Source organism: Ixodes scapularis, unplaced genomic scaffold (assembly GCF_016920785.2).
Source record: "Ixodes scapularis isolate PalLabHiFi unplaced genomic scaffold, ASM1692078v2 PGA_scaffold2__306_contigs__length_199485367, whole genome shotgun sequence".
Classification (NCBI taxonomy): Eukaryota; Metazoa; Arthropoda; class Arachnida; order Ixodida; family Ixodidae; genus Ixodes; species Ixodes scapularis.
In genome coordinates, this window is record NW_024609857.1 from 22,864,422 (window position 1) to 22,918,653 (window position 54,232).

The following is a 54,232-nucleotide window of genomic DNA, read 5'->3' on the forward strand; positions in this document are numbered from 1 at the left end:
GTGCGAGTCGCCATTTTCAGATGGGAACATACCAATCGTTCTTAGGTCGACCACGGGCGGCGCTGGGGAGCGCAAGCGACGGTGGCGCCGGAGTGGCCGCCCGGAGGGTATACTTCAATAATGCCTGTCTCGCAGTGGCTTTCTGAAGAAAATGTAGTAGAAAATACAACCAGCTGAATACCAAAGGAGAAGTAGAACAGAGAGGCACTTATTTGTTGTCACTTTAACATGCACATTATGGAAGAGCACAACTCTTCGCGATTAACCTGTAGCAGAATCGCTTAGCAGTTCTGCTGCAGGTGTGAATGTACCACGAGGCAGAATACAGCATTTGTGCAGAAAACACCATCGCAGGCCTACCAGGATCAACAGTAACATTATTTCCCGCCACAAATTCGACGCGCCGGGAGGGCCATCCGCGAAGCCTGATCTGTTTGTAAATCCCGTCTTTCGACAGAACGCTTTTGTGACTGCACGAGCTCGTCAAAAGCTGACATTCCCAACGCGCTGGGCCCTTCTTTAAGTGCGATTACTGAATGCAAATGCGGCGCAGTCGGCACCCGGGAGCCACATGCCGCTCCCGTTGATAATCTCTATTATCTTCTTCTTTGTCCCCGACGCTACGTGAGGTAGCCAAGCGCTATCAAATTCCACCACTGCGGTGTCGCATCGACGATCGAACGCCACTAGAGTAGGTAAATTCCACTCACCTTTTACGTTCCGAACAAGCGTCCCACGGGCCTCCATGTGGCGAGACGGGGCCTGCTAGCTTGCATGAATGCGCTGTGAACTTCACTGCCGACGCTCGTTCCCAAGCATTGAATATCACGACCAACTCCACTCGGCAATACGGCGGCCCATAACACGACAACGTATAATACAAGAAAGACCGCTGGAACCGACGCGACCGCTCCAAAAAGCACCCAACAAACACTTGGAGAAACAAAAAGTAAAAACAAAAAAATAAAATTGAAACCACAGTTTATCATATACAGTTTGCCCACTGTAGAATAAGCCTGTGGTAATCGCAAACCACGTGATCGAGGGCCTTGTGTGAATAAAAGTACATTGTAGAACTAAACTAATTACATATTACTCACACAATATTAATTATATTGATAACCTAATAATTCAAAAAGAGCGAAAGTTCCTTAAACAATTATTTAAACTCGTAAAAGCGTCCTCTCACCACGGATGGGGTAACTAACCACATTTTATGCTTCGTTTTTATTGTTTTGCTTTTCAAGATGGCGGCCCCCATGGCATTTTGTGTACCCGGTTCTCGCGTCCGCTTGCGTTGCGCTTTCGCTTTATTGTGACGTGCGCACCACTGGACGACAATCACAGGTAATTTATTCGCACAAGAGTTATTTCAAGCAGGCAAATCTTTATTCTCGCTCTACATAGTACAATTTATAAAACGTTACAAACAGCACATGCAATGATGCGGTTGCTGACGGGTATTATCGAACATACACGGTAGTACAAACAGTTTGAATGTTAGCCTTCAAGCTATGTGCATAAACAATGATAAACCTAAGATCAACAAACAGTCTAAACACGTAGAAGTAAAGTCGCGGTAAAGGTATTTCAAAACAGCTATTCATAAACTATGCAAAAAAAAAAAAAAAAAAAACTGCACAGACGCGACAGTTTTACATAACGAGTGCGATTACAAACCAGTTGCTCTAACAGTAACTACAGGCTAATGTGGTAAAGAATAAAGCTGTGCTTGGAGGTGCATTTGACCTGCCTGTCCTTTCCCCCCCAAGATGAATGTTCAACACACCTGGGGGGTATCATTCGACGACAAATGTTTCGTTTCTCCTAAAAAGACACGGAAGTGATGGAAGTGAAGATATTGCGTCTGATTGGTTAGAGGTTCAAATGATGAAAGTTCCCGCTTTCGTCATTTGAGCCTCTAACTAATCAGACGCGATATCGTCACTTCCATCACTTCCCTTTCTTCTTAGGAGAAACAAGACATTTGTCGAACATTGCCCCCCTGGTCAGTTTTCTATGATATGTTGGATCTAGTTAGTCAATTTTTTCAGCACAATGTTAAGCTGTTAGGTTCGATGACAGCGCGCCTTTACAACTCTCCGTTTCCTGATCTGCCTAACGGAGCTACTGGCCCTTCGACAAAAATATCACCTATCATCGACAAACCGTAAGCACCTAGAATGCCACTTTCTGACTGCAGCATCACCATTGAACATTGTAATCCATGGAAGCAACCTCCTGGCTCAGCATTCTTCACTCATCGCCCTCGCCAACCTCACCTAATCTCGTTATTGCTGATCACTGGTGAAGCACACCCGCCAGCAATATGAAAGTGAACACTTTACCTGGATTCTTGCCCGTTTCACGGCTCTTTAAAGCTATATTAACTCTCAACGTCTCAAATAGTATGTGGCTTGGGGTATAAACATTGCATTCTAGCCCTCTTCTGGAACAGAGCTTGTTCCAAAACTTGCAGGAGCGTCAAAAACAAGAAGAGGGCTGTTCACCTTCATATCGCTCATGGGCGTACCTTCAAACTCCGGCTCACGTCCCACCTGCCCCTGCCGTTTCCTGTCTGTCGACAATGTCGCCACTCTCCAATGCGACATTTATGATTTGTGGTTCCACCAGAAATGTGAAGATGTATCTCTCGCTTTGTATAGACGCCTCTCCTCATTATCAACCGAGTGGCTCTGTGCGGCGTGCCAGCTCCCACCCCTGGCCGATGACCTCTTTCCATCCCCTAAGCAGCACGGAGCCCCTGTGTACCCCACCATCATCGCCAACTCTACCAAGTAGTTCTCCGACCCGCCTCCGGCGAGCGACATCGGCAGCATTCACCGTTCACATGACAACTCCGCGTTTGGCATAGTTGTCGTGTGAAAAGTGCGCGATCAGAGTCTACAGACTCCAATCGCGTTTGGTTTTCCAACATTTGCTTCCTAAAAAACAACCTTCCTGACTTTAAAGCGCTGAAGTAATCTTTCCCGAATACAATATTCGCTGTGTGCGAGACATGGCTGGACGCCTGTCTTTGGTGGGCAATTAATGGGGAATTGATCAATCTCGCACAATTTTCTTTATTCCAGCAAAACTGTCCCTCCTTGGGGCGAAGGAGTCCGTCCTCGCCATGCCATAACACCTGCCCTGCCAGCGTTTCGACCACCTCACCCCTTCGGGTCTAGAAGCCATCTTTGTCGAGGCATTTTGTAAACATGGAAAGCTTCATCTGGTGTCTACCTACTGCCCACCCTCCCTCCGTGAACAATCGTACGCCCTCCTCCAAAAGAGCCTACAGCGCGTCGACCCCAGCAAGTTCTCTGCACTGTTCATCTGATCCACTTGATGACATGCTGTAAGACGTATTGGAAAGTGCTGGCCTCACCCAACTTCATGACGCCTCATTCTACATTTCTCAAAACAGCAACGCTACATTCCTCGACCTCGTCTGCACCAATAATCCCACCTTATCCTACCGCTGCACAGTGAAATCCAGCCTACCAGGCAGTGATCGCAGTGCTCTCCTCACCAATATCCATTGCCCTAAGCGACGTCATCAAGCCAAGAAGTTCCAGTAGTTCTAAAAAAACGATTTCCCTCATCTCAGTCAGCTCATCCACCTCGCTTCCTGGTTCATCGTGTTTGATCACCCATCGGCTGACGAGGCCGACAACCTCTCACTCAACATATCAGCAATTCAGCACAAATTTGTTCACCCTAAGGATCAATAGGAGGCACGGCAGCCTTCCATAGATGACAATGGAGATTGCAGTCTTAATCAGACGTAAACACTGACTATTCAAAAAAGTGCTTCTAAATCCCACTCATCTTTACCAAGCCCACCAGGCACGTACCGAAGTCAAGCATCTCATTCATATCTCCCATAACGATTACCTACCAACTAAGAGCAAAAGCAACCTGCCAGCCCAAACTCTTGGGCATGTTTTCACTATAAAAAAAAAATGTTCCACGCGCCGGTCCTCACACATCACGACAGGCCCTATTCTAATCTCGACGACATAGCACAGCTCTTCTCTTACCACATTTCTTGGGCTGTAGCATTACTTGACCCTACCGCACCTAACCTTTGTCCCACCCAACCCACAACTCAGCCAATCAAGGCCACACCAGCAATCACGCTCTCTTCCATAGTCATTCTTCAAAGTGAAACCTACGAAGCCCTCGCCTGTGACAACTCCTCTCAATGCCCTGGATCAGACAGCCTCCACCCTGCATTGCTTAAATCCTGTGCTGGCTGTATCTCCCCCGTCCTCACTCGCCTCTTCAACGATTTTCTCTCCCACAGCTCTGTTCCTAAATCCTGGAAAGTTGAGTCAGTAACGCCTCTCAAAAAGGGACACGGTGCTCCCTCAAGTCTAACATCCACTAGTGACGGAGTGTATTACCGACTCATTCGGTGCTGTGTGTGCGGGCACGTGTGTGTGTCCCACCGTGGCGTTCGCGCCAGATTACAAAGAATCCTCGCTGAACATGGTTAAAATCGCGCACAAAGAGACGAGGACAAACGGGGAAGGAACACAGAACACAGACAGGCGTGCACGTTCAACGTTTACCAACTCGCCCAACTTACTACTCTTCTACAATCCTCGCTTCGCGGCCAGGGGAAGAAAAGAGGACAAAGAAGAGGGACCGCAAAAAAAGGGCAGTTTAGCCATCGCAAGCCTTCGGACGGAGAACGTTGTAGCAGTTGTCTGTGTCGCGAACTAGTCCTGGGTACTGTCTCTCCTCAACGTCGGGGCCCGACGTTGAGGAGAGGCAGTACCCAGGACTAGTTCCGGCACATATAACTTTATCTAAACTCGGCTTGAGTTCGCGACACAGACAACTGCTACGACGTTCTCCGTCCAAAGGCTTGCGATGGCTAAACCAAACAATGGAGCCCCCGCCAATATGGTTTCCACCCGGCAGGAGCTGCGAATCGGCCCTTGCAGCTTTCACTTATGCACTCAGCACCAGCCTCGACAACCGAACTCCGTGCGAGAACGTCCAGTTAGACTTCAGAAAGGCTTTTAACAGTGCAGACCACAGCTTGTTTCTATCCAAACTCCAACAGATGGGAATCTCCGGCATGAGGAATTAAAAATTTACTTTTTCACACTACCTTGTTCTTCAAGGGCTCTTTTCGTGATTTAGCACAAACTGGAAATACTACTACTAACAGGTAGGGTGTCCACTGAGCTAGGTTATGTGTGCCATTGTGTGTCAAAGGGGCTTTGAGAAAACTAATTGAAGAACACTTTGTCCAAGCTCAAGAGAAAAAATCTTGTTCTTGACCACTGGCTAACACAACATGATGGCAGCAACCGGTTATTGTTGTTTTCTTCCGGTGACTTCAGAACGAGGTCTACTGGCACGACAACCAGCTGTGGTTGTCGTGCTGATCCCTAAGACAGATCGTGATGAGGAAGAGCTAGAGATAAAATTTAAAAGCGCTAACAAAGACGAGGACAAAAAGGAAGGCGAACAGGACGAGCGCTTACTCTCAACTGAACATTTAGCGCTTTTAAATTTTATATCATGAACCAACTCGCCCGCTTCGCCACTTTAGTAAGAGCTAGAGCCCTCCCAGCCACTGTTTTTTCCCAGATATGCAGAACTACCTTTAGTGCACTTACCCAACCATTTACACAGTTTGTTATATGACGAGTTGCAGATTATTGTCAAGTGACCACTTGTGGCTACGACATTCATAATTGCATAAGAGATCATAGAATAGATGCCAGAACCCTCATGAGGAATGTTATGCCGCAATGTCAATTTCGGTGGCCCTATTACAGCTATAATCTGTTTCAGCCTAATTTTACAAAGAAAAGCACTGCCGCCCTTTGGAGCTAATCAGAGCAACGAAGCAAGTTTTGTGAGAGCTCTCCGTAGGAGGTGTATACTCCCACAATATGTTGTCCCGTCCCTCAGCCAAATGTTCCGGTTGTCTCGTTGGTGCCGTAGCTTTGGTAATGCCCTGTAAGCTGCAGAAGGATGAGTCAACCTAGTTCCAGTAACAGTTCACCTCACGTACGAATATGACCAGAAAATGCTCATGCCACCCAAGGATGAGGGTCGACAAATTTCCCAGCGTACGGTCTCCGATTTTCTTCTTGTGGCCCAGATGATGAGCTGCCTCTTGAGTTTCCTCACTTCATCCCCCTGGTTACTGATGGTCCTTGTCTCTGGTGTCCGGCCCTTGCAGCTTGCCTCCACACGTTTGTCGCCCTCGTGGTATTCTCTGTGATTCTCCGAGGAACCATCGTACTGGAACAAGAAAGTAACAGTATACAGTGAATGGACGAAGCGAGACACACCTTATACTCAGGGGCAGATCCAGAACTCCGTTTGGGGAGGGAAGGGGGGCAGAAAGTTTGTAAGGGTGCTATTCTCCCCTTCTTTCGTGTGCACCGGGGGGTCCAGCCATGTCAAATTGCCCTCCGAGATGGGGGGAGGGGGGGGGGGGGGTCGACTTTGTTTGTGGGGGGGGAGGGGGAGGGGGGGGGGGGGCCACCCCCGTCGCCCCCCCTTGGATCTGTCCCTGCTTATACTTCTAAATTAGATAAGTACTGTGGGTCTTACTGCATGACGTGCCAAGCGGAGATAAATAATGTCTGGAGCTTGACGGGGGGAGCAGGGGTCTCGACGCATGCTGGACGACAGGTGCCAGATGCTGCCATACCCACAGGGTATCCTGACGAGAGAGAGAAGACAGGTGTGAGTCCAGGAAATTGGCATGTTTGAGCAACACTTTTTTTAGAGGTGTCTTCCCGTTAATTCCCTTCAAGGGACATCCATCTGACTAGTTAATTCAGAATTATGTTCAATGTACCCAGTCAACTTGCTTAGCCAAATGCAAATATATAACAAGTGGTAAATTCACTTTTTTATAATGTTTCGTGTTTTTTTGTTTTGTTTTTTATATCTTATGCTATGATGCCAACTTCTCTTTTATGATTTTACACATTAGCAAATCCAAGGTTCGGTCCTGATCCGCGTCATTTGCCACGATATTTATATTTTTCCAGTAAAGTGGCGTGAAAGTTTCGATACGTGGAGGTTGCGCGTGAACAAGCAATTCATTACGTTCGACCGTTTTACAAGTCACGTCCGACGTACATACGACTAAGAAATTAATCGAGTCACATACACTGCGTTGGAGAAAAGACGATCGTGCCATGGCCTGACGCGAAAGACAGCACGAGCATTTTAAAATGTTTGCACTCACCAGCAACGAACTTGAAGCGGAATCCCAGAATCTCGAACGGCGAAGTGAGTCCCCGGGTTTTTGGCTTCTTGCCTGAGCAGGCCCATTTAGAACACATTCATAGCGCGATTCGGTAACTCACGTGACATTAAAACGCCAAGCGAGGATCCAACCGAAAGGGAAATGTGCTAGGAAAGAGAAATTCGCAGAACAGCAACACCGACAACGCGACCGGCGACATGGCTTCAGTTAGGGCAATGAACTTTTTGAAGCTAACGGTAATTGCTCGATTTTTTCTTTCCATGTTGTTTTATCATTATTACCTAGCTTATTATGTTTTCTAAAAATAATAACATTAACGCACTCAATTTAGTCAATTGCGATTCTTTTTGACCCTGTTTTTTTTGTTTGTTTTTGTTTGACAACTTCAGTTGTCGCCATCCGGCTTGAGGAGCGCTGTGTATGCGCGATTACCGGAAGTGGCCTTGAGTGGGACCACTGGTTATGATTCCACTGTGATTGAAACAAACAAAACAAAAATTTCGTCACTTCCGGTTTGTGTTGTTTTGCTTGTTTTTGCTTTTTTCTCTCAGCCAATAGGCGTTGCAACCTTACTGCGGCGAAACGCTCGTGCCTTTACCCCCCTGGTTTCAGCGCTCAGAGGTAGACCTGTGCGCCGCCGCGCCGCGCCGCCGCCGCCGCCTGTTTTGCTCTCGCCGCCCTGCGCCGCCGCCGGGTTCCCCAGATCCAGCACGCCGCCGCCGCCGCCGCACAATAAATCCGCCGCACAATAAATCCGAAGCTCATTGCTGTTTGAGGCAAGAACGGGTGTTCTGCGAACCAGAACATACAGAGTGAAGTACCAGGAAATTGATACAGTGTGCACTGCTTGTGGAGAGGAGGACGAGACGGCTGAGCACTTGATACTCTACTGTAAAGGGCTTCACCCTATGCCTACCGAAGACAACATAGATTTAATAAAGTCATTGGGTTTTAGAGACAGCGAAGGGAGAGTGGATTTCAAGACTGTAGAGATTACCAAGCAAAGATTAAGTGAATGGTGGCAGAAATCGAGAGAAAACTAGGTATTTTCTTATTCACTGATGGCAAGGGGGTTTCATAGCCTCACTTTCTTTGCACTGCGGAGTGAATATAGATTTCACATTAAAATATTCTAAGCTTAAATGGTAAAACAAAATGGCTAGGTGGCGTAAGCTACCGCCCGATCCAAAGGGCTCAGCCGTATTCATCCATCCATCCATCCATCCATCCATCCATCTTTTTTTTTTTTTTTTAGTGGGGGGGGGGGGGTATTGGTGTTTTTTTTTGCTGCTTCTATACGAGTTTTACCTACTATATTATGCATAAAAAATGAATAGATTGTTTTTCCTTTCATTTTTACTCCTGTAACTATATCAATAGATGTAGAAGTTCCATAAAAAACGGAGACACAGAACAAAAAAAAAAAACTGACAAAACAACAAGTCTCAAACACCGTCTGTAGTTTATTTGAACAACGAACGATCACCACCAAAAAAGAGACACCTCCCCTTCAGTAGGTCACCGAGAGCCGGACACTCAGACAGAACCCATATGATTCATGATTCAGACATATCTAAATGATTTACACCACCCTGATGACCTCGCTTGAGGGCTGACCAGCCACATGCGATAACAGGCAACTCCAGCTCCAGCACAGCCCTTACAACTCTGAGAAAACAGACACTAAAAAACGCTTCATATCACTGTCCAATGCTAAGGACGGTGTGCTTGCTCAATTACCAGAGGTCAAAATACACATGGTCTCCCTCAGAACTCTCCTACCATTGCTGATTGTTGGGCGAGTGTGTATTGTGCGTGAGAAAACATGATTGCGCTTTAAGACATAGACAGAGGAAGAAATCCACAGAGCGCTTACTTTCAACTGATTTAATCCAAGCGCCTCAGCGTAGATACACACTGCGTCACCACACCACATCGCAACCAATCCGTGGCCCCGCCGCGGACTGCAAATAAGCTATCTCTTTTTCTGCAAAGTCAATTGAAACCACGCATGACTGCAGGTGCAAACCATTATTTGCTTCCTCCACTGTTCTCGCTAGGCACACAGATAAGACTGTTAGAGAGATAATTGAGGCGGACGCCATCAATAGTTCCGGCACGTGTTGTGCACGTGTTTTATTCTGGCACCCCTGAGGACTACCCCGAAAAGGAGGTTAACCTTTCTAATTTGTGCTGAGCTTTAAAAACTAAATTTACACCGAACCTCTCTGCCATTGATATAAAGTTATGAGAGATTCCAAGGTAGTAAGGCACACACACAACATTCCTTACAACCGGTTTTTTCCACAGGAGCCGGATTAAACGTACGTTCCTTACACCTTGAGCACAACTGTAACAATTCCATCCTGGTGTAATTGTTCAAATGGTTGTGAACGAAAATTGAGTTTGGCAGAAGGTGTTGTCGGTTTTTATCTAGAAATGCCTGACAGGAGTGGAGCAACAGCCCATTGTCACTCAAAAACTCTGAGCAATTGATTGAAATATTGAATCCGCATCATGGGAGAAGGTGCGATGTGACAACTGTAGACATCAAGGACGTATACGTTACTCTATGGATAAGTCGGAGCTGTTAATAAGGGTCAGGAGGTGGTGTGATGATAATCTAGTGAAGCTACAGTCTGCCAATGGGATTGATGTAGATAGTTTTATCAGCATTCATTTAGAGTCCACTGCCGTAGACTTTGATGGTTCTCTTTTTATTCAAAAACAGGGTGTGTGTATCGGGTCGTGAATTGCTCCAGTGTTGTCAGAGATTTTTTAAAAACGAGACTTATGTACACGTTGACACGGTTGTGCGGTCCTTGTCGATTGGACCGCAAAACCCTGCCATCGCGACAGTCAAATTAAGTACTTGTAGACCTACTGTTGCACACGGAAAAGGGCCTGTGCTGGATGTACGGCAAGGAATCAGCCAAGCCTCTGTTGGCAGCTGAGAGTTGTCACTTGAAAATAGTTAAGAGTGATGTAATTGCGTCTGCGATGGATAACGCTTGTAAAGAATCCCGTATGTTTTGGGTTGGTGAGGTAGTTGAGTTGCAAAAGATGCGTCGTTTGGAAGCGGGCCATCACAATGATGTAATTGTCAGAGTTGTGCTCAAGGTGCTGAAGGTTTAATCCGGCTCCCGTGGAAAAACCGGCTGTGAAGAATGTCGTGTGTGTGCCTTACTACCATGGAATCTCTCATAACTTTATATCAAAGGCGATCCGTGTAAATTTAGTTTTCAAAGCTCAGCACAAATTAGAAAGGTCAACCCCCTTTCTGGTGGTCTTCAGGGGCGCCAGAAAAAAACAGGAGAACCCAGATGTAACTTTTCAGGCAGGAGTGGTGTAGGGACCCTCTCATTTCGTCGAAACTCGTTTCGTGGAATTATCGCAGACAACATTTCATGGGCACACGTTTCACGGCCACACGTTTTGGCGAATTGCACGCTGTAGGGACATCTCGTCACGCGTGTATCATATATTAGTAAGGGTTCTGATGGAGTTGCCTGTTACCGCATATATGGCTGGTCAGTCATCAAGCGGGGTCGTCTGGGTGGCAGGTTAGTGTGACCATGAATCTTTTGGATCTGCCTGAATGTCCGGCTTTCAGTGACCTACACTCTAAAAAAAGGGTGTATTCTTACACCTTTTGTCCCATATAAGACACCCCAAAACTTCAGACGTCGATCTGACGGTACTAACTTTCACGAGAGGCTTGATAGCCGTGTGGTACAACTTATTAAAATAGCTAATGTACGTTTTACTGACTACAAAAAAAAATAATAATAGTAATAATCGGGGCTGCGAAACATCAGTGTTTTCTTTCTGTGGTCTTTGATACGTACTTTAGCTATTTAATCAGTTATATCGCTCCGTTATCAAGCCCCTTGTAAAACGTGTCGCCGTCTGTGCGCTGTGCGTCAAACTAAAGTTTTGGGGTGCGTTATATGCATGGGACAAAAGGATGTATGGTAATACCCTTTTTTTTAAAGAGTTCTTTTTTGGTTGTGAGGGCCTTGACGTATATATAAGAGCGTTAATTCCGTATTCAAATAAACTGTTTATTTTTTTTTATTTATTTATCAAAGTACCCTCAGGGCCCGAAGGCATTACAGAGGGGGAGAGCACATACATGAAACAAAGATGTTCGTATACGCGACGCGAAGTCTTACGAGATTTGGTTGTCGGAGAAAAAAGCGATGATTTTGGCACTGGAACGTGTACGTCTTGATAACATATATATAGTAGAATCCAGCTACATATATCTTAATTCTCCACATAAAGGTGGAAATTAGTAATGGTTCGCAAGGAGTCGGACTCTTTTTACTAGAGTTCTTGATGTGAAAACGGGTATAAAACCTGTGTTTGAGACTTGTTGTCTTGTGCGTTATTTTTATCGTTTCGTGTCTCCCGTTCCTATGGAAGTTCTTCACCAGCTCGTCAGTGTTTTTAAAGTGTTATAACGGAATGAACGGTTTTGTAGACCGCAAAACGATTTAAATGAAATTTTTGTGAAATAATTTGATACAAAAGGGCTATATTCCCGTCCGTTTTTCAGGCTTCTTTCAAACGTATTTTATTTTGATCCACACGCCTGGCTTGTTCCTGTCACATCGTGTTTCTGGGGGTCCTTCTTTCTCGTTTCCACGCCGGGATCCAGCATCGGGGGTCGAAGTCGAGCCCCCATCCGGTCGAGTCGGGGAGGCTCTCCTTACCGGTCTTTGCCGCCAAAGTATTCGCTTACACTCCCGAGCTCAAAATCCTTGCACCCTCGCACATTTTGTAGATGTTGTCATGATCCTCTGTTATGCGTCTAGCCATCGTGGAGGGCAGCGTCGGCGTGATGCGCTTGTAATCGGAAGATCTGCTGCGGAGCAAGGCGAGTTGGTTGAAATCGACGTCAATCGCTGCAGGTTGTTCGTGAAACAAAAAAAGAAAAAAAAAAAAAAGAAAAGAAAGAAAAGAGCTATCGTGCGGCAGCTTGGCGGCAATCCGGTGTGCCTTGCGGGGTAAACCTGGAAATGCTGTAGGTTTGATTGTTCACGTTGGTGATGAATTAAGTGTCCATGGAAAAGCAGGTTAAGTTTCGAGGAAGGAACGCCATTCGTGTACCATACCCTGTCCCTGACCCTGTATGGAGCATGGTCGATATTTTGCATCGTAGGAACGCTTCATGCTGTGAAGGTAAGCGAGGTTCGCGTTTGCAGCGTCGCAGTTCGCGCGGGACGTCGCCGTCCTCGTCGGGAAGCGGGGAAAATTCCATTGCTCGACGTGGGACAAAGTTGAACAGGAGTTCGAACGGTGATGTCTGGAGTCCGGCGTACGGCTGCTGGTTCACTTGAAAGCTGGTTGCCTGGACATAATCGCTCCAATGGTCGATGTCGCCGTTGACGTTCTTCCGCGCAGACATGGAAGGATTTTTCCGTTGACGCGTTCGACAAAGCCGTTAGCTTCGGGGACGTAAAGTACTGTTAGGGATGCTCTGAATGTGCCTGTCGGCGAAGTACCGCGAAGCCGAACGAGAGGTTAGGACCCTGTCGTTGTCGGTGATGACGGCTTGAGGCGTATCAAATGAGAGTACGAGTTCTATAAATCGAAGGACGTGCTCGGTCGACTTGTTAGGCACGGGCATAGCCTCCTCTATACGGATGGCACGGGGCGTGCGACAAGCGCGTGGTGGGGTGAAACGCGGTGATAAAATACCTGTTGTCGTCGGTCCTCATCTTGCGGAATATCTTGCGCCGCGGCTGCCAGCCGGTGACATATTCTCTTACAAACGAGAATAAAAAAGACACCGAAGTACCTGATTCTCCTAACGGACGCACTCTTCACAAAAAAAAAAAAAAAAGCGTGTTCCTTTTTATGGTTATTTGCATCTTGTTTTCCAAATTCAAACGACTCCTTTCTCTCTCCTCCTCACTTTCTAATTTACACCCCCCTCCTCCCCTCCCTCTTCCGCGCCACGCCGCCGCCGGTCCGTTGATCCCCGCGCCGTCAACACGCCGCCGCCGGAGGTACAAACACCGGCGCGCCGCCGCCGGCGATTTCTGACCGGCGCACAGGTCTACTCAGAGGTAAGTTTCAGATGATACCGCGGTGCGTGAGTTGGCTACACTGTCAACTCACTATCATCATCATCGTAACCTCTGTTCCGCATCCGCATGTCCCGACTCCCGCATGGTTTGTGAAGTGCGATGTCTGCTTCAACCGTTTGTACAGGCGTCGCTCCCTTCACGTGCTTATTTTGACGTTCACAAGTGTAAGTATTTTGTCTGACCGCGTTCAGAATGTCGTTCTTCATCAGGAACTCGAAAGGGAACGCTTCAGTTACACAACAACGCTCCAAAGACAGAAAAGTAAGTAGCCACGACTGTCATCCTGGGAAAACAGTTCTCCGGCTTTCAGCCTGTGCTAACTATAAGCATTTTGGAAGGATTTCTGCTCGTCCTCAAGTTCCGGCATGTAAACCGGGTACTTCGTTATTTCAGAAGCGGAAAGGAACGCAGCCAGCTAACAGAAACGATGCCAAGAAAGCGGCCGGTGATCGAGGCGCCAAGGCCAATTCAAAAGCGTCCGAAGAAATCCTGTCCAGCGAGTCGGATATTGAGTGAGTTACGACGGCAATGCTGCCCGTTTTCCCTATTTTTTTAATCTTCTCGACCATCTGTGTCTAGAGATAAGCTTGCAGTCTGCAGAGAAATGGCCTCTCTTTTGACTGAATGGAGAGTAGCCCCTTTGAAGGGGCAGGGGGGATCGGTGGCCGAGTGTTGCATGGGGCGAAAGCTCGCGCTGCAGAACACAGGGATTCTGGGCTCAATTCCCACCCCTGCCCGTTTCGACCGAGATGAGCATCGTACGACCTGCAGGTGTGTATCACTATACTGCGTGATGCATTTGTAAGACCCCATGCTAGCAGCGGTCGTACTGCACTGGCTAAATTGCTCATCTACAGCTGAGACACCAGACGCCCATTGGGACTGACTTAAGTTCACGCTGTCTAAAAGTACACGCAACATAATTTTTTTTCCGGAAGAAGCACCCATCCTCAAGCATCTGGGTTTGGCAATGAATTTCGTTGATTGTATATTTACAGAGACCGTGTTGTTCCCGGAACCCACTTTTCCGACGACGATGAGGAGCTGGAGACTGAGCAAGAAAAAAAGCTAAGGCTCGCGAAGAAGTACCTTGCTGAAATAGAGAAACAAGGTATACCCCGTTCATCTACTGTGGCAACCTGCCATCTGCATGAAGGTAGAAAGCATTGCAATGTTTTTGTTTGTTTGTTTGTTTCAGAGAGGAGAGGCTCGAAGTCGAAGAACTCGACCGGTCGGTTCTCTCTCATCGCTTACGTAACGAGCTGGTAAGAGGATTACTATGACATATTTCTTTAATGAACCCATTACTGAGGCATCACATTTTCTTTTTTTTTATTTCTAGCTCGAGCAGAGTGGTCAACTGCAGAAGAAAGTTGCTGACAAGGTGACTAAACATATGCATTTTCATAAAATATTTATACCTTTCATATTACACCCTTTTCAAAAAGGTACTCTCTCCAGTAGCTGCTGCATCAGTTATTCAAAACCGTCATATTTTGGGTGTGCATTTTGAGCATGCAGTCGACACGAGTACTGCGTCAGCGCTCGGCATGAACTCGGATTCGATTGCACGCTTCATGCAGGAAGCAATGCCCAAGGGTTGTATGCATGAATGAATGCTAATAGCTGTACCCTTCATAACGGGCGGTAGCTTGCGTCACCTAGCCTAGAAACCAAAAGTATTTTTTCTCCCCTTGCACTTCTAATCCACTCTGCTTCTTTTCTGCTTTTCTGTAACTATCACCAGGTAGTGTGGGTTATTGATAGGATTACCTTGAGGGGATTGGGCAAGGACCTAAAAGCATTACCTCTGCCTTCCTCCCCAGTGAGGGAGTCGCCAATTTTCTTCTAGTCAAACCTAGCCGGCACTACCCGAACACCGTGCCCACTGGGTGACAAGATTGAAACTTTGAGCCAGAGCTACACCGGAGGAAATGCCAATTTCACTTTCTTCTGTCCCGCTTGTCCCCAGCTGTGCCAGTTAGTTTTACTTCATTCAGTTTTCCCTGGATAGTTCCCACCAATCTTCTACCTACTCTTTGTTACTGTAAACCTTTTCTCCTTCATTCTCCCATCCTCGCCAGCAAAACCCAGTGCCCCCGCCACATCCGTTACCCTTTCAGGGAGGGCAGCGCGAGCCCCGTCCACTTCAAAACCAAATATCCTAGTGTCTCACTCTCATTATGGCACATACATATGTCTATCTTCTGAACTTTAGCCCTATACAGTAGAGAACTTCCACATGAATTATCAAACTCCTTTTCCTTTTTCATGACCTGTTTCTGTGACCTATACACTTTTAAAGCCGATTTTTCTTGCATTCTTTCCTCCCACATTTTCCTTTCTGCCTCTTTTACTCCCCTTTTCACTAAACTAGTCTGCTCAGCCCCATCACTGGCGTGCAGCTTTTTGTCAGCTTGCAGGTTCGGTTTGGGTTCAATTTGTCCATTTTATGTGCATACTTTTGATGCTCATACTTTCGATGTACCTCTCCGAAAAATGCTCCTAGGCCGCCGCCATGTTGTTCATGATAACGCAGCTTGTGCAACTATCACGCCCTCGTCAGCTAGAAATCTTCTGCCTCTTTCTTGGACTGTGGAAACCTGCTCAGCACGAGGTTTTGCTATCAAAGTTTTCCGACCTCTTGAAAGTTTCCACTTTATTTTTCTTATGCATGCTGCACATCCTTTTTATGTTACCTTCCCCTGTGAGAAGTGGGGCTGGTAAGTGCCTGCCATTCAAGCGTTTCTGCTTGACATTTACGGGAAACGAAGGAGGAGATGGATGTCGAACGGCCCTCGGCGTGATTTTGTGAATAATGACAATTTTTCTCTTCCCTTCAAGAGATAATCTGTGTAGAGTCCTTCTCAGCCACTGTCAAAAATAGTTGTTCGGGTCTTGATTGGGCCAGTCGTGTCTGCTCCTTTGCATTGGTGCTGGTGCGAAAAAACGGAGCTCGCCCCAAAATGCAGGGGTGGAACGGCTGCGCCATTTTGCGCCAGATGCATCTGTCTGCGCCGTCCTGCGCCATGTTGCAGAAACTGTGCGACAGCCAATACCTCGCACCATTATGCAGCAAATCGCAAAACGTGCGCCAAAACAAATAGGATTTTGTCTTGGTTTCGGTTTTTATCGACTCGATTGGCAACAATGAGCGCGTTTAGCTTGGTTGTCCTTGCAATCCTTCATTCTTTTTATTCTCCCTGTGTATCCTGAGTCGGAAGCGGATGAAAAACCTCGGGGGTCGGATTCCAAGTGGTACACCGCCTGCGAATAGATTGTTATTCTTTAACCATAAGCGGTTAAGCAAGTCGGCCAAGGTGAGGTCGAATCGTTAATCGTCGGATTGCCTGAGGCTCTGCGGCCCAGGATCCGGACGTCAGCCAGTTGAAGACAAATGAGCAAAAGATTCCTTTTAGTACTTCATTGTTAGAAGTTAGAACCGCATTCCCGCAAGATAAATCGTGATTTGATAGAACTGAAACGCGGTTCGATCCGAAACCTTGCCAGCCAGTAGCTCTCTGGCGAGCGGTAGATCTGCTCGGCGTACTTCAACCTTGCTCCTGCTTATCGCTTCGAATACAATAACTCCTTTAATCATAGTGTGCTGCTTCGATATTGAGTTGCTCAATAGGATAAACTCCAAATTTGTTGCCCTGTTCCTCCGCGCAACTGCACGTCCGTTGCTTACGCACGTTACGTGGTTCGCACATATAATTACTATGCCAAGCATGTGTGGGTTGCGCGATAAGCAGCGCTGGTGTCCTATTTGAGCAGCTGAAAGCCACTCAGAAAATGTCCAGGACACCATGGTACTTTCGTTTTGGTTCTCATTAAGGCTCACAAATTTTCAAGTTTTCGCATCTGTTACACTGTTATCCCATCTACCTGAGGTCCCTAACCACTCATGTTCATCTGTGCTGCTAAGCACAATTGAAATTGCTCCTGTGCTTGTCTAAGACACAAGCTGAAGTGCAATGAAAACTGATCTGGGCTGCTCCTAGCCCGCTCCAGAATGAAGTTTTAGCTGCTCCCAACCTGCTCCAAAACAGCTGTTTCAGCTGCTCCCTTGGCTGCTCCCAAGTACATTTCATGAGTACCACCCCTGAAAAAGTGGTTATTTCAGATTCTGTCCGATCGGCAAGACGTGACTGTCGTCGGCACAGTAGTGCTACATGTGTTATTTGAGATATTTCTCAAATAAATCCTTTTCGGATAACAGTGTGCCATGTGTGGTATGTACAGTTGTATGTTCTAGTCCTGTCCATCGGTAACAGATTATTTGTGTGCGTGAAATATGTGTGCCTTTCAGCTATCTTCTGTTGTAAATTATTTTCGACCGCTAAGTGCTTTGTCATTTGACACGCAGCTGAGCGGGTGGTGCAAAACTTCTCGTAAAATATAGCAAACATTCCAGTCGCATTTATTTCGTTGCGTGCATACCCGACGAAAATTTTTTTACAATCGACTTCTTCCAAAATTTGAAATGCCATGTAGTGCACACTGGGAACTAGTAAGTCACTCAGTTTCAGTTTCGATTGAACAGCTTCAGTTCATGCTATCACGCCGGGATTGAATGCGCAGCTTGAATTTTGATTATCTGACTTCCCACGAATGTACAGTACTCTCATTCTTAAGCAATATAGAAGGAAGACCAGGGCACTTTTCTTGATTTCTGGCATGCAGGACATTGTGCGTGCACATGCTAACGTAGTAAGACGTGGCTTACCATAGAATACCGCGCATCCACCCATACCACCCTAAGTGCCCATACCCAAATTTATAAGGTCTGAGAAAATATGCACAGTACATTGATATGTAAAATTGATGACCGGACAAGTGCCCATCCCCCATTTTTTCGCGATTAACTCTAAATTTTGAGTGGGCGCTTGCCCGGTATTTTACGGTGGTCACCTCACCTCATGATTTTATCTGTGAGCTTAATTTTAATAACCCTGTCTAGTAGCAATGAACCACAATTCATATTCGGTCACTTTGAGCCCTACACATGTTTTGTTTGCCAAATGTCCGCTTCTTGTTGTTTCTTTGGGTGAAAAACAAGCCACATCCCCACAGGGCACCCACAGTTGAGCCTAATGCATGAATGAACTTTTAAGGGAATGCAATTAATTTGCCCTCACTACTGATCAAAAGTTACTATGAAGTCTTCCTTGTGGCATCATATATCTCCCACTCAAGTTCTATGTTAACTGGAGATTAAGTTTTCCCAAACGCTGAAATTGACTACAATGGAAGCCCTAACAAGTGTCCCCTGCTCCTAGCTAACCCTTTTTGGAAGAGCCTTTACTGGCATCCAAGGTGTGTGTCTTAATGGTGGGTCTGAAATTATCTTGGCACACTCAGACTGTCCTGGATACTTAGTACACAGCTGATTGTAGGCAGCGAGTCATACTTAGTCCAGTATACTCTGTCCTCAGGTGACCGTCAGTGGCGAGTCATACTTTGTCCAGCGTGCTTAGTCCACAGACGACCGTCGGTGGCAAGTCATACTTATTCCACAGGCAAACGTTGGTGGCGAGTTACATTCAGTTAAACATACTTAGTCCATAGACAACCATTGGTGGTGGATCATACTTAGTCCAGCATGCTTACTCAGTGGACGACAGTTGGCGGCAAGTCATACATAGTCCAGCACACTTAGTCTGCAAGTGAGCACCGGTGGCAAGTCATACTTAGTCTTGCTTTTTTGGTCTGCAGGTGACTATCAGCACTTGCAGCTATAGTCGGGGACAGGTCAAGAACGAAGTGGAAGTTCCTCCCACCTCTTTCCACTTTAGTAGAGCGAACGCAGGAGAGGAGGTGACCTCCTCTCCATCGTTCGCTCTGCTGAAGTGGAAAGGGGTGGGGGGAGCTTCCACTTCATTCTTGACCTGTCACCGACTATAGTTTCCAAATGACGAAGACTAGCTCCCTATGTAGGCTCCCAACATCACGGGGGGGGGGGGGGGGGCATCATGACGTACCAAGGGATAGTGCGGCGGACATATGACGTCGCAACTTCAAACACTAGTCAGTAGAGGGCGTAAAGAACGCGATAAACCTCCTTCTTTGGTGATTATTTCAGTTAGCACAGAAGGTATCTTACGATGCAAGAGCACTAAGAATTCAACGGCCCTCATGCACCCACGAAAAGAAAGAGTGGAGCCCGTGAAGAACTTCTTAAATCCTCGTGATGTGCTCCACTCCTGAATAAATTTAAGCTTGTGTATATCATTCTGATAAACCCAGAGAACACAAGAGTGTTGTGTGTGCATCGGCATCCAAGCATAGCAAATCATAACGCATGCATAATACATGCACAACAGAGTCTGCTCTCCGGGGTTCGTCAGAATGATCAAGAAGTTTTTTTTTTTTTTTTTTTTTTTTTTTTTTTTTTTTTTATGAGGACAATCGGAATACTATTTGCATACTTACTACAGTTCCTTTCTGCTCACTGCTAGGTTGAGGGCGTGTATGACAGCGACATCAAGATTTTGAGGGGCCACAAGTTGTCAGTGACCTGCGTGACCATTTCCCACGACGAAAAGCACATCTTTAGTGGCTCCAAGGACTGCTCCATCATCAAGTGTAAGTACTGCAGATTTTTTAATTGGACATGGAGCTTGTAGTCTAGCTAAAGGCCCCTATGGGATGTCACTTTTAAGACCATTCACACTCATAAATATTGCAGAAACTACCGACTTCGCAGAGCCAGTGGATGCTGGATCCCATATCTAAAGTGTGAAAGTGTACGTTAATAAAATAAACTTGGAAACATTGTGACCCGAATCGTGCCTTGGCCGCACTGTATGATCTGAAAAGCTAGCTATCGTCCTCTCGTGACGTGAGTCGCAGTTGTGGACAACAGACCATCTTGGAAATATGCAGTGCCCCTGCTATCTTTGTGGCACATTACATCATTCCTATGCATGGTGTGGCATGTTTAGGGATACCCATGAAAAGGAGCAGTTCATGTTGGTCTTGTGGGGTTTTTTGGAAAGGTCTGTTGGCCACGTTGCTTCCTCTCAAGCGATCCAGTGCCCTGTATAAAGAGAGTGTTCTGCCACTGTCTGAAAGTTGTTCTACATTAAATTTTGTTTCTTCCTACCCTGTGGTTTTCCCAGTGCAACAGCAGGAATAGCTGCACCACCATGGTGTCGAGTAGTCGCGTCCTTCTTAATAATGCGTGGCGCATGTTTGGGTTACGGGCAGGGTGCACCAGGACGGGAGCCAAACTTCACCAGGTGCCCGGTGCCAAGAAAGCTGCCACATCGGATCAGGAGATACCGTTGGCACATACCGGTCATGTGCTGGCACTGGCAGTTTCCTCGGATGGCTCTTTCCTGGTGAGTGCTTGGAGCTCAAGTGCAGTGCGGTGATATTTGTCAAGGCTAGAAAGTGCGCAAAATGAAGAACGGTTCGTCGATGAGAAGCCCCTCGAAGCCGAGAGGGTTGAGAAGGGAACGCGATTTTTAACCAACTCGCAACTTGCTTGGGAGCTTAAGGTGCAATTGGCATTCTTTTGTTTTTGCTGGTCCAAACTATGCTTGATTGTTTAGCACACATTGTTTAATTATCTCATTTTATTTTGATGCTAGTGTTAATTTGTTTTAGAAGTAGATCTCCTTTGTAGCAAACAAAAAATGACATGGAATTTAAATACACTTATAGTATTGGTGGTAGTTTACTCAAGCGGTCAATCCGAGCTAGACGGACAGCAGTTTGTGGCATCTGTTGCTCTCCCTCTCGGAAAGGGTAACAAAAAACATTTCTCAGTATTGTGGTTACTCATAAGGTCAAGACCCGTAGCAATGTTTCGCTTGACAAGCTGTGAACGTTCCAGGCTATCCGTGTCGTTCTTTTGGACTCCTCTGCTGATGCCGGTATCCGTTGCAGGCATCAGGCTGCCAGAACAAGGTGGTCTTCATCTGGGACCCAGCAACCATGAACCGCCTTCATACCTTCCAAGGCCACAGAGGTTCCGTCACGGTAAGGGGACATTTTGTTTTCATTCTTTCTCGAGTATGACATTAAATGACGTTGTAAGGGCAGAAGCATGCATGTTTTTTTACCTTTTAGATTGTATGCTTTACTTCTCGTAAGTACATGCCAGCAGCATACTCATTCAAGTATTCACTCCCTTCTTTTTATGTTGTGAGGAGGGGGGCAGCAGGACTTTGCATCTATATTCAATTTCAGCTTAATTGTTTGTTTGTAGGTGTTGTGGGTGTCGAGCCACGCATTGAAAAAAAGCTTTATTCGACGATCATCCTTTTTATTCACAATAAACGGTGCTTGGGGGCTTCACATTTAGAAAGATGAAGCCACCTACAATGTTCAACAAGGAACAAATGATTCATACAGTTGAACCTCGATTTAACGAAGTTACCGGGACCCGCTAATTACTTCGTTAAGTCGGGAACTTTGTAAAATCGAGGAAGGGAGACCTCGCGCATAGGCTGTACGGGGAATGCAAATTTTTTCGTTAAATTGGGGATATTTGTAAAATTGGGTTTCGTTAAATCGGGGTTCAACTGTATGTTGAAATTGGAGTGCTTTGTGTTGTGCCTTGCTGGAGCTTATAAAGGCCCGTTCACACTCTTGCGACCTCTTAAACCTAGGTTCCTTAAAGCTTCTTAAACCAGAGAACACACTGGCGCCATCTATTGGGAAGCAGTGTAAACTCGGCGGTCCGGCATATTTTTTTTATTTCTCGCGCATTATCCTTTCTTTCTTGGCTCGAAAAACTTTTGTCAATGTTATAAACGAGCCTTTCTATGGGTATTACGCACATTTGACCTCGGAAATCCCGCAAAACCTTCGCTCTTGTGAAATGCAGTTCCAGGGTCACCGCATAGATGGCACCACAATACCAGTGTGTTCCCTCATTCTAAAAACATTTAAGAAGTTTTAAGAGATCCTCGTCTCTCTCAGTCGTACTCGGTCGCAAGAGTGTGAACGGGCCTTAAGCAACAAGGTTGAAGCAGCAAGAATGAGGCCTATGCTTTGAGCCTGCCTGATGTGAATGTGCTCTCATGTAGTAGAAGCATTGTTGAAGTAAGCATTTCTTAAGGCCCGTTCACACACTTGCGACCTCTTACAACCGGGTGCCTTGGAGCTTCTTAATATCTCCTACAATGAGAGGACACACTGGTGCCATCTATTGGGTAGCAGTGTAAACTTGGTGGTCTGGCATGTTTTCTATTTCTCTCGCGCATTATCCTTTCTTTCTTGGCTCGAAAAACTTTTGCCAACATTATAAGCAAGCGTTTCTTATGGGTATTACGCACGTTCGACCTCAGAAATCCCGCAAAACCTTCGCTCTTGTGAAATGCAGTTCCAGGGTCACCACAAAGATGGTGCCAGCATGCCAGTCTGTTCTCTCATACTAAGAAACTTTAAGAGGTTTCAACAGGTCTCGTCTCTCTCGGTTGTACTCGGTTGCAAGAGTGTGGACAGGCCTTTACACCTCAAGACGAGCACCAAGAACATGAAAACATATAAGCAGGAGGCACCACAGTATGGTATAAGGAGTTTTAATTCTTGCTAATCTAAAAAAATTTATCAAAACTTAATTTTTTTTAAAAATAAAACTTAACTTTGATGTAGCACTTTATGTTGTCCTATCTCTGACCATTCTCATGTTCTTCACACTTATAGTTTTGTAGCTGTATACTATTAGAAACTAGCCATTTTATTGCTCTCATTGTTCCAGCTGCTAAGATGAACCATAGTTAATTGTGCTAGTTATTAAGTTCATGCAAATGATAAAAGATGACAGTCTGTATCTCTTTACACTCATTGCAGGGACTGGCGTTTCGTCTGGGATCCCACCAGCTGTTCAGCTGCTCAACTGACCGTTCGGTGAAGATCTGGAACTTGGATGAGATGGCCTACGTCGAGACCCTGTGAGATTCATTCTTTAATTCCCCAGAAGGCTCTTCCTTTGTTAGCAAGGCTGATGCTCCATTAAGAAGCTTGCGACAGGAATCTCGATAGTCTTTTAGAAGAAATGTATGCTCTCTATTCTTGTCATGGTACTAGGCAAGCATTTTAGAGCGCAGCTCTTCGGTGCCCGTTCCTGGCTTGAGTGGCGTCGCCGTTGGCGTAACTGCGCATTGCATGCAACCCAGCATTGCATGTGCCTTGCATGCAACTCGCGCATTGCATGCGAGGTGCATGCAATGCCCGTGCAAAGAGTGCATGCAACGTGTTGCATGCAAGTGGCGTAACCGTGCTTTGTTTGCAACCCGAGCGTTGCATGCAATTCGTGTGTTTCATGCAATTATCACATTGCATGCAAAGCTTGCATGCAACGCGTTTCATGCAAGCGACGTAACCGCACGTTGCATTATAGGTAGTTCCCATAATGCAGTGATGGAAGTGCTGCGCCAATTGCGCCAAGGACGCAATCCTGCTACACGTAGCGCCAAATTGTCATTTTACCGAAGAATTGAGCCATGTCTGCGCCGAGATGAGATGTAGCAATAAAAAACAAAAATTGTAGTCTTATCAGAGCGCGTGGCGGTACCGCGGTATTTTCCACGCCTCAACTGTTACGAAAACCGAAACTGCGAGGACGCATTATCATCATCATCATCATCATTATTGGAAGGAACAACATTAGCAACATCTGAGACCAAAGCCGCAGAGGCTAAGCGAAGAACCATCCCACTGAGCAGCCTACTAAAAAATAAAAAAAAAAGAGGCCAAGCATGTGGATGTTTTCAATGTTGACCCGCCCTGATCCCGTGCGCTAGCTACCAGCGAAATCAAAGCTAGCGCGAGCTCAATGCTCTGTGCATTCCTGACTCGCGCGTGGGCTCGTGCAGTGCGGGTACCGTTACGGGCTCCATGCGCGCGCTTGTAGCTTCGGCTGCGCTCGCACTGAAACTGAAAGAAAGTATAGTTTAGTTGCACCAAACTCTGGATGTAGTGCTGGTAAAGCCTCACCGTCCTTTTCGGAGCACGAAGCACTGCGCGACTCGTGCAACTGCGGTGTCTGCTCCGCGGGTGTCGCTTCTCTGCAGCGCGTCGGTGCATGCCAAGGAGCCCACTCAACGGGTTAACTCGCCGTGATCCGATCGTGACTTCACCAGCACATCGAAAATGAATCGGAATTTTTGAAGCGAATATCAGATATCGCAATATTTGAAGTTGCTGTCCGAAAGACAACTCTAATCTGAACTAAAAGATTCCACAACAGTGAAGGTCGTTAGGTGCTGCTACAGATACCTTAAAAGAAGTGCAGGCTGATAAAACTAAATATTCTGTACCATCAGAACTCAGTGTGACATATTTAATTGTATTTTTTTATCTGACGAGCAGATAAACTTTACTTAAAAAATGTTTTTTTTGTGTGTTTACTTTGTTGAATTTTATATATCCTGTCTTAAAAAGGTGACAGGCGCTGTGTTCCAATGATAGAGATGGGTTTTATATAGCAACGCAACATTATTTCATTTTTAAGTATTATGCTAACATATGCCGGACCCTGCTCCAAAAGGGCCACTACCTGCTCCAAGACAACATTTTGCCTGCTACAAGGCCTGCTCCAAAAGGTCAAATGGCACTTCCATCACTGCATAATGACATCACGAGGGTTACCCTCGTAAGGGTTATGAGGGTTACTCTCACGAGGGTTACCATCGCAAGGATCACGAGGGTCACGAGCGTTACCCTCACGAAGGTTGCGAGGGTTAGTTACCCTCAAAAGGGTTACCCTCATGAGGATCACGAGGGTTACTCTCACGAGGGTTACCCTCACCAGGGTTATGAGAGTTACCCTCACGTAACCCCCCCCCCCCCCCTGAGGTCACGTGGCCTCAGGGAATCACCTATCCCCTCAGTACCCTTCCATCCTCCTTTTCAAGAGCTGCGCTCTAGTCCGGCTTTACGGGGAGTTGTAGACAGCTTTCACTTTTTTTGGTCTACACCCCCAACCCCCCCAGGTTTGGACATCAGGACGCGGTGACGGGTATCGACAGCTACACTCGAGAGCGAGCCGTCACTTCTGGGGGTCGTGACAACACGCTGCGCATCTGGAAGGTCGTCGAAGAGTCACAGTTGGTGTATCAGAGCCACAGGTGTGTATATTTGCTCTTTCTCGCGTGATTTGAAACGTGGTGGCACAAGTGTGCAAATAGCCCCCAATCACTTCCGGCTCTGAACTAGACGACGGGTTCCGCAGTATTTGCAAAGTCAAGTATACACGCTATCTTCTGGAAATGGCCACTTATAGCACTGTCAGACTTAATTTGTTCTTATTATGAAAGAATGAGGAGTAAAAAATAGGAAATGTATGTGAACCGGAAGTGTGCCAGGGCTACCCAGTAGGTGGCACCACTGAGTTTGCTGCCAAACAAAAAAGGAGCGAAGACTGCTTGCGAGATGTTTCTGTTGTTGCATGATGGCTAGAATGTGTCTTCAAGTGGTGCGTCTTGCATACTATAGGGCAGTTCCACGCGTATTTTTCTGGCTCATCACTTTGCTAGGATCTGTGCTAGTAACCCTTTGCCAACACGCAAGGGAAATGTATTTCAGCTTGCTCAAGCTCTTTTGCATTGTGATTAATTGCATCAGCTGGAGAGGTCAGCGACGTAAAGTAATGTTGGCTGCTACTATATTCTTTTACGAACCAACTTTTATTCGGAGCTGAGGCGAGCTGGCACTCGAGCAGTCAGCTCGTCTGCCAGCAGATAGGCCCCAGATGACGCCGGCACGATTCGAAACACAAGAAATTGAAGTTAATAGGGGTTTGTGTGACCCCAAATACGTCCCCTATCGTGCTCCTTGAGTTCTGCCGTCGACGGGGCCACTTACCATACTTCCGCATTACATGAAAACAAATAAGGCAAATGGTGGAAAAAGTTTCCCAGTATTTTTGGACCTGTGTATCGTTAGTGAAATTGCCCTAATACTGCTGGTCAGTCATGGAAGCGATAGCATTCTTGACCAGAAACTCTGGTCGTGATTGTCTGCCGAAATCTTTGTCAACTGGCCAGCTGGCAGGCGGGTGGTAGAGAAGACCTGTAGTCCTCACCTCTTTTCTGCTGCCAAACCTGTCGGTTGTTCTAGAAAGCAGCGTCCGCCAGTGTTGCAACAATCTGGAATGTTACCGCGTTAAATGTGATAGAATAGAAAATGGGCATTGTAAGCACATCAGTCGGTTGCAGACGGTGTCTTTTGCACGTGTTTTGTGCCTGGTTTTGGAGATACTACTTTTAAAAAAAATTGGGTTGTGTGTGTGTTTATACAGCCTAGAACTTGGTCTGCCTCACAGGGGCGACGAGTCTCCCAGCTGTAGATGAGAAATTTAGCCAGTGCGGTACCAGCCGCTAGCCTGGGGTCTTTAACGTGCATCACGCAGTAGTGATACACGACCGCACGCCGGTACGATGCTCATCCAGATCGAAACGGGCAGGGGTGGGGCTCGAACCCAGGATCCCTGGGTTCTGCAGCGCGAGCTTTCGCTCCACGTGCTCCGAGCTGGTGTGCGCTAGACCACTCGGCCACCGATCCCCCCATACTACTTTTAGAGCGCAGCTCTTAGGGGTCCGTTTCTGGCTTGAGCGGCGTCGCCGTCGCCGTTGGCGTAACCGCGCGGTGCATCATGGGAAATGTCCCATAATGCACCGCGCGAGCCCCCCACCGGGGTCACGTGACTTCGTGGGGGGGCATGTGACCCCCCCGAGGTCACGTGACTCCCCTGAGGTCACGTGACCCCCCGAGGTCACGTGACCCCCGCCGATGTCGCGTGACCCCCCGATGACGTCATCGACACTGATGACGTCACCGGCATCCACATCGTCATCATCACTGATGACGTCATCATCAGTGATGATGACGATGCGGATGCCGGTGACGTCATCAGTGACGATGACGATGTGGATGCCGGTGACGTCATCAGTGATGATGACGATGTGGATGCCGGTGACGTCATCAGTGATGATGACATCATCAGTGACGATGACGATGTGGATGCCGGTGACGTTATCAGTGATGATGACGTCATCAGTGATGATGATGATGACGATGCGGATGCCGGTGACGTCATCAGGGATGATGACGATGACGATGTGGATGCCGGTGACGTCATCAGTGATGATGACGATGTGGATGCCGGTGACGTCATCAGTGATGATGACGATGACGATGTGGATGCTGGTGACGTTACCGACATCCGCATCGTCATCGTCATCATCACTGATGACGTCATCAGTGACGTCACTGATGTCGTCACCGGCATCCGCATCGTCATCGTCATCATCACTGATGACGTCGTCAGCGACGTCACTGATGACGTCACCGACATTCGCATCGTCATCGTCATCATCACTGGTGAAGTCATCAGTGACATCACTAATGACGTCATCGGTACCCGCATCGTCATCGTCACTGATGACATCATCAGTGACGTCAGTGATGACATCATCGGCATTGGGGGTCACGTGACCCCCAAGGTCACGTGACCCCCCCCCCTGGTTAGTCTAACCCCCCCCCCCAGCGCCCTTCCCTCCTCCTCCTCAGGAGCTGCGCTCTAATTCGGCGTTACAGGGAGTTGTAAGCGGTTTTCACTTTTTCTTTTTATAATTTGTGGAGCTATCCTTGTTGCCATGGTAATGAACAAAAATTGATAGGAGGCATGTCTGTTCTCATTGTGGCCTTGCTGGTGCTCGTTCCTTTGAAAACTGCAGTGCAGTGATTCTATGCTGCAGCATTAACCACACGGTATGCCAGTAAAAGAAAACTTATCTTGCTGGCATATGTCGAGCAGAAGTTGAGGTTTTGAAGTTTACCCAAAAGGCATCTTTTAAAGCTCCTCAAGAATAAACTGGTTGTTGCTTTGGATTTATTTCAGCTGCTCTGTGGACTGTGTGAGCATGATCAACGAGCAACACTTCATTTCTGGTGCTGACGATGGGTGAGTGTCTCCCTCCACCTCTAGGACATTTTTCTAAGCCTGATCATGCAGTCATCTTCAAATCTTTTATGCTACTATTAGGGAATGTTAGGATTGCATTCAACCATATGTTGAGCATGCCTTTAATACGAAACTTTCGTAGGTACTGTATTGTACCATATTTTCCGGACTATAGTAGTTTCCGGACTATAGGGTGCATGGGTGCAGGCAAGCTAATGAATATTAACCATGTTGAATTAACTTGAGTCTGAATAACAAGAGAAACATGAGACCGTAGAAAATAGACAGGACGACGTCTAAATTTTTAAACATTGCCCAGCCTATTTTTATTTTTTACAGCAGTGCTGTTAAGGGCTAGGTTCCCCAGGATTGTGTCCGTGTATGTCGACACAAGCCTACCTGAACAGCTACCGCCATCTATAAGCGAGGGCGGGAAGCACACAACCAGTATGGTTTCCGCCGTCGCTCGGAGATGGCGGCAACCTTTCCAGCTATATAATAGAAGAACGGATAGTTGGGCATGTTGGTGGGAATTCATCGTAGGAAAACAGCGCGAAAAACAGATGACGACAAAGAAGAAGCACACAGTGTATCGAGTACAGCTCCGCTGGTCTTCCTTCTTCACGAGAGTGGAAAGGCTGTTTGCACACTTTGCTACAGGCGGTTAGAACTTAGAAGTGTGAATACCACATGGAAACCATTGACGACGCTGCCACAGACTACGACCCCAACTCTGATAAGGTGCCTCCCGACTGATACCAACACCCAAAATGGCAAGCGGCGCAAATGATAACTAGTCGTGATGTCAGAGGTCCAGTTCGATCTTTGTTTTCTGCAGTGGGGGAGGGGCGGCGAAAGCAGTTGGCAGTTGTGACAGACAGACAATGTGAGCGCTGTCGGTTCGGCGCGCTCGTCCCCCTCAGAATAAGAGTGAGCCCGTCCTCGATTGCCTCGCGGTGGAGTCGGAGAAGCTTGTGGCAGAAGGCGTGATAGATTCAAAAATCCCTACTCGCGTCCTTTCTGTCGTGTTGTGTTCCTTTGACGTTTAATGTTTCTCTCCTTCCCCAGTCTGACATTAATTCAAACGCGTTTATAAGTTAAAAGTTTATGAGGCGCAGACTGTCTACAAGTGCGGGCTGTAGGAGGATTAGTGTTTTCTAGATTGTTAATTATTATGAGACGTGACAGATTTCGAGAATTATAGAATCTGCTAGTGATAGTTTGCGTACGACACAAGCTTTTTTGTGGGCTAGTAAAGGAGGCATTTGTTAAGGCGTGCTGCGTACGAGCATTGTTTACGTCCCAACAGGGTGCCAGGTGCACACTGCTCCCGGTGCAAATTATCCAAGGAAAATGCTTTTTTTTTTTATCAGAATTAATTTTTGTTGATCATACACTGTGCGGACTACATTCTGTAAAATATGCTACAACTTTGACTTCTTTTCGATGGCTATACCGTGCCCGGCGTATTTCGTTTCAGGTCCCTGTGCCTGTGGACGGCAATGAAGAAGAAGCCGACCTGCACTGTTCACCAGGCCCACGGTGCTCGCGACGGGTCTCCGTTGTGGCTCACTGCTCTGGCTGCACTCCGCTGCACCGACCTAGTTGCCTCGGGTATGCGCATTGCCCGTAGCACTCTACAGACGTCCGGGTGCTCCTGCATTTGAATGCGGGTTTCTCTATGCGTGCATATAAGGACTCCGGCGTAAATGCAATGGAACCTCATAGATACCTTCTTGGCGCACCACGGTAAAGAAGCGTGTAATCTGGGAAAACATAATGGCTGGTAACGCTTTTGGGGGTCTAGATGTGACAGAAAGCAACTATTGCACAACAGTGAACTGCCTCTATTCAAATATAAGCGTGCAAGTGTGTTTCTTTTTTTCTGCCAATGCATTTTATGGTTGGGGATCAACTAATATCTGCAACCAAAAAATGTCAACTTAAAAGAGTGCCAAAAATATTCAAAGCACATCGAGCCGGCCGAGATGTCTTCTGCTCCTAGCACGCTGGTGCGAAGCGGTGAAGCGTGATTTCAGTCTCCCATTGAGGGTATCAAAGGTCCATTTTTATGTTGTCGGAGCAAAAGCACAAAGATGCTGTAAGTAATTTAGAGGTACTATAGTCGGTTACAAGTCAAGAAGGTAGGAGAAGCTCCTCCCACAAGCGTGATGCGCCCGTTTAAAATCTTTCCGCAGTCGAAAGAAGAGTTCACTGCAAGTGCTCCTTGTTCCGCTTCAATGGATAGATAATAGCTGCAGAGTGATGCCAACTTATCTCCGATCCCACTTTTTAAGAAAGCGACCTTTGTATTCATCGGAGGGGGAACCGAGCCCCTGAAAGCAGCCTTTCCTGGAAGTTGTATTTGTTTCCATCGGAGGAGGAAAACTCTAATCTCCCTCTCGTGGCTTCCACAATGCTAAGTCAAAGTTGAAAGATAAAGCAAATATGTACAGGAAGGCAAGACCCTCCTCGCGCGTTGGCCGCGACGTCACGGAAACGATGGGACGCTATTGGATGCGGAGGCGGCGGAGGGTTATATGATTCCCTTTGAGGAGCATTTGCTGCTACCTTCTCGACCTGTAACTTACTATAGCAGGGGTTTTCAAACTGGGTTTCGGGGTACACAAAGGTTCTTCGAGCTGGTCTCATGGGTTCCGCAAACACCCAAATTGCAACCCCCCATGCCACAAGCTGCGCGGAGGACCATGCAAAGCACCTTCATCTCACTTTGTGCTGACATTGCGATTGATATGGTGGGGATATGTGGGAAGCAACACAAGCAAAATTGCCTACAATTGTGCATCTGTTGCTTCTCGGTCAACAAATATGGAGGGGGGAAGAAGAGAGAGAGAGGGGGGGGGGGGGGGGGGGGGAGGGGAGGAAGGAGGAGGAGGGTGTTCAGCGGCAGTTTTTGAGGCTTCCTGGGGTTCCGTGAGGCCAAAAAGTTGAGAACCCCTGTACTATAGTATACTGCCTATCAAAGTTTATAGATGGACAGTACTACCCGTTGAGACAAATAAGTCAAACCCATGTAAATTTCAAAAATCAGTTTCACATGATGTGGCACTAATTCAATCTGTATATGTGGCTAAGTGGTGCATCTGATTTGTGAAGATATGGTTTAAAAATTGGGTAAGAAGGAAGGAAATTTTTGCTTTGCTCTTGTTGACTTGTTTTTCTAATTTATTGCCTTAATGGCATTTTTTCTAATTTATTGCCTTAATGATGTTTTTCTAATTTATTTCCTTAATGCATTAGCATTAGTACCTACATGACAGTGAAAAGCTGATGTCTGTCTGCAGACAAAACAGTGGAAAGAAAAGCGTGCCACATAGAGAGCAGGAGAGTAGTGAAGAACAGAGGCGAAAGGGAGCCAGCGTCATGGGGTGGAAGCCAATGAGTTTGCGGGAAACCGGTGAACTGCAAAAGCAGCGTCCGGCAGCGGATGCCATTGCTAAGCATGCAAGGCGAGCGAATTAGACGGAGGAGTGGAAGTAGTACCTAGCTCTACTGTCCGAAATGCGGCGCAAGAAGCGGCCAGCCGACGCAGGTCTGTGTGCGACAGAGGTTGGAGAAAAGTGGGCTCGGCGAGCCTGCTTCGCTGGAAAAAGTTTTAGGGAGGTTCATCAGTGGATTTGTAAGGAATGCGTCATCATGACACATGAGAAACACCACACATGTCCCCCTTTGGGAAATGCTAACACTGACCCCATAACGAAGCCAAAAAGAGGCAGCAAAAATTAGATAAGCAATACAGAAAGCCAAAACAGAAAAGTGAAGGGGTCAACGTCAGCATTTCCCAAAGGGAGACATGTGTAGCGTTTTCCAAGGGTCATGCTAATCCATTTCCTAAGAATCCACCAATAAATCTTCCTTTATTTGTTTTGTTTTTTTTTCACTTTGAGATTAAGAAAGCTGAAGCAATGTGGTGAATTGGGTCGGTTGGTATTGAGACGACATGATGACAAAACGCCGCACAAAGGACAGGACGACAGGAGAACTCGTAGGACACACGAGCTTGTGCATTCTATGTGTTTTTCTCCTGTTCTGTCCTTTGTGTGCTGTTTTTTCATCATGTTGAAAAGGCTAAACTCCATATCACACCTTAGGAAAACTTGTTTTTGTTTGTAACTTTTGAGTGAGACAAGTTTCTCCAATATTTTGACAAATCAGATGCCCCATCTAGCCGCAGACACTATACTCCGTGTCACTAGCTGCGTGCAGTACAGGCGAAGGCAACGCCAGGCGGGGGAAGAAAAGGCAAGCACTAGGAAGGTTGGGAAGGAGGAGAGAAACCTCCTCTCTAACGTTCCTAGTGCTCTCCCTTTCTCCCCTCGCCCTCCATTGCCCTCCTCTCCCGTCCCACCTTCCCAGTGCTCACCCTTTCTCTCTTCGCATGGCATTGCCCTTGCCTGCATTGCAAACAACTAGTGACACGGAGCATAGAAGGTGGGGGGGGGAGCATTTGTGTGATAGCTCGGTGTACCTGACTAAGTATTCCTCTTCTTTTTTTCTTTTTTTTTCAGGATCTTCCAATGGAGAAGTGAAGTTGTGGAGTTGCGGTGATGACTGCAAGAGGCTGACTGAAGTCATCTCGATTCCTCTGGTACGAAAACCAATGGCGCAACTGCCTCACTACTGCAGCATCATTTTTTTTCTCTTGTCAACTTTAGAAAAGATTTTGTCTTTTCTGTTTTGCATAATCACCTCTTATGTGAGGGTTCTGATCCAGGTATATTTTGCTTATGCTAGTATATGGTGACTGAGGTGCTGCAAAATCTTTGTGCATGCTCATGACTGGCCATGTCTCTTAAAGACTGACGTGCAAAATATTTGTCAACCAGGGTGAAAATCCTCCTTGCCACCCTTCCCATTTCCCCTCTCCCACTCTTAACTTGATGGGGGATCCTTTTTTTGTTGCTGCATCTTGGGACCGGATATGCCGGGAGCTTATTCTGTCTCATCCAACCCCAAGATCCGGCAAGAAAAGGAGTCCCCCCCCCCCCCCCCCCTGCCATCAAGATAGCGGTGGGAGATGGGAAATCGGGAAGATTTTCATTGGTTGAAAAATATTTTGCAAGTTGGCCTTTAAATTCGAAGGGATCATGAAATTATTTGTTTTCCACTTTGGCTTTTGACTGTTTTCCACTAGTGCTCAGTGCTTCATGGTGTACTCAATTCACATTCGTAAGGCATGCCGCAGTCATCAGCTTTCGTTCACAAGTGCTGGTTTCTACAAAAGGAGGAGAAATGGTTCTATGAGTGTGGGACCATCTTTGTGCTTCACTCTCACGAGAGTGCATGCAAATGGGATGCTTAACAAGACCATGTGCTCACCCCAGTCGCTTTAACAATGCTTTGTGCTATGTGTGAGACTAAGTACAGCACCTATTTTCCCCTATTATGCCCCTTATTGAAGCAAAAGAAAGGATTATCTTTTGGGGATCATACTTTGCTTTGTAGGGCTAGTCATAGGTTGGAATATGATGGGGCCAACCTTGAGTTTATTTAAACGGGAAAACGACAAAAACAAAAATGGTGTAGTCAACATCTACTTCAATTGCTGCTTCGGTCCCTTATGCAAGCAGGCTCACTCGAGACAAAGGTCCCAGTGATGTCCTAAGAAAATGATAACACAATGCAGACAAGGGTCATCCAGTCTTCTGCTGCCAACTTTTAATTTCACAGTTCCTTTAAAAAAGCACAGCAAACTTCTTTCGACAAAACGTCAGGCTTTAAGGCGTGTTTACACCGGTGATACAAAGCAGTCGTGCGATACGACTAGATAGCATCACAAAAAAAAATTGGACATTCACACTGCCGTGCACAATGAGCAAGTCCAACGCCTTTGTTGGCGCGTCGCCTCTCGAAAACTCCCGCTCCAAACACCGTTGATTGGCTCAGCTGCTCTGCGACTAGATCGCATCGCAAAAGGTCGGGTCAGGTAGCGACTGCTCAAATCGTGTTGCTTTTTTTCCGCGATGGTCGCTTTTGTGATGAAAGGTATCGCGCAGCTAGATTGCATCGCCGGTGTGAACGCGCCTTGAAAGACTATGCATCTCGCGAAAAAGTGGGGCCATGACGATACTAGTTTTACTACTTGCTTCATCGTGATCTTTTGTCTCCGACTAAATTTTAAGATGATTATGTTTGTCCAACAGGAGGGCTTTGTGAACGAGCTTGTGTTCAGCAACTCTGGACAACTGCTGGTTGCGGCGGTTGGTCAGGAGCACAGGCTGGGACGCTGGTGGAACCTGAGGAAAGCCAAGAACTGTGTCGCCATCCTACCTCTCAAGATTTCTGACCGATCAGTAGCAGCCCTGGCAGATGCCTCTGCTAAGCCTGTCCTCAAAGGAAAAGTGCGATGAGATACTGGTTCAAAATATAAATAAAAAAACTTTTTTGTAAGATGTTTTTTTATATATATATTATATTTTAATTTCTGGTGGGGAAGTCTCGCCCATTCTGTGTTCTGCATTTCACACTCTTTGAACTAAAAATTACTTCCATGACCATCCATTGATCTGGCTCGAAGTCCACTGAGCTATTCTGTTTGGCTCTTGTTTCATGAATTGTTTACATTCAAGCCAAGTCTATCGGGATTCTTGAGCTGTTGCAATTTACCAGGCGACCCTATTGGAGAGCCAGCCTAGCCTCGTTAAACTGGTGTTTGACAGTGAGAGGCACTAAAAACAATGTACTCCTTTGACTGCTTCGGATTAAGTTGCATCATGGCTGCCTTTTTTTTTTATTTTGGGTGTCGTGAATTCGGATTGAGCCTACTTGTATCCGGGTAACCACCCGTCCCGCGACTCTCGGGAATGTCCTGCATTGAGGGCTCGTGTCCTGCGTCCTGCGAGAAATTCCTGAATCGTCCAAATGTCCTGCATTTCACACTGTCGGAAAATTCACTCCGCAACTCGTGGTGCTGCCGAACAACGGGACACGGGGAGGCACGGAGGTTGTTGGAAACCGCATGAATCGCAATGGTACACCATTTTCTGTACAAGCATTGCGGGAAGCGACCATCGTTCATGAAGGAGAAATGACGTGCATGCGCCGTTGTAACTCTGCCCTTGGTGGCATAATATTGTAAGAGTTGCAAAAGTTTAAATTATTTTCAAATCGCTGTGTCAATGCAAAAGGGTAGCTGTCGAATTTTTTTTTTAGTGGAGACACCCATACAAGGCAAGAAGCCTGCAACTCAAATCGGTCTATTAAGAACATAAGCCCGAAGATTTACGGTTGCTTATTTCCATTTGATGCATTGATTTCTGCTGCCGTCAATCTTTATGTTTTCAACTTCGACATATTTAATAACATATTTAGCATAAAAAAATATATCGCTGGGAGTAAACATTATTTAAACTTAATTGCTGCTATACAATTTGTAGGTGTGAAAACAGCGCAGGATATTAAATGTGTTAATAGAGCGTCGGTTCGTGGTGTGCGTTAATAAATTTCCTCTCCCTCCCCCCGTCCCGCGTGTTCCGCATTTTGCTAGCAGGAAGGTGGTCACCCTGACTTGTATGTTTTAGATTATTTTCTTGTGACGGCATGAGGGCGACAACAATGCTAGTCACCTGTTGGCATGATCTGGAAAGGCACTTAAATTGTTGGAAAGATAATGTGCAAAAACGGGGAAGAAATGTCCAGGACGTCTGCGCAGCCTGGTTAGTTTTTATTGTTGAAGTATAACAGGATAAATGAGTATTCCTGGATATTTCGACGCTTCCTTTGTTCTTAGAGTCAGCGGTCGCGGGCAAAGAGTTGCTCTTGAAGGTACACTTGCTGTAGGAGTGCTTGGAAAAAAAAACTATGTTTACTAGGCTAGGACAGAAGTATTGAGGATTGGAACATATAAAACAAAATATGAGGAAATGGATATGCGGTGTGCCGTATGCTAAGGGGAAGACTAGACAATGGAGCATGTGAAGTTGAGGCACACAGTGCTTGCTCCCACTTGCTCCCACCCTCCCCGAGGGGGCGATGAATTTAGCCGGAGCGCTGGAGTTTGCAGATGAGAATGGAAGAATGAATGTTGAGTGCATTTTAATAACGAAGTTTAGTTTAGAAGAGTGGTGCAAATTAGGGAGAATTGAATGACGTAAAACTAACACAGCTGGGGACAGGCGAGGCAGGAAAATTAGGACTCCTTGCGTGGCTCCGGCCCAAAGTCTCAACTAGGGCATGCAAATATCTGTCAAACCGGTTATGCGGTTAACCCTTTCCCGCCTGACGGGACACATGTGTCCCAAAAGTATGTGATTTTTTATTATCTCCTGCATGCTCCATATCCCGGCAAAAACCTGTCGGGATACTGGTGGCATTGGCTGCATTTCCAAATCGCACCGTTTTGGCGCTGCGATCACAGTGGCTGCGGCCGCACGGATGGGCCGCACGGTGACTGCTTTTTTGGGGGGACCGAGGGCCCTGGGGGCACTGAAGTAATTGAAAACCCAACGAAGTCAGGAGGGGCACCCAGGGTTAAAAAGAGGAGAAAACGTAAGAACAGGTATAAAAAACAGCACAGTGAGACATTGGATATATTAACATGCAGGGTGGTAGAAATAGGTTAAAATGGGAAGAGGTAGAGGAGCAACTAAAGAAAGGAGGATTTAATGGGTTGTGAAAATATTCAAATAGTTGTTTCAAATTATCCAATATTCACTATTTGCTTCAAAATTAATTGCAATATTCACATTTTTCGAATTGTTGATTGGTGTGCCGCAAAGAAGCAACATCCGTGGAAGAGGGTGCCATGGGTGTTGTTTCTCCGCAGTGCACCCGTGCTCGGTAAGAAGCGCGCTCAACGGGGCTAACCTGCCACGATCAACACTTGGAAAGTACAAATATTGCCATCGCATACTTGGGAGGAAAGCCCACGTTCAAAGTGGGATAATGCATGCAATCACCTGGTGTATTTGACATCAACTTTTTGAATGTTAATGTTTATACCATTTATACCAAAGTAAAAAAAAAAAAAATTTTGGCTATTATTTAAGAGTGTGGGGAATGTGGCCACAGTTTAAGAATGTGGGCACTGAACTTTCTGAGGCCACAGTCCATAAATATTGTTAGATAAAAATCATTTTAGCTTAGAAATGGACAAGTGGAAGCTCGGGAACAACGTTCACTAGTTCAGCTGCTTTTTATTTAAGCATGGTGCCTAGCGAAAGGTTTGGAGAAACTATTTGATATTCGATTAGAAAATATACGGCCAAAACCACTATTCGCTCCAAACTCAAAATCCACTTCATATTTGCACATGCCTAGGATAGATAAACTCTAGTTGTCTAACTGGCTCGTCTGCTTCATTGTGCAATGCTATTACTGGACTACAGTGTTGCTTAATTAGATAATTGGAATCGCCAGGCCACTTGTGGGGAGGATTGATGTTGTAAGCATTCTGTTTCGGCACTCTCAAGCACCTTGTCGCAAAGTGCAAAGGATCAACCAGTACATAATCATTCGCTTTATAATTATTGTTTTCCAGTAAAAGTATGGTGTAAAACATTCACTTCAAGTGTGCTCTCGTAGATTTGATTATTCTAGGGACGAAGACCAGTTGTTTTTATGTTCCTTTGCAACAACCATAAACTTGGCATCTGGATTTTAATTGATCTAGCTGGTGATGCTATTTTTTGTTTCTTCTAATTACACAGGTGTTTGTCTTTTTTTTAAGGGAAAATGTATTACTGTTGCATTGTGAGCCCGAGTTTGCAATAACAGGATGGTACCGGCGATCAGTTACATTTTTTTGCATATTTGGCACATTTACTGCAGCACCGGTGCTAAGCAGGTACACAAAATTAAATAATGAAAAAGCATTTCAAGCAACTAGTCGGGGCTCTTGGGAATTGCATTATCAAGGAAAGAGTAGACCTTTAAATGGACAAAAAGGGGTCTGAACATAGACAGTACAGATGTACAAAGTGTCTCTTAAAAAAAAAAAAAAGGAATTTGTTTTTTGTTGCAAAAAATTAACTGTATGTACCACCAATTGCTGTTGGTGCCCAAAAGTGGCGCTAGCAGTCCGGACCAGATGTCAAAGTGTCGGTGATTTGGTTCAAACGTCATAAAACAATTTTGGTAAATTTGCAATGGAAAAATGGCAGCCGACGATGCCCACGAACACGTGAAGCTGAATGGCATGGGCCACCAAGAACGGGTCTCATTTTTCCATTTAAATTTTCAGAAAATCACTCGGGAATGAGACAATGGTTAGTTCTGACCCATTTGGGTGGAACCTGAGCTCTTAACGTAACATAGGTAGTTTTGGTAAAGAAAACACCATCAAATTATTTTGGGTGCGCAGTGTGGATTCATAGTCAATCACTCAAAGGGCTGCTTGCATGCCGTCCATTTAAGAAATCGCACAACCCTCTCGCAGCTCTTGACCACGTTGTCGATCACCAAGAGATCCGGGACCGACGCCAAGCAGGGAGGCTGCTGAGGTTAAATCCCGTCGTCTGGAGGGCCGTCTGCTTCGACCATTCTGCCGACGTCTCCTCGCACCGAAGAGCCATAGACATGAAGCGACGATAGAAGCAGATTGCAAGCCTTTCATCAACAACAGAAGTCGGTGTGGAAGCGGCAGCCTTCCGGCGATGGGGAAAAAGCCGTGTTTTGTCGGGCATCACTGCGCAGCTTCTCGCACTTGCGAGACAAATGACGGCTGTGCCGCGAAACCCAGAATTTGGAAGCGGCCGGCTTGATGTTGCTGCAGCAGTCGTTCCCTCAAGCTCAATCGCAAGATTGCTTGTTTTTTTAAACTGTGCAGAACTTGTTTCTTTGTAGTGTTATGCGCTTTGCAATAAATATTTATTGAGCTCTTATCATTCTAGTTACATCCTAATTTTACTGCGGCTACGACTTTGGCATCGAGGGGGCAGACTCACTTGATCGAATGACGTTTTAGCGAACGCCCACGTTTCATCGAACGACACTTTAGCGAATAGTCGGACACCGCGAAGCGGAGTTTTCGGGTGGGCCAAGTGAGTTCATATTTTTGTAATGAGTTGCCGTAGAGCTGTCGCCGCGAAGCGGCGTAAAGCGCAGCGCGACGGATGGGTTAACGCGCGCCCCCGTTATTCGCTAAAACGACCATTCGCTCAAATGTCGCCGTTCGCTAAAATGTCATTCGCTCTTGTGATATGGACCCCAGGTGGCCCAATGGTGGCATCTAGCACAGACTACTGTAGGTAAGGCACTACTTGGTGATCAGACTGCATTCAAAGCTGAGCAATCTTTCTGGTAGCCGTCGTGAATTTTTTATGGATGTATACCATATACACGGACATTGCAAGTAAAACATGTCATTCAAAAGGAATTCTTGCAAGATCTCATGCGAATTACAAAGTGATCAGGTAAGGAGTTCCAAAGCACTTGATCTGACTTTTGAGCCTATGCCTCTTACCTCCATGTGATGGAATGATGCAAGCAGTGATGGAATTATTGCGCTGCCATGCTGGCCATGTCATCATCTGCAACCCACGTAGCATCCAATGTCGTGCGAACATTCCCTGAATGTTCTGAATGTTGCAGGAACGTTAAACACCATTCGGAACGTTCTAGGAACGTTCGTATGCGAACATTCCTTACAAGGTAAGCTGCTCAACATTCTAAAAACGTTTGTTGGCGAACATTCGTATGCACAATGTTCTCGGAACGTTCCCCTTTGAACATTCATATGTGCGACATTCTTAGAGCGTTCGCTTCCGAACATTCCTAGGATTTTCGCAGGTGAAGCCAACTTTACGGAGCTTTCAAGCAACCTGTGTTTCGAAACACCATCCACTGTATGCCACCTTGTGCCAAAAATATGCAAATTAAGTGGAGGTTTTGCAAACTTAGCATAAGGGATCAGTTTTATCTTGTACGAGTGTACCGAGGAATGTGAGATAAGGTGTAGGAGAAAAGCAATGGTCTTCAAAATTTGATAATGCGTTTTGCACTCACTGCGTATGTAGAGGAGCAGTTTTGAATAGACCCGATTTTTAGCATCTCGGATTCAATACTTTGAAGAAGGAATGTCCCGTTTGAGTGTGGGATGCCGTCTGTTCTTATGCTCCGAGTGAGTAATCGGTTATGTATGCCGCACGTTTTGATAAGTAGGAGTAAACTGCCGTTATAGTACAGGCTGTGGCTAATGCGCTGGTAAAGCGGCTAGGTTGTGCTAGGCCTAGAAAAAATATAGTTCGATTAAAAAATATCGTTCGCTTTTTGAGGTTATAGTACGGTTCAGTGGGGCTGTTACGTAAGCAAGCTATAATTGGGGAATCTTTGCAAAACGTTCCTCAGAGAATGTTGCAGACGTTTATGGATGTTTTGGGAACGTTCTTAAAACCTTGTTAGAATGGTGATTAAATGTTTTGTCGTGCTCATAATGTTCTGAAAATATCAACTAGAAAATATTCCCCGAATGTAGCGAAAAGTGCCTGCGCCACATTCCGACAACGTCGATAGAATGTTCTTACGCAAATTAGCAACATTCAGAGAATGTTGCAGAAGTTCTTTGGATGTACTGAGAACGTTAGAACCTTGTTAGGATGTTTCAATGTTGATTGAATGACCTGGTAATGTTCTATGTCGTTCTCAGAACGGTCCAAGAATATCCTTTTGAAGACATTCCCCGAATGTAGCGATAAGTGCCTGCGCCACATTCTGACAACGTTGATAGTATGTTCTTACGTAAATCTTCAACATTCCAAGAATGTTGTCTATGTTATTTTGAACATTCCCGGAATGTTCTCAGAACGTTTTCGTGCTACGTGGGAAGTTCAGACGATGACATGGCCATGCTGGCCATGTCATCGTCTGAACTTGCAGATGATGTCGATGATGTCAGAGCTCGAGAGGACGCTTAAGCTTCGATAGCTAAACATATAAACCCACTCGTTCTCAAGCCATGCAAGCCTGCCTGCATGGCCTAGTGGCTAGCATGTCTGGCTCGCACCCTAGATTGGAATCCTGCCGCCGCCTAAAATTCTTTTTGAATTTTTTCTTTAAGGCAAATGTATTGCTTTATAGCAGGGGTTCTCAAACTGGGTTCTGGGGAACACAGGGGTTCCACGAGCTGGTCTCATGGGTTCCATGAACACCCAAATTGCAACCCCCCCCCCCCCCCCCCATGCTGCAGGCTGCGTGGCAGGACCATGCAAAGCACCTTCATCTCATTTTGTACTGACATTGCAATTGATATGGTGGGGATATATGGGAAGCAACACAAGCAAAATTGCCTACAATTATGCATCTGTTGCTTCTCGGTGGGCAAATATGGAGGAAGTGGGGGGGGGTTCCGCGGCAGTTTTTGAGGCTTCCTGTGGTTCCGCGAAGCCAAAAAGTTTGAGAACCCCTGCTTTATAGAGTGAAATCATTTGAGACATGCAGTGACCTTGAATTTACATTACACGTCACGTTTTAATCACTTTCATTCCACGCGAGCATTTGAAATTCCCACGCAAGTTCGTGTGGCTGGGATGTTGACCCTATCGACCAATCAGGATTTTTCCAATCCACGCCAACAACACTTCTGCGACACAAGCTCCTTGAAGCTATCACTTTCAAATTAATAAAATGGTGGTATAGCGGTAGCTCTAAGACAGAACCAAGGTCTCGTACTCCCGATGAGATCTCTCAATCATCATCTCTGCCACATGCCTCTACACCTTGACACAATCGCTGCTACCATCAACCTTCACCACCTTGCACAGGCACGCATGCATCAAACTTCTCTGCATTGCATTGGTGCGCTGGGGGAAGAGACTTGTGCGGCCTAACACCTGTGGGTTAGCACGATGGGCTCAGAAATTATGCGCTGTAATATTACAAATCACTTTTTTTTCTTGATTGTAGGTTGACTTAATTTCAAAGAACAGTGCCAACAAAAAAAAGGAAACAAGAATTGCACTTATATTTGAACAAGTGAACAAGGTAGTTTCCACTGAGCAGTTGACTCTAGCCTGGGGTCAGCCAGTACGATGATCATCCAGATGGAAATGGGCGGGGTGGGGATGGAACCGAAGTTCCCTGGATTCTGCAGTATGAGGTTTTTCTCCAGGTGCTCCAAGCTGGTGTGCACTAGCCCACTCTGCCACCGATCCCTTCCACATATGTTTATTGATTTTACATATATGATATTGATAGGCAACATTAACTATGCACATAAAAGAGGGAGTGGGAGAAGCGTGAAGTATTTTGCTATAATTTATTTACATAAATGACGAACACTAAGACTTTTCATTTAAAAAAATACAAAGCAAAAAAAAAAAGGGTGCGGACACGGTTGTTACAGATTAGATGCACCCTCCGCATCTTTGGAGGGTTCTTAGTCCTCAGGAAAGAACACCTTCTCGGCCATTTTGAGCATGGCCTTGTGTCTCGCAAAGACTCGCTGGGAGTTCAGTCTTGTCTCGGCCACTTTGTCCGCCAAGGACTGCCGAACCTTTTTCGCTTCGTCCTGGACTTGACGGATTTCAGCATCCAAGCCTGCCACCTGAGCAGAGGTCGGACAGTGTAAAACACAGCGTGCAAGGAGACAAACACAGCATGTCCCCCCAAACAATTTACAGTTTTTTTTTTTTTTCACCCGGAAAATAAACTATGCAACGCCGAACACTCAGACTTCGCCCAAATCTAGCGCTGGTGGCCCGAACCAGATGCCAGCTTCAGAACTAACAGTTACCTTAATAAAAAAGTGAACAGATTTCCTGAAAAGAAGGGCCCCTGAAAAGAAAACAAAATCTTTTTTTTAACAGTCTGGGTGGGACGCGAGACTCAAAAAAATAATTTTCCGTGAATTTTTTAAATTTTTTTTAGAGCAATATTGATGGTGCGAGACACAATTTAGTTGGCAGTCACCTCCTTTCCACTTGTTTTCTCTCTCTGTTACTGCTTCACAGCGCACAAGATCAGCAGCGGGAGTGTTCTTCCTGTGTATGCGTGAAATTACCTTTAATTTTAAGTGTGTCTGATCTTGTGCGCTGTGAAGCAGTATCATGAATCACCAACTCGCCCAAGCTGAAGTTCTGTCCAATTCTCTCTCTGTGTTTCGGGTGCGCGGAGGAGATGTGGATTGGCTTCGCGACCGAAATAGTCATTCCGGAATGACCTGCGACATCATGAACTTCACGTGCAGAATTTCAAGTAAACTCTCGTCGTCAATATTGCTCTAAAAATTATTTTTTTTTGCTCAAAATTTATTTTTTTACACGCAAGTCTCAACCAGATAGTTAAAAAAAAAAAAATTTCTTTTCAGGGGTCTTTTAAGTGGAAAAAAAGGGCCCTTTCTTGGGAAATGACGGCGTTCATCCCCACATAGCTGCCATTTACCTACTGCCAATTTCATAAAATTGCTTACAACCATTAAAAAAGATAGTTCTGGAGCTCTGGCGCATGGACCGGACTGCTAGTGCCATATTTGGGCAAAGGCCGAACGTCCGGCAATATGTTTGTTTTTGTGGCGAAAAATATTCCGTAAATTATTTTTGAGGCGTCCCATGCACAAGCAGAGGGACACCGTGCAACGGAAACCTTTATGCTGTCCGATCACAGTCGTACCAAGGCAGCAAACGGTAGGATGAGCACAAAACGAGACTGATTTCTCCGGTGCAAACCGACACGAAGGGAGATTGGGTTCATCTGATTTCGCCTAAAATTAGTAATATAGGATTTGGGGGCCCGCAGAAGAAGATGCCCAAATATGGTAAAGCAACCTGCACACTCGTGCGAATTTCGTAGGAAGAGTGAAAAATGCACCCTTTGCAGTTCACAACCAGAATGGAACATCCAAGAGCAAACTGTCGTATGTTGCATGGTGCCGAGTGCAAGCAGCCTTTGTTGCGCAGGATACAGCAGAGGTTTTCTCTTTGGCTCTCAACTCGACAAAGAGGAAACGTGTCACGTATTGAGGAGGGAGGGGAGGCATGAGCGTTGCCTATTTTGGCACAAAAAGCAGAGCACACGGAACTATTTTCCTGTTGGCCGAAAGACTGTGGGGACACTTTTTGTCCACGCCCACTTCCGTGACGTTACGCCACCTCCTGCCCATTATAACCTCCTTGCCTACTATAGAATGGCGGCCAGCTGGCAGTGCCAGACCTCGGAATCCTTGGAGCAGACCAGCTCTTGGCGCTCGAGATGGAGCTCCTCGAGGCGCTGCTTCGCTTGGGCCAACTGCTCCTTCTTGAAACTGAGCTGGGACTGCATGGCCTGGTGCTTTAACGCTGTCTGGCCGTTCAGCTGGCTTTTCTTTTCGGCCACTGCCTCCCTCTCCTTCAGCAGGCGGTGGTATTTGTCCTCCGCACTCTTCCTGCGTTCAAAAGCACGGGCAAATCGGGGCAAGAACAGCTCCTTCCCGCCGCTGTCACTTTGTCAATAATTACAGTTACGGGCAGTGTTACCAAAGGTACGAGGACGAGATCACAACTCAAGCAGTTGGAGAGGGGACAACTTTCTCGGATTCTGCTATAATCGGGGACGACATTCTGTGGCAATGCAGTCAAAGGTGTGGGAACACGTGTGCTCACGCGCCTCCAGCTGCACCCAAGGCTGCGCATGCGCACTCTTCCTCTTTTCGGAAAGGCCGTGGAACCTTCCCCCCGATAAAACAAAGCAGAGAACAGTTATTACTGATATAGAATTATGCTTAAAGGCTTATTTACACATGTGTTTAGCGTGTTGCGCGATCTCTCGCAACTGCTTACGACGAGGGCACACGAACACCATCTGTCAGGCAGCCCCGGAGCACGTCTAAAAAAGTCAAATTTGGGGGTTTTACGTGCCAAACCTACGACGGGCATCTGGCACGCCCCAGCGAAGGACTGACGATTAATTTTGATCACCTGGGGATCTTTTGACGTGCAACCGAAAGCTCGGTTACACGGTGCCTTCTCCGCAATAAGCCTCTGTCAGATTGCGGGCACCTCGGTCGGGATTCGAACCCGCCACCTGGGGATCCATAGGCCGGCGCTCTCGCCTCGGAGCCGCCGAGGCGGCTCCGGAGCATGTCTAGTCCACAGACAAGGTTTCGCAGTTTTTGCGAGATCAAATCTATGCATTACATACGAGCAATGGTTGCCTATAACATCGTCAGAATTATTTTGAGACCACGGTAAGTGAATGATGCATAAAAAAAATTAGATTGTACGAGCATGAGAGGAAACATTTATTTAGCCACGAGATTACGGGGGGCAGTTGCGCTGCGGCAGGGCAGAAAATATATACTAGGCAAAATGGAAGCGCCAGTGCGTCCTCTGGTCGCAGCTGGCTGGAAGGGAGTGCAGCACGATCAATATGTGAACCAACCTCAAAACAACACGGATAGAGAAGAGCACTTTTTAAGCAAGCTCCGGATTTTCCCAAGGACGTTACGAGTGGCACCGAACTCCGACCTTACAAGTCGCAGCAAACTCGTCGCAAGACAACTGCCCAGGCCGCCACGGCGGTTTTAGGACACCAAGTGCGGTGCAATGAAGGGCTATAAAAAAAGACGGGGTACGGGACGGACCTGCGCGCAGACGCTTTGTCCTTGTCCTGCACCAACGACTCCAGACGCTGCGCAACGGCCAGGCTGGAGTGCAGCTGGGTCTTGCGTTTGGTCAAGGCCTCTCGCTCTCTCGGAGCCTTCTGCATCTTGCGGCGCAACTCCTCTACCCTGGTTTGCAGATGACGACGCTCCTCCTGCAGCTGAGACGCTGTCTCCGCTTCCTCAGCCAAGCACCGTCGCTGCCGCTCCGGCGAATGGCAGATTCTGGCTCGGACGTCGTGTACTGCAGACCTCAGGTCGAGGACCTCCACCTCACTGCAGAGAATGCACAGGGTGTGGCAGACCGCGAGATCACAGACCCTTTTCGAAGTTCACTATGGCAACTTTGATCCCAATCGTCACCGCGGGTAGGTGGCGCAAGCAACAGCCCGTTATAAAGGGTACAGTCGTTAGCATCCATCCATCCATCTATGTATGACATCTGTGCCAAACTAATGGCAGCCTTCTTGAGCCTGGTGAAGGAAGAAAGAAGATACTACCACAAGCCGAGGACATACGAGGCCTGAATGTTCAATATGTCATTGTGCTACACCACTCTCTTACCACAAAAAACTTGGCTTTAAAGGCTTTTGTTGGCAGATATTTAACCGAGGGACTTATGGGTCGCCGCTTTGTACTGGTCAATTCTTATGTTCACACCATTGAAACTGAAAAAATCAAAACAGGATTTAAAAGGAGCAATTCTCATCTGCCACGATTTAAAACTTGACTAAAACGGAAGAGCAACTGAACGGCTGCTATTTAGGTTGGTCACTTGCCTGCTTGCATGAATTTGTACAAAAGGTGCAATCAAAGCGACATTCTCATGCAGTATTGGCACGGAAAGCCGCAAACATTTGAGAAAAATTGCCTCATTACGCGTCGCTGCAGGCCTCAGACATGGCCTCAGACATGGGTGTTGTCACAACCCCTCAGCATTGAATTAAGATTATTATTATGTTCGTGCCGTGTTTACCCAACAGTTCATTTTTTGAAAAATGCTTAAAAAAAGGCACTGTGAAGGTCCCTTAGGCACTGTATGCTGGTGGAAAATACAAAATGGGACAATACACCGAATAACTGAGGTAGCCAGAGCTCCGGCTGGAAGGACTGGGGGACCTCAGGCAGCTCCACTGCACTCATTAAACGCTTTAGAACGCGGAACGCCGGCGTCCGCCATTTGCCTTTCGCATTCGGACGCGTTCGACGAGTGTAGTGGAAACAAAGGCAGGCAGCTTTTGGGTCTAGCGGCTTACCCACTAATCATGCGAACCAGAACTCGGCATTCTCGTGTCAGTACTCGTCAACTGAATAGATAGGAGCGACGAAAACAAACCTTTTCTTCAGCTGCTCGGTCACCTGGCATTTGGCACTTTTTAAGTTCTTGTAGTCGTTCATCACAACCGCCTGCTTTGGCTCCTTGGTCGCCAGCGCCTTGTTTTCGGCCGCGAGCTCCCCTTGCGCTGCCGCCAGCCTCTCCGGGTTCATGCCGGGATGCTGGGACAGCTGGTTGACCTTGGCCTTGACCGCGTCCAGCTGGGCTCTTTTGGCTTCGCGGTCAGTTTTCGCGGCGGCGAGGCCCACCTCGATGTCTGACCACATGTTCCACTGCCGACCCAGTCGCACCCAGAAGTTGCAGAGTATCGAGAGCAGCTTACGACTGCGCTTCGGCTCCGGGTCGCTGATGTCGGATAGGCCGAAGTCGGGGACGCCCAGCTTCGTAAAGACCACCTGCATCAGTTTGTTGAGGTGTAATGTTGGCACGAAGCTGCTCACGTGTGCCGGCACGAGGAATTGGGACATCTCGAAGGCGGTCTCGTTTAGGCCCGCCTCCTTGAAAACGCCGTAGAAGACTTTCGTCATAAATTCGCTCGTCGGGGCTTCGACTTCTCGTCGGGTCACCTTGTCGTTGAGCATTTCACTTAGCAAAGCTGCAAGGCGTTCGTGGCTATCCGCAGCTCGTTCCATTTTCGCGGTCATGACGTTTCCGACGACGACACGACGATGACTGCCCTGACAGTGGCCCTGACTAGAGCACTATATAGCTCCTTCGGAGCAGAGTAGCGCAATCTAGAACGCCGCCTCTCGGCGACTAGCGGCGAACGCCCGGAGGTTCCAACTGCGGTCAGAAATGCATGGAGAACGTGAGAAAATCGTTGTTTCTTCAGTATTGTGGGAATATACGGAATGGCAATCATTTTTGACATAATAATGGAACATTTTAGAATAATTTGCGCTAAGTTTTGTGACCCGCAAGAACCTGACTTTTTTTTAAAAATTGCTTGAGCGGCATCATGCAGCAGACGACACGGCGACGTCATACCATTCACGTGACCCGCTCCGGCCAACCCGAAAAGCCCATCTCCGCTGCGAGCAAAAATCGTCTGGTTCAAACGCCATTGCCTTGGAAATTGCCTTCTCAAAATTTGCACACGCATCCGATATTATTAAAACTTTGACAAAGTGTTTAGTGCTTTACTAACTTCATGACAGACTAGTTTTGAAAAGTGTGAACTCGCCGTTCATTTTTGGATCAGCCGTGTTGTATCGATCTCCATGTATTCTCCCATAGGGCGGGCCGCCTCTTGGAACCCTGAGTACCACGTGACTCGCGCCGAGCCGCTCTGTCGGCCATCTTGTCGGCAAAACACAAGGTTCAAAGGATTGCGCTACTCTGCTCCGTAGGAGCTATATAGTGCTCTAGCCCTGACTGCCCGATTGTCTTCGCGCGCGTAGCAAGATATCTTGGCTTGGATTGGATTGCACGTTGAGTTTGTCTGCATGTAAAACTGCTGCTTGTAAAGCTTGTGAGCTACATCTCTATAATGGCTACACCTTTCAGTATTTGGAACGAATATTTCTGCCAAAATTGAAGGGTAAGCGCCTTGATGTTGGAAAAATATTATGACCTCCGTAAGTCATGACGTCACAGCATGGCGATTTAACAGAGGGCGTGGCCACTGACGTCACGGACGTCAGAATAAGTTATTTTGACAACCGTGACGTCACAGTGGTTTATATTTGTTCTGTTCTTTTTTTGAGCAAAAAAAAAAAAAATGGCGTGCAGCGTCGGTCAGGCGCTCGGCGACTCGCCATATCTGCAGCAACGTGGGGTCTGCAAGAGCCGACGTCGCGCGACAACAGTGACTAAAAGGCAGGGACTAAATACAGGGGTGAGACAGGTGACACCGGTTTTGGAGCAATTTTTGGAGCAGAAAAATCTGGTACGACGTGCAGCCTGTGCTCGTCGCGTTCTCCGGAACGGCTGTCCCTATTCGCACCCCGAGTGCGGATAGTGGTGGATTCGCACTCCGAATTATTCGCACTCCGAGTGCGAATAATTTTGGATTCTTATCCGCACTCCGAGTGCGGATTATGTTGGCTTCTTATCCGCACTCCGAGCCTCCGAGTGCGTGAGTGACCAAGGAGGTTAGAAGTACTAGGAGGGGCAAGGAGGATAGAAGGGTAGGAGAGGGCATGACGTCGGCCGCGTAGCCTCAAAGCCACCTTAGCCTCCACAAGCCATGCTCCCTTGACGCCTCGCCTCTTTCTCATTTTCCTCCTTACTCTCCTCACTTACCATGCCAACGTGACCACATCACGTGACCGTAGCTAGCCTTCGTCTTGCCATGGGGTACTAGAATACACCACAGTCTAGCCTTCGATCTGATAAAACCTACCGGACGGAGCGCGCGCAAGCCTGCAAGAGTCCTGCTACCATCAACCATCCATCTCACACGTGATATGTCACACGCACCAATCGGCAGACAGATCTGCGGTCACGCTGGTCACAAAATCGTTTAAACTTTTTATGACTAGGCTTCACCAATATTGCAACGTGCCCCCTCCTAGTACTTCTAAGTTCTAAGGCTTCTAACCTCCTTGAGGAGGGGGCACGTTGCAATATTGGTGAAGCCTAGTCATAAAAAGTTTAAACGATTTTGTGCCCAGCGTGACCGCAGATCTCTCTGGCGATTGGTGCGCGTGACATGTCACGTGTGAGATGGATGGTTGATTGTAGAAGGACTCCTTGCAGGCTTGCGCGCGCTCTGTCCGGTAGGTTTTATCAGGTCGAAGTCTAGAGTGTGGTGTATTCTACTAGAGCACTATATAGCTCCTACGGAGCAGAGTAGCGCAATCCTTTGAACCCCGTGTTTTGCCGACAACATGGCCGACAGAGCGGCTCGGCGCGAGTCACGTGGTACTCAGGGTTCCAGGAGGCGGCCCGCCCTATGGGAGAATACATGGAGATCGACATAACACGGCTGATTAAAAAACTAACGGCGAGTTCACATTTTTCAAAACTAGCCTGTCGTGAAGTTAGTAGAGCGCTAAACACTTTATCAAAGTTTTAATAATATCGGATGCGTGTGCAAATTTTGAGAAGGCAATTTCCAAGGCAATGGCGTTTGAAGCAGACGATTTTTGCTCGCAGCGGAGATGGGCTTTTCGGGTTGGCCGGAGCGGGTCACGTGAATGGTGTGACGTCGCCGTGTCGTCTGCTGCATGATGCCGCTCAGGCAATTTTTAAAAAAAAGTTACGTCCTTGTATGGCACAAAACTTATCGCATATTATTCTAAAATGTTTCATTATTATGTCAAAAATGATTTACATTCCGCACATCCCCACAACACCGAAGAAACAACGATTTTCTCACGTTCTCCATGCATTTCTGACCGCAGTTGGAACCTCCGGGCGTTCGCCGCTAGTCGCCGAGAGACGGCGTTCTAGATTGCGCTACTCTGCTCCGAAGGAGCTATATAGTGCTCTATATTCTACTACCCCGCAGCAAGACGAAGTCTAGCTACGGTCACGTGATGTGGTCACGTTGGCATGGTAAGTGAGGAGAGTAAGGAGGAAAATGAGAAAGAGGCGAGGCGTCAAGGGAGCATGGCTTGTGAGGCTACGCGGCCGACGTCATGCCCTCTCCTACCCTTCTATTCTCCATGTGAGTGACCGGCGACTAGAGAAAACTTCGGCGCGCACTTTATTGGATGAAATTTGGTGACGTCACGACCAATAGGAGCACGGAAACAGACGCGGTCTCCTCAACGCCCGGAGAAACATCGGAAACACGAGCCGTCGTCGAACGAAAGGTGAGTGGTTTGAGTTTTCCTGTGATGTGATCTCTATGTGTGTTCGTTCAATGTTCGTTCCACGCGTCCGAGCTGTTTCTTCGTTTCAGATCTATTTGGCGCCGCTGCACCGACCTTCGCACATCGTACCTTCGCCGAGAAATGTTCGCGCGTCGCAAGGATTAAGTTGCCGGTGTTCGCTGCCAAACCGAGAACAATGTCGTCCTGTATTGAAAATCTCAGCCGCGAGGATGCCGCCGACGTCGCACTCACGACGCCGCCAAAGCAGCCGCCGACGTGATCCTGGAAGCCGCCTTTTTTTTTTTTTTTTAACTCTGCTCGTCTTGGCTTTAGCCAACTTCTCATCACGAATCCTCCTTGGTGAAGCGCAAAGACTCTGCGTACGCACGCTATTTCCGAGAAATAGCGCTCGCTAAAATTGTGCACGCAAAGCGCAAAACATAGAGATCATACATATTAGTTCATGACGCGTGTCGGCGCAACAGCTGAACCAGGGTTGCCATTTTTGTGTGCTTTCAGCTGTTTCAGCCATAGAGATCATACATACTAACCCTAGAGGAAAAGGTCCGCCATTTTCCCATACATTCTGGCTGCCGCAAGCGGCGGATCATGCAGGCAGACCCTCGGGGTCCCAAACACGGTTACATCATCAGAGCAGTTTCGTGAACTTCAACAATCCACGAACTTACCGGTGGAAAGATATTCGCGTTCCTTTCGAAGCTTTCTTTTTGCATAGCGCGCAGATGTACGGCCTCGCGTTAACGCTAAACTAAACCATATACCCGGCTTCGCCGGTGGGGCAGGTGGGGCGCGGGTGGGCGCGGTTGAGGAATACGAAACTGCGCAACCAACAGATTTCCGAGATTTCGACAGAAGGGAAGTTAATGCAGCGTAATGACTTTATTGCTTTTTATAAGCGTTAGAATAGCTCAGATTTTAGTTTACAACGTTAAATTATCACTGTTTATATTGCTGAGAGTTTTCACTCTTCGCGTTTACCATGGCAACGTTGCTTTCTTTCTCTCGTGTTCTGTCGCTCTCTTTTGCGATCGTTCACTCGGGACCCCGGGTGTCGGCGCACGGGATTTGCCACTCCTCCTCACCCACCTTTACTTGCCTTTACCAATTGCCTTTACCCCCTGGCGCAAAACCTGGTTTGCGTTCGGAGCGTGCGCAGTGGCGACGACGCTATTTTTTGCGCACGCAAAGCTTTAGCGTGCGCTATTCTAAAACTCCCTAGTGGCGACCATTGAATCTAGCCTTCTGCACGAATCATGCCCGGGATATTTTCATTTTCCTTCCACGCGCTTAAAAGGCAATACGTTGGGGGAATTTATGTGCACTAACATGCTGCTTCTAAAAGAAAGTACCAGATTTCTAGTGCATGTCAATCTGGTCAATCTACATGTAAATAGTTTAATCAGTGTGCACAAACATGCGCGGCCTGGAGGATGACATGCTTGATGGCTGGAAATAGAAGTCTCTATTGGATTGCACTGGTGTGAAAAATTATTACGTGTTTTTGTTTTTCTTCTGTGCGAAAATAAAAACAGCGTTTAGAAACCGAACACTGTGCGTTTTGAGGAGCGCCGGAAGGACATAGAAAAACCGGGACAACCTGAACAATACGAGGCGCCTTGCGTCACTCAGTTTTTCCTGGTTTCTTGTTTTTCCGGAGCCTTTCAAAAGGGGATGAAAAATTATGAACCGATTGGCCCGATTTGCCACATTAGAGCGGTTGTTTTTCATTACGACAGGCTCTCTTACCGCTCATTCACTCTGGAAGCGGATCCGCGTTCGCAAAGCGGTTGCGAACGCGGTTGTATAAAGACCCAGTACAATTGCACGCGCACTTGATGTCATCGAGTGCGCGTGGAATTGCACTAGATCTTCATACAACCGCGTTCGCAACCGCTTTGCGAACGCGGATCCGCTTCCAGTGTGAATGAGCGGTTAGAGCGTTTTGCATAGTTCAGCTTGTAGTGGTCCGTTTTTATTTTCGGTTCCTTTCAACCTACAACATCCAAAATTTACGGAAGTGGAGAAGTGGTTGGGAGGGCCAAGCGGGCAAGGGTTGCATGCCTCTCGAACCACCGTCCGTTACCTTTGTTTAGTGCATGGCTGGGCTTTGCGAGCAGAATGCGAGCTTGCTCGAGTAACTTGGATCCGTTCAGAAGATAAACCCCTCTAAACGACAATCTCCGCCGCCCGGGAAGAACGTAAGCGGGCAAACGAGACGCCTCTGGGTTTTGCGTCACGCCTGTATTTAAGGGGTTACTGGTTACTGTTACTGTTACTGGTTACTGTACAGAGTTACTGGTTCCCGACACCATGCACGATTGACGGCTCCGCCCGCGTTTTTGATTGTATATTGATACGGAAAAGGAGGAGAAGAGCGCGACGGCCCGCGGCCGTTGTGCGTTCTGGATCGCGCTCTGGCGAGCAATCAGATTAAAAACCTACCGCTGAAAACTACCTCGTGTACATAGTCGAAAACATGATAAGCATCGAATGGGAGTGAACGTAGATGTATAATGATCCAATACAAAGTTTCGCTTGATTTCTAAACGAATAATGCCCATAGCCAAGTACACCTTCACATCAATTGTTAGACAGAATTGAAAAGAAGATTGTGTGTTTCTTGAAAGAGATTTCGGCCCCCTTCTATCTAGTGCGCTTTTCTATAGGTCTCAAATAACGTGGGCGAATTATTCAACATGATTGTAAACCTGAGACAGGGGCAGAAAGAGAACACAACAGAGCTGAGTTTGAGACGTTGCCTCCTCTTTTACTACCTCCTGTTGTGTTCTCTTTCTGCCCCAGTCTCAGGTTTACAATCATGTTCAACTTACACCAGCTCGCCTGCACTCTGACTATTTTTCTCGAATTATTCATTTTGTTGAATTTCCACCTCTCCGCTTTCGCAGATTATGATGTGGTAGTTTGGTCCAGTGGCTTAGAGCTCACGTTTTGAAAGGAACCGAAAATAAAAACGGACCAATACAAGCTGAACTATGCAAGACGCTCTAAGAGAGCCTGTCGTAATGAAAATTAACTGCTCTAATGTGGCAAGTCGGGTCAATCGGTTCATAATTTTTCATCCCCTTTTGAAAAACTCCGGAAAAACAAGCAACCAGGAAAAGCTGAGTGACGCAAGGCGCCTCGTATTGTTCAGGTTGTCACGGTTTTTTTATGCCCTTTCGGCGCTCCTCATACGCACAGGGTTCGGTTTCTAAACGCTGTTTTTATTTTGGCACGGAAAAAAGACAAAAATACGTAATAGTTCTTCACACCAGTGCAATGCAACACTTCTATTTTCAGCAAGCTGC

The 54,232-nt window shown here is 46.9% G+C and overlaps 2 protein-coding genes across 2 annotated transcripts; one reads left to right on the forward strand and one right to left on the reverse strand.

The window, feature by feature from the left end:
* The first annotated feature begins 13,545 nt into the window (after positions 1–13,545).
* Positions 13,546–39,117, forward strand: LOC8053153 (U3 small nucleolar RNA-interacting protein 2). The gene is made up of 14 exons (XM_042291240.1): positions 13,546–13,614; positions 13,747–13,865; positions 14,552–14,618; positions 14,696–14,737; positions 19,815–19,941; positions 20,566–20,699; positions 21,250–21,342; positions 23,161–23,261; positions 25,305–25,439; positions 28,214–28,276; positions 29,757–29,890; positions 32,806–32,885; positions 34,441–34,638; positions 38,673–39,117. The coding sequence occupies exons 1-14, from the start codon at positions 13,546–13,548 to the stop codon at positions 38,733–38,735; spliced, it is 1,425 nt and encodes a 474-aa protein (XP_042147174.1). The 3' UTR covers positions 38,736–39,117.
* Positions 39,118–42,495: 3,378 nt separating this feature from the next.
* LOC120850833 (kinetochore protein Nuf2-like) lies at positions 42,496–48,529 on the reverse strand. The gene is made up of 5 exons (XM_040223502.2): positions 48,513–48,529; positions 47,143–47,831; positions 45,789–46,082; positions 44,381–44,591; positions 42,496–42,776 (listed from the first exon to the last, which is right to left on the reverse strand). The coding sequence occupies exons 2-5, from the start codon at positions 47,784–47,786 to the stop codon at positions 42,609–42,611; spliced, it is 1,317 nt and encodes a 438-aa protein (XP_040079436.1). The 5' UTR covers positions 47,787–47,831; positions 48,513–48,529; the 3' UTR covers positions 42,496–42,608.
* Between the last annotated feature and the right edge of the window lie 5,703 nt (positions 48,530–54,232).

Coding starts and splice junctions, on each gene's coding strand:
- LOC8053153 (XM_042291240.1), top strand. CDS start 13,546: ATGTCGTTCTTCATCAGGAACTCGAAAGGGAACGCTTCAGTTACACAA. Junction 14,738..19,814: donor AGAAGAAAGTTGCTGACAAG/GTGACTAAACAT, acceptor GCTCACTGCTAG/GTTGAGGGCGTGTATGACAG. Junction 21,343..23,160: donor GCCACAGAGGTTCCGTCACG/GTAAGGGGACAT, acceptor CACTCATTGCAG/GGACTGGCGTTTCGTCTGGG.
- LOC120850833 (XM_040223502.2), bottom strand. CDS start 47,786: ATGACCGCGAAAATGGAACGAGCTGCGGATAGCCACGAACGCCTTGCA. Junction 46,083..47,142: donor ACCGAGCAGCTGAAGAAAAG/GTTTGTTTTCGT, acceptor CATTCTCTGCAG/TGAGGTGGAGGTCCTCGACC. Junction 42,777..44,380: donor TCTGCTCCAAGGATTCCGAG/GTCTGGCACTGC, acceptor ACCTCTGCTCAG/GTGGCAGGCTTGGATGCTGA.